Raw genomic sequence first — 66,755 nt, 5'->3', positions numbered from 1 at the left:
GAGGCATATGTGGACGACGTGGTCATTAAAACCAAGAACGTCAGTCACCTAGTGGACGACCTCCGCCAAACCTTCGACGGTCTGCGAACTTATGATATACAGCTCAATCCAGACAAATGTGTCTTCAGAGTACCCGTGGGCAAGCTGCTCGGATTTATTTTATCCCATAGAGGAAGAGAGGCTAATCCGGCCAAAATCCGAGCCCTATCCCAACTAGCAGTTCCTACCGAGCTAAAACACGTCCAAATATTAGTCAGATGCGTCGCGGCCTTGAGCCGCTTTATTTCATGACTCGGTGAAAAGGCTTTACCACTCTACAAGCTGCTTAAACGGACGAAAAACTTCGAATCGATTATCGAGGCAATGGAGGAAATTAAAATATTGTTGGCCGGCAATCGCATATTGGCGGCGCCCAGCTTTGACGAGCCAATGTTGTTATACATTTCGGCCACAAACAGGTGGTCAGTGCAGTCCTCGTCGTTGAACAAGAGGCAGAAGGCCACAAGCTCCAGGTGCAAAAGCCTGTCTACTATGTATCCGAGGTGCTCACCCCGTGTAAAACAAGGTATCCGCATTACCAAAAGATCGCCTACGCAGTTTTCATGGCATCCCAAAAACTCCGACACTATTTTCAAGAGTGTTCGGTCATGGTGGCATCCGAAGTACCCCTGAATGATATAATTAAAAACAGGGATGCCATTGGCCGCGTAGCCAAATGGGCCATTGAGCTCCTCCCCTTCGAAATCATATACCGACCGTGCCGAGCTATTAAATCTCGGGTGTTGGCGGATTTTGTGGCTGAATGGATGGAAGCCGATCTCCCTAGAGAGTATAGTACATACTCACATTGGACCATGTACTTCGACAGCTCCAAAATGCTTGTCGGACTGGGAGCTGGAGTGTTTCTCACATCTCCCACCGGCGACAATATCTGGTACGTAATGCAGATTATGTACACCGACTCCAACAATGCAGCCGAATATGGGGCTTTGTTGCATGGACTTCGGATGGCAGTTTCAATGGGTGTACAATGGCTCAAGGAGATTTAGGCTGGATATGAGGGGTGCCGGTCAGCCCAGATGTATTGGGGAGTGTCGGTCAACCCAGACATATTGGGCCTGTTTGAGAAGGCCGACTAGGTCATGTGACTGGTCAGTGAACCTTCACGGTTATCAACGCACACGGCTCTGTTGGTAGTATTGCTTCGTCCTCGTAGTTGGACCCCCCCCCCCCCCTCTCTCGGTTTTTTCGTCCCCTCTCAGTTGCTGATCTCACCATGTTGGTTGATAGCTTCTCTATACGTATCCCAAACATTTATGCCCCCTCCCGCCCGGCAATCACTCCGACAAAATAGTTTTTGCTTCTTAACCTTGCGATCACGATGTTCACTGAATTTGTTTTTTGGTAACTTAATCGATGATGTGCTAGTTGCAAAATCTGGGCTTGTTATAGCAGCCCTTCTAGCCCAAAGGGAGGTTGAATCCTTGATCACCGGAGGGGCAGCGTCCCCTCTCCCCTCTAGAGAATCACTCTGGTACATGAATTTTGCATCACAAATTTAGAGGATAAACACTCTACTTATATATATTCAATCACCTTTGCAACAATTTCAACTTGAGTTTATGTTATGATGCAGAGAATTGTCAAAACAATTATTGGGAAAGCTGTTAGAAGAGAAAAGTACAATTTTGTGAAGAAAATATAATTTCTGAAGGCCGGAAAAAATGTGGCTGATACAAATATGAAAAGAGGCATTGGGCCAAGAGAGGAAACGGGGGTTCCACATGACCTATCCAGCATTTATTTTCTTCTCTGGGGCATCAATTTGCTACATAGATCACTACCGACAACATCATCTGGATCGATGAATTCCCGACCATTGTTAATGCTAGCTCCTGGGTTTCAAGTAGTTTCCTCCGCGGAGATAGAAGCCCAGAGCCATAAACGAGCTTTGCTCCTAATGCACCACTGGTGCATGTGTAGGGGAGAGAACACTTCGGTACCCCCAAGGATTTGCTTGTATTTTCAGTTTCCGCAAGGATGTTGTTGTAAAGGTTTGTGCTACTTAATATATGGTCTTTGGCCTTTCGACAAAAAAGACTGTAAAGGTAGGTGATCCATGTTTTGGATCTTCAATGATAATTAAGTTAAATCATTATGCCAAATTATCTTGTTTTCTATCAAAATGCACTTTATTAGCTGGAAAATACAATTAAATATGTGTTATATTTTTTCTATCTTTGAGACGTAGGAAAGCTATACTAACAGGAGGGCTGCAAGAGGAACCAAGTGTAAGATTTATGGTATATACAAATCCTAGAAACACCCATTAACCTGGAATATTTCATGAATGAAACTTCGATCTTTGGGTTCTCAAAAATCCAGGTTGGTCCAGGTTTTCCATGATACACAAAATTTCAAGGTAACATTGAGACTTTGGGAGCTCATATGAGCTCCCCGCTTCTTTTCTAATTGTAGACTCGACCAGATCTTGAAAGAACTAACCAATGAAGGGATACACAATAGCCGGTGGCCTAGCATTACCATTACCGCTGAGTTACCGATCTTCTTCACGAACCATTGCCCTCATTGTTCTCTGGTTTAAAATGTGTGGGTGGTTGCGGGCCACATAGCGGAAGTGGCAGTAACATATTCTATCATGCAAGATTGGAACTGAGCGCACGGGTGAGCAAAATAATTATATATATTGCACTCTGAGCCGTAAGCGGAAGACTGGAGCCCCCTAGACGGATGCCCTACGGAGTCAGACATGATGAAACCGAAGCCCTCGAGCCGGTCACAGAGAGGCCGGCCTTGTCATGCGGAGCTGGCGTGAGGGCGGCAAGCTGCATGCCTACGGAGCGACGAGGCCAGCTTGGCAAACCAACGATGCCTCTGGTACAAGGTTGACTTATTTGTATACATGAGGTAGTACAAGGAGGCGATGACGGTGCCATACACCGGGGGTGGCTTATCCAAGGAAAACTCAACGAAGCCTAGCCGTGAGCCCCTCAGGCCCACCAAGAAGACAAGGACGGGAGGAGGGCCTAGAGCAACCTATAGGCGGTTATGGGACCTTCGTGGTCGTGGACTCTAACCCAAAAGGGTGGCTGGATAGATCGCACCTCTCTCACTTAAACCCTTGCTCCCACCGTGTATATAAGGGGGAGCTAGAGGCCGTTTAAACGCAACTACTCTCCCATAAAACTGCTCTCGGTAGCAATCTCATCTACACCATTGTAATCCCTCGCACGAGGTATCCCCATCATGCATAGCAACAATGAGCATGACGTATGGTATTACTCTCTCGAGGCCCTCAACCTGAGTAACTTGTGCCTTTGGGCTCCGTCCCAGTACTTCCAACCTCGCCAGGCACCCTACCGAGGGAACTGATGATTTTCCGCTCTATGAGTTGGTGCGCTAGGTACGGGCTGCGGTGGTTGGAGACCTAATCCGGAGCAAAGAACCAAACGAGCCCGACGAGTTCAGGTTGGGCCTGACCATCACCTTTGGCTACTTTGAGCTGGAGGTTGATGGTTGGGGGCGACTCTTCGATGTTATGCCTCCGCCCTGCAGCTATCATATGCGCTTCCAGCGAAGGAAGTTTTTCGACAAGCACAAGGAGACTACGGTGTGCCACGCCAACCCAACCCACATGGCGAGAAAATATGTGCGCACCGCCGCCCACCGTAGAAAAGCTAGATCTTCTTCAACCCACCATCCCTCCCAATCATCCACTATCAACATGATCTAGCCGGTGGTGGAAACATGCCGGAATCAGAAGCTCACACTACGCGCAATCTACGCAACGGAGCCGGCCTCAGGCAAACACCTCACATGTCCGACACTATGGTCACCTTCAACGCCAACGACCACCCAACACATATCCCTCACCCTGGCAAGTACGCCCTGGTGGTGGATCCAATCCCCAGGGGTTGCCGCCTCTTGCGCGTCCTAATAGACGGCGGCAGCGGCCTCAATATCATCTTCCCCGATACCCTGGCAAATTGATCGATGCCATCTTGTAACTGCATTTGGAGTGACACACAGTTGTATCTTGTAAACTTTAGACTGCATTAAGCAGAGCAGCCATTCTTTCTGTATCAATACTAACCCAATTTTTGAGAGGCTACTGCCTTTTCGCAAGATACTGCACCGGTCACTTGTCCAAGCCAATCACCCTGGACTATCCCCAACACTTTGGCGAACTAAAACATGCAAACTAATGCATACGTGAGAGCGTCGAGAGGTAGCCGCACGGTAAAGCCACAATGCAGCACAACATTGACTGAAATGCACTGAAAAAAATAGCACGCTATAGCGTATTGAGAACCTCGCTAAATATATCAGTGTACAATGTCTTGCTAATAGCACGCTATAGCGCGATATAGCACGCTAATAGCATATTTTGAGGTCGCCGCTATTTTGCTGTAGCGCGCTATTTTTTTCATTGCTGAAATGTGATCTTAATGCTAATGCATTTTCTCCTCACTTTTTTCCAAGGTGGAGTACTCGGAATCTCGGATGATCGAGAAGGGAAACAAATGTCTAAGATGGTCTTTCTGGTTGACTGTGCCTGCTACCAAGGCGCTTGCTATTCTTAAAGTGACCCATCCCATCTACAAGTATATATAGTCATCATCCTGCTCTGTTTATCTCTCGACTATACTTTCAGGAGGAATATATATTTGTAATCTCAAGTCAGGGTTACGTGTTCATAATCTCATCTGTTAACTGAGTATATCTGAATCTCAAATCAGTCCTGGCTTTCTAGATGTGTAATCCACACGAGGAGGGGATGGAGAGTCAGATATGATGAGTTGGATGAAATCTATATCTATATCTATACCTACTATTAAAGGGAGTATGTATTTTTGATTTGGTTCCTGATTTTGGTCCGTTTAAATCCGTTATTATGTTGCCTTCGTACGTTGCTGGTTCTTTTTTTTTTATACAATCGTACGTCTCAACTGGGCCGTGTTGGGCTTGGTTTTCACGTCGCGCAACTGGTTTATGCTTTGTATACATAGCCTCCCAATCTGTTCGTCCATGAGTGTCCATGTAGAATCCGACTCCTGCTGAAAAACGGAAGTCGTATACATATTTGAAACCAGTTACTCACTCCGTCCGGAAAAGCTTGTCTCTCAAATTAATGTATCTAGCATCAAGTTCGTGCTAGATACATCCATTTGAGAAATAAGCTTTGGACAAGCTTTTTCGGACGGAGGGAGTACATGAGTACCAGAAGCTATAAATAAAGGAAAATAATCGGCTAATCCCCTCGAGGTCCCATTGATTTCCTGCACGCTCGGTGGTCGTTCCTACGCCCCCGGTCCTAGGCGGCCCTGCAACGATGCATACTGGCTAGAAGACGGGATCACGCTCTCCTCCAGGGCATCCTAGCGGCTGGGTGATGGGAGCTCACTCTCCGCTCATCCCAACAGCGTCTTGGGCGACCCCGACGAGAGGCAAGCTAGAGCCCTACTAGGCTACTCCTGCATGAGTTGGAGACCTCCGCGACTGGTCGGTCAGGAGGTCGGGCCGCACAACAGGCGGAACGGCAGAGGGAGTGGTGCAGGGTGAGGCGGCGGGGTGGCGTGGGCTCGACCTTATCCTGCAAACGACAGCTAGAATCAGCAGCGAGGTCGGTGACTGGCTGGGTGGGCGGGTGCAGCTAGCATGTCCATCGAGCCGTCTTCTAAGCTGTCACCCATGTGCTGCTCCTCTCCATGGCTTCGGCGTCCACCGGCGACGTCAACTACTTAGCGTTGTCTCTCCAAATATAAATTACCTCCGTATATACATGGGGCTGCCTCAACAGCACTCCCCATCCCGTCTAGCTTGCTGCAGAGTCCACACAGTGGTGAGTAACTGACTACTGAATCGGAGTTGCATATGTGATGTGCCTTGTGCGTTACTGGTGTTGGTTTGTGTGAAGCGTGCTGAATTGGAGAAGCAGAGATGCATATGTACTGTATGTGTTTTGCTTGTACGTGCCTGATGTATGTGCTGAATTATGTTTGTCGTTTTTTGCCCAGGTAAGTTGAGGCACACAACAAGGACTAAGGTTGGAAAAAAAACAGTCGTTGTGATGGTAAAGAAAATATTATGTTTTTGTTAATAAATTATTACAAAGTTTAAAAGATTTTTTTGCGAGCAAAAGATTTTTTTTAAGATTTTGATGAGATGCTTGACAAGACAGGAACAATTAATTAGATGTGTATCATTAGTACCACACTAAAAATGTTTTAGTGATGTTTCCATGGATCTTGGTTAAGATCAAAGTTTGCATGAACTGAACGTGTTTTGCTGATACAATCATCACAAAATTGGAATACAGTTCTGTTATTTCTCCCGTCGCAACGCACGGGCATATGTGCTAGTATATAATAAAGAAATAAAATTATTTTGGTACGCACATTGTCACCCAACAACAAACATAACATGATAATGAAATAACATTACAATGTTCTCCACGATATACCACTATAGTCCATACGCCCACCAAGACACATGATTTTGTAGAGATTACGCTGCCACTGAATTTCTACGAGCTAGAAACTGACTAGAACCACAACACCAGATTAACCACCGATAATCGGCAAAATGATCGCGGATGATTGTTATTTGACCATCAATAATTCATAACGAAACTACGGACAGTACCACAGAAATCGACACCAGATGAGAAGCTTGTTGCTTGACAGAACTATAGACCCCACAGAAGCAAACAACTCCAAGCCATATATGCTAACTTGAGCATGTTGTACGACTTGAAACACAATGTGCAATCAGAACATGCAGCTCCTGCTTTATTGCTCTGGTCTACAGTTTAGGACATGCTGCTGCAGCTGTATTTGAAAATAAGGTAACACGTTAGTTTCGTAAACCACAAATGTTACTCAGAAGGAGGACCCAAAGAGTTAAACATAAAATAATTGTAAAGATTATGTCCATCCTCCAGACAAGAAAGCAAAACATGAAGTCCATTAAATATCAATGTTGTGACCTGTGATAAGTTTTGAGGCGACAGGTGACCATTTTGAGGTACATGAGGCAAGATTCAGATGTCATATATACCCAAAACAGCTATCTGTGCACGAAGATTTTCAACTGAGATTTCTGGTAGTCCTAGACACCAAGTAGTACCTCTAGGTACAGACTTGCCACAGAAAAAAAAATGTCCATGCTTGTTTGTTTTCCACAATTAGCACAAGTAATTTAATGTCTGACATGCACACTAGTCGCATTCATTTCATTAACATGTCTTTCATCTGTTGTAATGCAGCACACTAACTGAATCCATAGCCTCATATCTACTGTTTAGTTCTACGTTTTGCATTTTAAGCAAACTTTAGAATATAAAGAAAATTGTTTGGAGATTGCTATTCTATTTTACTATAACACTACTTAGATTTCACTCACAAAAAAACCGCTACTTAGATTTCAAGACGAGATAAAGAAATAAATACCTGAAGCCTATGGTATGAACATGCTGCACAAATCATAGAAATCATTTCTCAAATAATCCAGTGTCTTCAGGCACCTGGCAAGTAAAAAAGTTCAGTAAGTTGCGAAGCTCATTTCGAAATGCTCATGGCCATGTTATTAATTAATAACTACTACAAATGCTAATGGACATGTTATTAATTAATAACTACTACAAATGCTAATGGCCATTACAATTTACATCAATAAGAACAAAACTCTAAGTTATATTCCTAACCCAAGAAACTCAGTGGAGTTAACTTCAAAAAAAAAGAAACTCAGTGGAGTTAGCCAAATATGTCTATCCATGCAATTCCATCGATATATACTCTGATAACACTAATAGTAAGGAAATATGTTCCAGTAGATGACTAGAGCACACTAGGAAATCATATTCAGTACGAAGATTTCAATAAAAAAATGATTGAAAAAACAATAGTGTGTGACATGATGTCACATGTTACTAACCCAACTTTGCTCTTCTCCTGACAACACTCATGGAACTGGATACAAGTGTTCTTCACTCTCTGAGCACCAACACTGCGACATGCAATAGCATACAATGAGGAAAGACCCATAAAATCGCTTTAATGAAAGAAAAATAGCTTGGTAGTGTTTTCCCTTCACTTCCACCTCCTAAGCAAATAGATGTACCACCGAGTTATGAAATCAACTAAATACAACTATGAAAGCCCAGTGTAAGCAAAGTGATACATTGATCTACTAGGAGTTAACATTTTTAGTAATGAAAGTGTTAGTTCGTAATAAATGACATATAAGTTAGAAATGTGACATCTACATAGAGTAGTATTGACTCATTGGTTGCAAACTGTGATTCCAAAAAATTAATACGTATATACCAAAAACATACCTAAACCAAGATTCATTAGGCAAGAGATCTACGTCATGCATAGTTGTGATGCTAAAGGAGAGGGTGATGGTCCTCCCCAAATTAATTGTACGAGCCCCACTTCAGAAAGGAAAATGTGAAGTGCTTCTCTTTGAGCCGTCTAATTTGAAGGGCAAATGTTATTTGTTGGATTTTAATCATTAAGCACTACAACAGATGAATGGATGTCAACCTCCAAAACATCAATTGAAAGAACCACTTAACAAGGTGGATCTGGAGTACTACTCATGGAGCTATATGATTTATGGGAAGTGATTGATATTTGTCGAATCTAATTCATAGAACGGTACAACAGCCAAGGTTTCTTGGATCCAAACCATAAAGTACTACAATGGCCAAATTGTCCGATGTACATCATAGAACAGTACAATGGTCAAACGGTTTGTCAGATCTTAATCATAAAACGGTACTACGCCCGTGCAGTTTGTCAGATGTAAATTATAAAACAGTAAAACAGCCAAAGGGATCTTCGTATAGAAATAATACAACAATATAACAGAAAAATCGATTGTCGGATCTAAATCATAAAATAGTAAAAGGACCAAACGGATGTCAACCACTCCCAAAATTAATTGGAAGATGCCACGTGCTACATTTTGAGCTAGCTGAGATGTACGGAATGGATTAATTTTTTTCGGATCTAGATGATAAATCACTACAAGTTGCCAAACTGATATCAGCCCTCCCCGTATTTATCTCAATCTATCCATACTTGTTGAGCCGCCTGATCAATTCAGGAAATTGACCACGCTTGCCCTAAACACTATAATGATGAAAATGGACGATAATTCTCCCCCAACATGATAGGATGCCTTATGATGTATCTAGCTGGGATCTAAATACCTAGTTTTCATTCCAAGACACAGAAAACAACAATAGTCCTGATACATACTACTGCACAAACACATACGAAGAGGAGGTGAAAGAAGAAGAAAAGAGGCCTCACTATAAACTGCTTCCCCAGAGCTGATCCACAAATGTGTCCACCTTGCCATAGTCCACACATGGTTGGTCCCTACACAGACATGAACCGAATGCCCAGGTAAGAAGTCAAATCAAACCACCCTACACAAATGATCAGATCACCTGACATGGCAACGTACAATTCCTTGGCGAGCTCGCCAATGATACGCTCACCCTCCTCGCAGAATAGCATGACAACATTGGCAACGAAGTCTGGGTTGCCCTCGTCTTGGAGCATCTCAAGCTGCCGGAACTGATCGTCCAGCAAACCCTAACCCACCAAGGAAACACAAAAGGAAAAACATCATTTTTTATTTTTAGAAAAGGAGCCTTACAAAGTAGCACAACAATATGACTGAATCCGCCATCTTGGCAACATCTGCCGCTACTCCAATTCATATGATGAAGGGGTGCAAGCTGGGCCAAATACCCAGACCTCTCACATAAGCCTAACATCTAAAGCCAGAGGCCCCGACCGAGCCACATACCGGGTCCGGGGCACATACCGGGTCCGGGGCACATACCGGGTCCGGGGCACAAACCGGTCCGACGCACTCACATGTGTCGTCACCGCCAACTTCAGAGCAGATTAAGGTGCCAACATTGGCAGGTGCCTCCGCCATTGACGCCACCATGATGCCAAACGACGACCTCCACCTACGCGAGTCCATCTTCAAGCAACGGACGCAGATCCATGCTAGGATGGGGCCGCACCACCGCCGTCGCCCACCACCCACAAGCGTCACCCAGCCCCAAGGTTCCCAAAGCGGCGCCTTCAAGAAGGGAACAGCGTCGTAAGCGCCGTTGCCGCCCAACAAAGTTAGGGCTTTCTCCCGGGAGACCTAGGGGAAGGGTAAGTGAGGGGATCAGTCCATACCAACGCCTCCAAGGAGGGGAACGGCGCCCTCAGGCGTCGCCATCGACGCGGCCGGCCATGGCCGACCAGGGATTTCGCCCGAACTAGATCCCCGCCACCAGCAGAGCCTCCTGTACAGAACCGGCAACCCAAGGAAGCGCGGCCCGACCAGGCTGGCCCGCACGCCGAACAGGGGAGGAGGGGAGGCGCCAGATCGCGCGCACCGGCCACCGCAAAAGCCGCCGCCGGCCGCCAACTACCACCGGATCCCGCCACCCCGCACGCCCGGGATGCCAGATCCACCGCGCGCACGGCTGCTAGCCGGCCGTGCCTTGCCAATGGAGCCGTCGCTCCAGATCTGGGGTTCCCCACGTAGAGGCAGGGCAACCGAGGCCCCGCCGCCACCATCCTTGGCGCCCCAGGCTTGCCCGGCGGCTGCCTCAGGCGGCGGCGAGGAAGGGAAGAGGGGGAGGGGTCAGGAGGTGGTGTGGGGCGGCTAGGTTTGGGAGGGAGGAGGGAGGAGGAGGAGCAAAGGAAAAACAAATGGCATCAGAATTGTAAATAGCTCACCGCAGCGAACATGTTGGACACAAGGGTGCTGAGTTGGTTCGACTTCGCCGCCGCCATGGCTACCCACGGCAAGGAGTTAAGCTAGCAGCTGGGAGGAGAAAAGCTAAGTGAGGAGAGGGAAAATGAGGGTGGTGTGGTAATGGATGGAGATTGGGGTTGAGTTGGTGCGGTATATATAAGAGATTTGATTACCAAGTCATTGGCCGTAGCTAGAAACGGAGGGCTGCCATTCATATTTTTATCGCCCTCATTTATTTCGTCTTTTGCCCTTTCATCAGCTGTAGCTGGAAATGGACGACTACCCTTCCTTCTCTTTATTACTCTCATGTATTTCCTTTTTTACCTTCACCTTTTGATTATTTTTAGTTAATATTTTATATCAGTTAAATGCCTTACTTGATTTTACTGGTTAGATCCGAGAATTGTTTCATTGGATACCTTTCATTTGCCTCTCACTTTCCAGGATGTTTAATATTAAATTGTTTCAATTATTGTGAGATCGTTAAGTTTTACGTAATATTATTGATGGGATGTAGGAATAGTTTCTTTCGATACCTTTTATTTCCTTGTCTCATTTGGAGTAAGTCATTAATTTGACTAGCTGGATCCATTGCTATTTTCGCTGGATACCATTTACGTTCCAGCTTTTACTTAACTGTTTACAACTCATCCTCATTAACATAATCATATAATTATATATAGTAGTTAATGTGGATTACGATGATATAGGGATAATGGTGGGCAACGCTATGAATTAAATAATTGTGGGTTGTGTACTCCCTTGTAGCTCCCTTAAGAAATCAAAGTTTGTGTAGATGACAAGCGTAGATAATATTTAAGTCGAAGCGACAACAACATCTATCTAAACTAGTTATGTATCTCCTAATGTTTTCTGAACTGTTGTAACTAGCCATCTATGGCATAACATGGGAGGGACGACCAATGTTCGGTTACAAAGGTAGCTAGATCACGACAACTTGATGATATCGGTTTACTATATCAAGACGACAATAGACGTAAAATGTAAGTGGTAAGTTGAAGCGACCATACAATATCTACCATATCCGAGAGAACTTTTCTTTATTCATACCGTTTAAATTAAATTCAAAAATATAACATGTGCCATTATGAATCACTACGCATCAAAAGTTATCTTCATGATGAAAGTACCATGGTGACCAAACAAGAGTTTATCTTGATGCACGCAACACATTGCAAGCTGTCTATGTGTAATTATATATTAATTACATTACTAGCTAGAAACCAAAAATGACAGCAGTACTTGACAGAGCTCAGCTTGGCAAACGCAGGCAGATAGCTAATATGTACGAAACTTTTGTTATTATACATTTAATATTTTTCTAATACTCACGAAACATATTTAAAAGAACAAACCAACCTATACGCACAAACAATTTTATCAAATTCTCGGACTTATTCCAAAATTTGCGTCTTCTGAAATTGCAAACAATTTTTGAATTCACAAATATTTTTCAAATGTAAACACTTTTTAAAATCCAAAAACAGTGTTATGAAATTCTTTTTAATTTTATTAAATTTAAAGTGAAAGCACTGGAAATAAAAAACAAAGTGAAAAAGTCGAAAGAAGAAAAAAGTAACAAACTTAGCGTGCGCTCGCACATGCGTGCTGTTACACGTTGGGCGAGGTCCTATTTCTTGCCTAGATCGGAGAATAGCCTAGTAATGTGTACCACCCGTCGCAGCATGCTGGTTAAATTTAGCCGGCCAATTCCTGCTTTTTCCACCGCACAGGTCGATTCTCTTGTTTTTCTTCTGGTTTTCTTTATTTTTTTATTTTCCGTTTTTCCCTTTTCATCTTTTTCTTTTTCTATGTGTTTTTTTCCTTTCTATAAATATACAATTTTCGTTTCCTTTTTTATTTTATCTAAAAATGAAGAATAATTTTTGAAACTTGCAAGTATTTTCTGAGTGCGGGACAATTTAAAAGTCATGAATACTTTTTTAATTCGTTCGTCTTTTTTGATAGAATTGTTTTTAAGTTAGTGAACTTTTTCAAAATTTGTGATTTTTTCAAAAATTTCAGAACTTTTCTCGAATCAACAAAAAAAATTGAAATTTGGGAACAAATTTGAAATTAGCCGATATTTTTTAATTCATGGATATCATTTGAATTGGCAAACAACTTTAAATTAATGAATAGTTTTTCAAATTTGGTAACTTCATTCGAAATTCACAAAAAATTTGAAAAACAATACAATTTTTAAAATTCAACATACCAACTTAGAATTTTTTAATTCAAATGTTTTTTTATAAATTCTTGAACTTTTTTGTATTAATAAGCAATTTATTAATCCCAAATATTTTTAAAATTCATGAACATTTTTAAAAATTTGGGATTTTTTGTATTCATAAGTAATTTATTTATCCACAATATTTTAAAAATTCATGAACATTTTTTAAAATTGTGGATAATGTTTCAAATTCATGAATGTTTTTTTAATAAAGAATTTTTTAGAAAAATCTTAAAACTTTTTTAATTGTGATTTGTGAACAGTTTTTGAAGTAAACAAAGCAAGAAGAAACAAATAAGAAAAACGAAATAAAAAACAGGAGCACCTTGCCCGCAAACAAATTGTCCACAGCCCACTAGAGTTCAAATCCTGGTGCTCGCATTTATTCCTGGATTTATTTCAGGATTTTCGGCGATGCGCATTTAGTGGGAGGAGACGTTCCCGTCGATGACGAGGTGGCTACGGTGACTTCGTAAATTTCAAGATGATATGCCGGCTCAGTCATTCGGAGGTGCTCATAGGGGTAGGGTGTGCGTGTGTGCGTTCATAAGGATGAGTGTATGCGCATGTATATGAGCGCTTGCGACTGTACTGTGTTAAAAAAAGTGTCTGAGCTCACTTTGTAGCGCGTGTGTCATGAAATAGAAGGACTCACGAGGCCATAACCCACTAAGGAAGCTGGCCCTCAAATATGTCCTATCACTAAGAAGGATGGCGCTCAAGTGCAAGCTAGATAAGATAGGCCATAACCCACGAGGCCACATGACCTTTAATTTTTTTTACCGCAGACCATTCTTAATTCACCTTCGGCTTTGACCGTTGACCTTTGAATATTGACAGTTGGAAAAGTTCTTCAATTTGAAAAAGTTAGCGAAAGTCTAAAAAGTTCACTAATATAAAAAAGTCCATAAATTTTTGAATTTTTCCTGATTTCAAAATAGTACAAAAATTTGAGAAAGTTTTCTAAATTTGATAGAAGTTCATGAATTTGAAAAAAATTCAGCAATTTGAGAAAAAATTAACCAATTTAAAAATAATATAAATTTTGAAAAGTTAACGAATTTGAGAAAAATTCACGCAGTCGAAAAAAAGGGTAAAAGAAAAGTAAAAATAAAGGAGAAAGAAAAAGGAAAACAAAAATACTGAGCTAACCTAAATAAATCACATAAAACCACCCCAGAAAAAACCAGAGGAATCGGTGCAGAAGAAAAAACAATATTGCTCGGCCCACTACGGAAGGGGTCATAGAAGCTCTCTACAGGCGTTTGGTATTATTTGTGCCTTAACAGGTGCTAGAGGCTCCGAACAGGATTCAGGCAAGGAAATAGCGTGGCCTAAATGTGTGTTTGGTGGGAGGTAATTAGAGCTAGGGAATTGGAATTGAAACAGTACGAGGTTTCAAAGCTATTCTTTGGTCACGGGGATTGGGAATTCATGAGGAAATATGTATGGAACTTAAGACTCTAACTTCCATAGATTTTTAACAGGGGAGGGGGTGAGAGTTGGAAGGAAATTTTTTTAGTAAGTCAATTTTAAATCCTCATCATAACTTACGTTAACTTCTCTTTTCTAGTCTCTCAACAATTCCCATAAACTAACAAGATAATACAGCTTCTTTTCAAATTCTTACACAAAATTCCAATCATGCGCCATATAGAGAATTGTGAACAAAATGACTCATCTCATGTCTAATCTTAATACAACACTACTAGGAAAAAGGCTATAGGTAGATGCTTAGCAGTAGCGTGGACTAAGTGGCCCACGCTGCTGATACTTTGCAGTGGCGCGTTGCGGGAAGCCGTGCTACAGGTAAACCATAGTAGCAGCGCCCCCGAGGCTAGCAATAGTAGTAGCATGTGATGTTGGGCACGCGCTACTACTAACGTGGTATCAGCAGCGCGAGTGCGTGGCCCGCGCTGCTACTATGGCTAGCCCCAGGGGCTCCTGGGCACCGTGGGCCTAACTTAGTAGTAGCGCCTGGTGCCTTGCCCGTGCTACATCTAACGAGCTTAGGAGTAGCGTCTCCCCTGGCTCCTCGCTACTTCTAGCCAGCCTTATCCTCCCGCGGATCGTCCACCTCACTCTCCCTATGCTCACTCCCTCTCGTCCTCATTCTTCCTCCCGTTGTTGCCGTCCCCAGCCTTAGTAAGGCGTACTCCTCCTCCCCCATCCCTCCTCCTCCTCCTCCTCCTCCGTCCTCCTCCTCCCTCTTCCGTCCTCCTCCTCCCTCCTAGTCCATCCTCCTCCCTCCTCCAGTCGCCGGCCCTCCTCCCTACTCCCTCATTTAACTAAATTAGTTTATAGTTTTGTAGTTTACTGAACTAGTTAATTTTTTGTGACAACGTACATTGGTGTTGTGTCAATGCACTAATTTTCTTCTGGATTTTTTCGAACATTTTCAAATGTGCAGCAGCCGACCGGTGCACCGGTAGCACAAATTGCCCCGGTGCACCAGATACATCCCCGCTGCACATGAGCTCTGGCAGAGAGCTGTAGCGTGCTCCATTGCAATACCAGCGGTGCTCCGATGGTCTAGTGATGCTGCATTGTAGCTAGGGCCTAATTGCAGCACCAACTACGCTTCCGGCGTTTCCGGTGATGCTCCATTGCAGCACCGCTTGCGTTGCATGGAAGCAACCCGCCGCCGCCGAGATTCTGGTCGCAGCAGCAAGCCCGCTGCATTGAAGCTCTGTCAGCCACAAGATCCGCAGGTTGTAGCGTCGCGCATGTTGCATGGACGCAACCCGCCCCCGGCAAGATCCACGCTTGAAAGCGGTTGGCACCTGTTGGATGCTGCGTTGGTGGTGTTCTTGCATCTAGAGAGGAGAGAAGCAGGGTGGAAGAGAGACAAAGGTGCTTGCAGTGTCAGGCGGAGGGAGCGGCTTACAGTGCGGAAAGATCAACCGCTTAATTTAAGTGTTTTCCTTTTTCTAATCTAACTTTTAAACCATTATTAGTATGGGGATATATTCGTTTTGAAAGAAAGGAAAGATGTTCTATTCCTGCAGAATGGACTAATCGCTGCCGTCCATACGCACACGAACGGCCGTCGATTGATTCTGTTAACCTCTCATGATCCGGACCACGCACGCACACGCCACCTACCTCTGAAGAGACCCATCCCCTCTCCCGTCTCCCCTCTCGGCTCCCTCGGCTCCGGCGACCGCGACCTCGACCGGCGACCGGCGGCGGGCGTCTCTCCCAGGTGATAGATGAGATCCATCTCCCTCCCGCCTGCTGCGTTTAGATCTGTTCGCGTCCTCGGGTTGGTAGCTGGTAGGTTGGTAGCCGGATCGAGATTGATTCCACGCCGCCCGCGATTCTCGCTAGCGACGCTCCTTCATCCCGGAGCCCAGCGAAAGTAGGAGCAGCCCTCGCTAGCGCTGTTCACGTTGTTCGGATCCATGGATTCCTCGCCGGCCCGCGCGCTCGCGACGCTCCTTCCTCCCCGAGCCCAGCAAAACCAGGGCTCGTGTCCCTGTTGGTTTGGAGCAGGAGCAGAGCAGCAACTGTTTGGGCCGGCCAAGTTTGTTTTACAGTGTAGTACTATGGCTAAAACCAGGTTAACTCTTCAGAGATTCATGTACTTGATGTGTCCAGTAACAGGTGCTCTGTAAATGAATTTCTGATATCTTTCTTATGCTGGACTTGACTTACAGGCGTGCTTTCCTGTTTTCTGCTTGTAGGTGTACAGGACAGAGTAAATAGGCAGGGTCGTGCAAAAGGAGAGGAAAGTGCGCGTCCATTTGATTGAATGGCTTCAAAGATTCAAGCCTTCTTGAACCATCCTGCTGGCCCCAAAACCAGTTAGTCACAGTCCTACCCGTATACATATTCTGATTATATTTATTATTGTGCAAGCTAGCAACACTGACTAGGAGAAAAGTATAAAACAGTTAGCCCACGAGCAAGTGTCTTTTAGACTTTTACCAGTTTTAGGTTCTCAAGTGGTTGCTGTAAGAAGGTCAACTTTGGCTTTGTTTCCCCTGTTGGTGGATTACACGTGTTCTCTTTGTGTGTCTGTTTAGCTCAGACTGTGTTGTTGTGTTAGGATTGCCAGGTCGTTGGCATGTTTTAAATGTGAAAATGCTGTGTGCTTACTCTGTTTTTTTGGTTTCAGTATATGAGACCAGGTGCCCATTGTTTGTGAAAAAAATAATGACACGGAGAGAACATTACCGCCATGGAGAATCAAAATAGCAGTAGTCAAATTAAAGTTATCGTAAAATAGAACCTGAAACCAACAGAACCTAGAGCCAATAACTTTGCAGTGTGTTAGTTGGGTCAGCCAAGAACATTTTCTAATATGTTCCTTATTATCCACAGTGGCCAGCAGACAACCTGCTGGCCAGGTATCTTTAGCAAGTTTATAGTTGGGTTTACAAAATCCCTTGTATTTGCTCCTCCACAAAGTGCATTAGTGAGAGGGAACTTCCTGCTGTTCCAGGGAATCTCTCATATAGGTCCAAACAAACCTAGTTACAGGGGACTGAACAGTATGTAAATCAGCAGTCTCTACTCCACCATTGAGCTGAAATGTTTATCCCCTTTGCAACTCATAACTGAAACTTTTCCTGGTAAACTTGGCATATAAAAAACATATTGACTTTCTCATGGAACAGATTATTGCATTTTGCATATTACATTCTATAATAAAGTGATCTAGTGGATAGTGGTAAATGCTGCAATTTTCTCAAGCTCCAAAGAGATTACATCTTCTCCCTTTTAAGTTGTCTTGTGATCCATTTGATTGTGATAGTTGCAGGTTTCACTTTCTCCCCCCATTCAAGAAGTAGCCACCTTTGCACTGCTGTGACACTAACACTTTACAATGTGTTAGTCGGGTCAACCAATAACATTTTTCATTATGTTCCTGATTATCTACAGTGGCCTGGACACAACCTGCTGGCCACACATCTTTAGCAAGTTTGACATTTGGCCTTACAAAATCCTTTACCCTTTGTTCGGTTGAGGTGGATTTGAAGGGGATTGGGAGAAATTGAGGGGGATTAAATCCCCTACAAGACAAAATCCACTCCTATCAATAGTGAGGAAATCTCTTACAGGGCACCAAAGAGTAGCAGTCTTTAGTTCACCATAGAGCTGTAATGTTAATTCCCCTTTGCCACCCATGTTTGCATTTTTCCCTGGTAAGCTTGGCAAAGGAAAATATTGACTTAAGCAAGGTTAGAGTCCTTAAGACATGACATTTTTTAATGAAGTGATTTACTGGTAAATGCTGCAATTTTCCAAAGACCCAAAGAAACTACGTCTTTCTCCCTCGAAAAGTTGCACATCTTCAGCCTTCGCCAACTCTGCACTTATTCTTGACGTTCCAGAGCTGCATTTTTGGCTATAACCATCACTTGAAAATGAGGCTGAGACAATAATCTGACCTTCCGTGCAGTTCACCATAAATTCTAATGGCCTATCATGACAGTTTTTTGCACTAAATTGTGATGCATATCTATTAGACAAATTGTACAGTGTATATCACTTCAGAGGCTGAGACGATAATCTGACTTTGGTTGCAGTTCATTTTTGGGCTCCAACATTTAAATGGGGGATCAGCATTGCGAACATTGCCGACTTTGCTAAGCCTCCAGAAAAGATATCCTATCCTCAGCAAATCGGTATGTTCAACGAGTATTTCACGGCAGCATGCCAATTGTTTACCCTTTTTCTTATTCTTTTGTCCTGCTTACATGCTTATATTCTCTAATATGGGGTGCAGCGGTTGCCTGCACTGGAGTTGTCTGGTCACGCTACAGCATGGTTATCACACCGGTAAGCCATCGATACTATGCTATCATTTTTCATTATTATGTGCACTGAATCTTGTGAGGTGGCGTCAAATTTGGCTGACGTGGATTATCTATATATCTTAACTGAAGTATAAATTTTAAGCATTGTCATCTCTTGCTGCTATGATATCGTTTTGCATCGATCGTCTCATATTGTACTGTTTTAACGGCTCCCTGGACTGGGCTGTTGATGTTCAGTTGTTTGTTGAATGTTTGATTCATGTTCCCAAGCCATCTCGTTCCACCTGCTGCCATGTGTTGTTTCCAGTTTTAACTGTTGCTCGTCTCATTGCTTTGTGACGCTATGACCTTTTTTTTCAGAAAAACTGGAACCTTTTCAGCGTTAACGTTGCGATGGCCGGCACAGGCCTGTACCAGCTTTCCCGTAAAATAAGGTCCGTTCCGAAGCTGCTAATCTGCCGTGTGATCACATTTCTTGTTGCTCGATGATGTCTCGGAAGCGTAACAGGATGACATGGTTTGCGTTGGCTGATCGACCACTAAACTTTTGTTTGCATCGCAGGCAAGACTACTTCTCTGATGATGGAAAGGAGGTGGCTGCTGCATCACTGGAAGGGTAGCGAGGACCGACTGGATTAATAATCGACTGCACAGCCTGCCTGCTGCCCTGGAACTCTGGGCCGTGGGCCGGCGCGATTTCCATGCCGTCCATTCTTTCCCATGTCGAAACTTCTTTGTCAATCACGCCCTTGAACAAAGCGGAGCAGTATGAAAATTCCGCGCAGATTAATAATCTTTGTGCATTTTGTGCAAAAAGGTGTACAGATTGAATGCATACACGTCCTTTTTGAGATAATTGGCCTACGTGCTCCGCGTTCTTGGTTGATACGTACTCCCTCCGTTCCAAATTACTTGACCCATATTTATCTAAACAGAGATGTATCTAGACACTAAACAAGTATAGATACATCCGTATTTAGATAAATTCAAGTCAACTAATTTGGAAAGGAGGGAATACATATCTTGCTGTTGCATGTTTGAGCAGGTTGGAGTTGGTTGCTGGCTTGTGGTAGGTCTGCCACTGCTGCGGTACTTATGTCCATCATTCGTTCGTCCATTCATATGATGGCACAGCTTTCCATATGATCGGAGTGGAGTTCGCTCCCCTTCGGCGCATGGAAAGACTTGTGCGACCCCTTCCTCTCTCAGACCGTCTCTATCCGTCCGTCCCATATTAATTGTCACTCGTAGTGTTAGATACATCTGTTTGGGCGACCCCATATTAATTATCATTCATAGTGTGGGAGAACCTCACGATGAAGCATAAGAATGAACTGGCCGCCCTTTGCGGCGAACTGGCTAGGCCGCCGTGCGAGGCGCATACAGGCCGACCTTCTGGCTAGCTCCCAAGAGGTCTCCGACGACAACCGAATGATGGAGGGGGCCTTCGACGACGAGTCCGGAGTCATGCCCGCCTCATTCCATGCCAGCTTGGCCATGGAGCAGGCACATGCGTATTTCAACACGACCATGGTGGAGGAGGAGCCGCCACCGCAATCGATGTCGGCGTTCCGATGCGTAGGAGTAGTAGCGGTATATCCTCTCCCTCCTCAAGCAGCGTCAGCTGGCGGAGGGCCAAATCTACAGTAAGGGAGGAGGCTGTGGCAGCCATGACCGCGGAGAACACAACTTCGCCGCTGAGCAGCGGGCGTTGTACTAGGTTGCGCGCACTCGCGCTGCCTGCAACAGCGCAGCCTGGCGCGGAGGTGGCATAGGCGCTAACGGACGAGAAAGCTGGCAACTTTGCATCATTCGCGCCGCTAACGGCGTTTCGTTGGCGTTCGGTGGCAGGACGAGCGTGCTGCCCCGCCCATGTTTATCATCGGCCTTACGTCCACTGACTACGGACAGGTTGCAGACTCCGACAAGGAGGAGTAATGCATGGGAGGTGGTGGGGTCTCGAGTTCCAAGTGGGACGGCTCGTCTTCCATGCCCTACTCTTTCTTGCCGGCGACTGCAACTTCACTTCATGGGTCTCATCTCCGCCGAACATGGACACGGCCAATGCGGAAAGGGAATAAAAAGACTTGGTGGACGAGCGTCACCGTAGATACTAGGTCTAGGTCCGGTCGTCTTTGTTAATGAAATATGTTTTTAACACAGTACAGACGCAAGCGCTCATACATACACGCATACAGTCACCCCTATGAACGCACACGCGCACATCCTAGCTCTATGAGCATTTTCGAGAGACTGAGCCGGCATATCATCTAGATGTATGAAGTCACCATAGGCGCCAACTTGAATCATGGTGGGCTGGGGATACCACTGTCCCTCTAATCATTCAACCACAGGTTGGTCCACTGTTAATGAAATATGTTGAAATTGTAAAGAATGTGCTCTGGTTTAAATAAAAATGATCCGATTTACATGTATTCGTTCGGTTTGAGATGCGTGTGTGATACGTCTGAATGGCCGGCTTCAACATCACTGTCCGCGGACTGGTCTAAACCAGTCTGCAGACAAATGCGATGTCTAATTTGGACTTCAGCGTTGGAGATGTTGTTAGTTCTGCAGTTGGAGATGCTTCAGTGGCGTACATCATATATGATTATATGCTGTACACACGCACGTGTTTATATACAGAAGTGCACCCGACAGTTTGTGATGATGATGTGTGCCATCCATCATGCATGCATGCATGATTGTCCCCGTCGGCATGACTCGACAAATGAAAGCAAGGATGTGGGTCTGGCACTGTTGCATTTGAAGGACTTGGCATCCTATGCAGCCAGGGTGTGATCCTAAACAAGGAGGATGTTTATTTTTCCTTCAATATAGTAAAAAACATCTTAATATTACAAAAATTACATCAAGGTGATCTCGCAAAAAAAAAAAAGAAATTACATCAAGGTCTCTGAACCAACGAAGGACCATTTCCATCGTCAAAACAAGCTAGATGACAACACATTTATTAAAGATGCATGAAAAGCAACAAACATTCTCATTTCGGCCACTGCGAATGCTGCCTCTCTTCTCCCATGCAAGCTGGAGCATCAGCTCTTCAGTTTGCAACAGAAGTTCAAAGCAAAGAAAATCACAACTTTTGCCGACAACCCCATGCATGCTTGCCTAATCAGCAACTTCCAAGAATCCAATCATTGGTCCTAGTAGCAATTTTTTTTTGAAACTTTCGATCTATTCATCTTCAATCATGGTGGTACATCAAATACTAGAAATAATAAAAATTACATCCAGATTCGCAGACCACCTAGCGACGGCTACCAGCACAGAAGCGAGTCGAAGGCGCGCTGCCGTCATCACCCCTCCCTCGCTGGAGTAGGACACAACTTGTTGTAGTAGACAGTTAGGAAGTCGTCGTGTTAAGGCCCCATAGGACCAATGCACCAGAACAACAATCGCCGCCGATGAAATGAAGCTTAGATCGAAAGGATCCAATCTGAAGACACATGAACACAGACGAACAACAACAGAATCTGAGCAGATCCACCAAACGCAACCACAACCGAATCTCGCGAGATCCGCCAAAGACACACCTCCATACGCCCTCCGACGATGCTAGACACACCACCGGGACAATGGATAGGTAGGGAGAACCTTATTCCATCTTCAGGGTGCCACCGCCGTCTCGTCGTCCTAAGCAGGACATAATCCCTAACAAAACTTGAAGAAACATCTAAAATTGGAGCCCTCCCGCCGATAAGGGCCGGGATCCACCGCACACCCATCACCATTAGGTCACAAGAGATGTGGCAGATCGACGACACCGTCGATGGGAGGCAGAAACCATAGCCACCTTTCCTTAGAACCACTAGGAGTCATTCACCCCGCGTCCCCCGCGTCGCCCCTCGCCTGGGCGACTCAGGCGGATCGGCAATCCTAGCCGCCGGGCTGCCGCAGATCCCGTGCCTCCCTCTGTCGCCACTCGAAGAAGCCATCGGGCAAAGCCTGGTGGCGACGGCGGTGGCGGAGGCTCCCTCCCCTCCCACACAGGTTTGGGTGATGAGGGGCATCCATGGGCGTGGGGGGCACCTGCCCAGATCTGGATCGCTGGCGGTGCGACGTCTCTCCGGCGGCGGCGCGTGGCGGCGGCATGGTGTTGGGCAGTGGCGGGCTGGCGCAGTGCTGCAGGGTCGACGGGGAGGACTGGTGGTGCGGCTGTTGGCGGCGATGTGCGGGTTGGCTGATCCAGCCCGTACATGTGGCCGGCCGGCGGCTGCGTGGAAGGGCCAGCGAGGGGCGCCGGAGGCCTCTGCTGGCGATCCGGCGGAGCTTCTGGATCGGATCCGGTTGTCACGTCCGATCCGTCCGGCCGTTTGGGATACTACGGGTGCCTGGCGGTCTGCTGCCGGATCTTCGCCGGAGTACCGACGACGACGTACGTCTTCGTGGCGAGGTTCCGCTCGGTTCCAGCCAGCCGCGAGATCGGGACGACGTGGCTTCCTGTGAAAATTGCGCCTGACTGTGGTCTTGGCGGACGATGGCGGCGTCTCGGACGTCGTTCCCTTCTCGAGGCATCGTTGTTGCAGGTCACGTCAACCTGATCGGGAAGTTCCGGGGGAAACCCTAGATCTGGGTCTACCGGATCGGACGATGACGGTGCCTTCAGTGTCATTCTTCCTCCCAGGGGCATCATTTTGGAGCAAGTGCTGGCTGAAGGGGACAAGAGGAGGAGCGGTGTTTCATCTTGCCCATTGATGACGGCGGGTCTCGGCGGCGTGGCGCAGTGGAGACTCGGCGCCCGATGCGCGAAGATGGACTCGCGCAGAAGGTTGACGCTGTCTGACGTCGTGGTGGCGTCGGCGGCAGCTAGACCGGGCAAGGTACATGCAGCAGTACAACTCTGAAGATGGATTGATGGCAGGTGGATGCGGCTGCCTCATACCCGACAGGCGTCCTGGTTGAGGAGCACGCCGGACTGGTGGGTGCCCATACCCGGCAGGCGTCCTGGTTGGGACCTCAGGTCTTAGATGTTAGATTTGGCCGCGATGTCTGTTTGGTATTAGGCCCAGACTATCAGCGCCCCTTCATCAACTGGATAGGAGTTGCAATAGATGTTGCGTAGACGGTGGCTTTAGTCTTACTGTTGTATGACTTTGTAAGGTTTTGTGTCAATAATTAATAAAATGACTGTATGCATCATTCAGATGCAGAGGCCGGGGGTCTTCCTCCTTAAAAAAAACCTTTCCTTAGAAGGAGAGACGTAGGGAGGCGAGACGCACGGGTGTCAGCTTTGTTCTTTTTGTCCCCCCCCCCCCCCCCCAAGGTTCAACCCACTTGCTTCTATTTCATTTTGTTTTGGTGGGTTTGTGTGTGCCCACATATTCTCCATTGTTGGCTTGGCTAGTAGCATTTTACTTATGTGGAAAATGAATATGGTATAATCCACAAACCACATGAACAGTGAAAACGGCTCTAAGGAAACTTGTACTTACAATGACGATAATTTACATGGATTTTTGTTTTCCTGCCACTGTATAGGTAGGTATAGTGGAACTTTAACATAATTTTTTGGATTTATATAGAACCAAACATACAATGTTTAGTTTTTTTTTGAGAATCATATACAATGTTTAGGCTGTGTTTGGTTGAGCTGCAGATTCTGTAAAAGCTGCTGTGAGCTGTGAGCTGTGAAAAAGCTGCTGTGAACTTTCTGCTGTGGAAAAGCTGGAAGCCGTTTGGTTGAAACAACTGTGAAACTGTAGATTTGACTGTGAATGTTCTATGATGCCCCTTAGGCCATAGTGAAATATGTTAATTTCCTAGTTGACCGTAGAGCAGTGATACATATATGGTAGGCAATTGAACGTCCATTTTGCAAAGGAAAATTATGACAATTAAGATGACTCATAGGTAACACATATGCAATTTAACGATTATGGTTTGATGTTTCATATATCCAAACAGATAGATACACCATAATATTATTATGGAAGACGTGGAGCATAGAGAAAACACATATGGTTCACATGATGATGACCTTCATCGACATAACTAACTTATCTTGCCATGGCAAGACAAGCATCAGCTATCCTACTACGAATATTGTTCATGCTATCTTCGTTCTCCTCTTCTTCAACGGGATCCGCTTGTGTTGGTGCCACCTCCTTTCGTAGCACTGGAGGTACATACTCATCATCGGCATCACATTTATCAAAAACTTTGTCACTCAACTTGCTATCACGAATGAAATTATGCAATGCCATGCAAGCAATGATGATATGCTTCTGTGTACGAGGTGAGAAACTTGGGACCCCTTTCAAGATGCGCCATTTCTGCTTGAGTACCCCGAAAGCACGCTCAACAACATTTCGAAGGGATGAATGTGAAAAGTTAAACAACTCGTACTTCCCTTCAGGTGGACGATGACGGCGAAGACGAAATTCCGGCAGATGGTATGTACTCCCCTTAAAAGGAGCAAGGTATCCCGTTCGGTTTGGATACCCAGAGTCGACAAGATAGTATTTCCCTGAAAAAGAACACAAAGTTAGCGTCACACATAAGAATATAATTAATGATGACATCAGTTACTACATTATACCTTTGGGTGGTATAGGAAATGAAGGGAAGTGTGCTAATGCATGATTCAAGACCCTTGTATCATGTGCACAGCCCGGCCAACCCGCAACCACAAACGTAAACCTCATGTCAAAGTCACATACTGCAAGCACATTCTGAGATGTGAAACCATGTCGACATCTATGGTTAACCGCATCATCTGCAGGCACTGAAACTGGCACATGTGATCCATCTATGGCACCAATAGCGCCTTTGAAATGAGGCCAGAAACGCTCTTCCTTAATCTTTTCATGCTCATGCCTAAAAGTAGGATCTCTAGGTTTGATGTTATCTTTCGCTAACTTGCGCAAACATAACAAAACTTCCTTAAACTTTGTATGAACTGTCCAAAGTGATCGTACAAAACGGTTCTCAGCTTGAGCAAATGATTGAGGGCCTCCAACAATCCATAAGAACATGGCCAGTGACTCAATTGATGAAACATTAGTGGTTGACGTCAAACCATATGCAGAGACAAGCAAATCATGAAGTGCCATGAAAACATCATTGCCCATTCGAAACATTTTATAAAAGTATCTAGGTCGACCGTAACACTCCATGACCCATTGAAGTCCTGTTTGCCGAGGCACTCTGTATGTTTTGTTCAAGTATCGCTCAACATAGAGGTTACCTAGGTTTCCCATGATAGCAGCCTGATTCGCAAGTTCAGCTAGAAGTTTCATTCCCTCTTGTCCCTTTATGGCCACTTCTTCCATTCTTGCATCCATCTACATAACAATATAAAAATGTTAAAATATTCTGCATCACATAAATATGACCAGACTACACGAGCAATTATTTCTCGCAACATAAATATTGTAAAACAACACAAGCAAATATTTCTCACAACATAAATATAGTAAACAACACGAGCACATATTTCTCACAACATAAATAAGGTAAAACAACACGAGCACATATTTCTCACAACATAAATATGGTAAAACAACATGAGCACATATTTCTCACAACATAAATATGGTAAACAACAGGAGTAAATATTTCTCACAACATAAATATGGTAAAACAACATGAGCACATATTTCTCACAACATAAATATGGTAAACAACAGGAGTAAATATTTCTCACAACATAAATATGGTAAACCAACATAAGCAAATATGGTCCACGACAAAAGCAATTACATCCACAACGAAAGCAAATATGGTCCACAAATAACCAAATTTGGTCCACAATGAAAGCAAATATAGGTCTATAACATAAACAAATATGATTCACTACACGTGCTTCAACATCTCCTTCTCATGCTCCCTCTCCAAAAAATCAAACCTCCCTTCTTTTGTTTCAAGAACATTGAAGATTTCCCTAAACTCGGGCTTCACTATAAGAGTGAGGGTTGTGTGCATGAGAGCAGTTTTTTCCTTCACACCACATTCTTTGACCATCTTCATTACTTCTGAAATGGTGGGAACATGGTTTGTGAGAGGAGCGGATGATGCTTCAACACTTGAAGTTATCTTCTCCACTCCACTTTCTATTTTCTCGCATGTCTGCTTGTACAATCGTAAGAATGGACTCTTCTCTTCCTTCTCCTCATTTGCGTTAGAAGGTTGCTTGCGCTTCTTGCTTGGTTTTGGTTTCTTCGAAGATGCCAACTTCATTTCAGCACGACCATCGGGCTTCTCGAAAGGAACCGCATTATCATCACTTGATTCATCAGAAGATATATCTCCAGCACAAGAAGCACTAGCCCCAGTAACATGTACTTTGTCAAATATGATGTGCAAATCTTCAAGGTGCTTTGGTCCCTGTTTTTTGAACTTCATATGATTGCATTTCTTTCCTGTACTCTCTTGGCATCTCTGAAATGGATTTTAATGTATAAGTGAGATAATGCAACCATATAGAACCATGCCAAATGAAAAACAAAATGGCTAGTCCTACCTTGATATGTTCATCCCACCATTCTTTAGAGCAATCAACGGTTCTCTTCGCATCATCCCATCCAAGCCCAGTTGCTTCATTTTTCAACTCCATGAACCAAGTGTACTCATTTTTTATGGCATCCCACTTGTTTTTGAATTTATCCTTGGGATACTTCTTTCCCGTTCTAGCTTCCCATTTCTCCAAAACGTTTTCCCAACCCCTCTTGTTTAAATAACCTAATGGCCTATTCCCCTTTTCAACCTCTTCTCTCAATATTTCAATGAGTTTCTTGAGATGGGCATCATCCCACACCGCCTTCTCAGTCATACTTCAATAAAGCAATATGAGAAAAGCACGTATCAATAATAATGCATTACATAATAGCAGCAAGTACTCAAATAGTATGTACAAGTAGCAAACATAATATCTATGTACAAGAAATTTTTGTGAATGTTGTTTGCTGTCTTTTTAGATGGCATGTCATGCAAGCTTATACATCACACAAAAAATAGGTATATCATGTTCAGCTTCTGTACATATCATGTATACAAGCAATTAAACATTACATAAATAAAATTGTGCAAAAAATTCAAAGGAAACCTAAACAGGGAGGGTGAGGAGGAAGGAGAGGGGGAGGGAGCAGGGAATTGCTGTAGATTTGACTGTGAATTGTCTGGAATGATCCTATTTACATCCAATATAGATCATCAATAGACAACAATATGACAAAGCAAAATAAATCCATCCTATTTCTACTTGTACAGGAGGTGGGAGGGGGGATAGGGGAGTGGGAGGAAGGGGAGCAGCTACCTTTCAGAGTGGAGGTAGGAGCTCGCGTCGGGGCTGCGGGAGGCATCGCCGGCGGCAGGGCGCGCGGAGGTGGAGGACGGCGCCCCTTGCTGGTCCGGTGGTCCTCGCGGGCTCTTGAGGCGGAGAGGTCCGGCGAGCAGTAGAGGAGGGAGGAGGTCGCGACGGGGAGGCGGCGCCAGCGGCTGGGCAGGCGGCGGTGGAGGGCCGGCGGCGGCGGCTAGGAACCCTAGCTGCCGCTCGGGTCGATGGGGATTGGGGTTCCGATGTGTTTTTTTACGAGGGGTGGCCTTCTGTGGTGCCGGATGACTCGCTCGGGAGGAATAGGCCCAATCGTTTTCCACTTACGAATGGCAAAGGTGGGTAAATACATTGAAACTCTCAGGGGACAGCTAAAAGTGCATTGCTGAAGTTGGGGGTTCACCTGCTTCGAAAAATACACTGCGGGGAAGCCGTAACTTTTACAGATTCTGCTTCTCTGTTTTCCCCTTTGGTTAGTTTATAGCTTCCAAAAGCCAGAAGTTGGTTGTAGAAGTCCAACCAAACACAGCCTTAGTATGAGCAATGGATAGCAATAAGAAAGGATTTTAAGCCCAGCCCAGACGCGCAATGAATGCGACAGCACCGTTGCACTAGTGCGTTTGACGGAAGCTACTAATAAATAATCTAGCAAGCTAATTTGACGGAAGCTACTACCTTTGGCGGAAGGTAGCGACAACATTAAGTGGAAGGTAGCAATTTTGATTGCATGATAGCGGAAGCTAGGTAAGCTAGTGTTTAGAAGTACTATTACCATGTCCTACTTAGCCTTATATGTGTTTGCATTTGGCGGAAGGTTGTAGCGTTTGACAAAAAGCAATTATTTTAAAACTATTAGAGGCGGGCATTTGAGATTTGCGGAAATGTATGCGGGCACCGTTGGATGGTAGGCTCCCGCATCGTGTCTGCGGACTAGTTCTTCTATCTGCGAACTAATGCTGGAGCAAATTTATGAATCAGCGTTGGAGATACCCTTACTTGTCTGACAAAAAAAAACTCAATTGCCATTTTTTTATGCAATTGCATGCAAAATATAAAAACTTGATATAATTAAACTGGCAAGCAAAAAAAAATCATTTTTGGCAATTACATGTAATTTTTTTGAAAACACATCATATTTAAAACTAGCAATCAGAGCAAATCGTTATTGGCATTCACGTGTAAGTATGACAAAAATGGCATAGATATAACTAGCAAAGCACAATAAATCATTATTGGCAAACACGTGTAAAAAAATGACAAATCAACATAATTAAACCGGCAAGCACAACCTATGCCATTGTTTTGAAAAAGCTACCTTTGATATGCATACAGATTGAGAGGTGATAGTACAAATCACAACCGCCGGCCGCCAGGCGCGCGCCACGGCCCGTCCCGCTAGCCCCCCCCCCCTCTCTTTCCCGCTTTCTCCCTCCCTTCCCCGTACCCTCCGCGTCGCCTCCCCGAGCGAGGCGACCAGGGGGCTCCCCCTCCCGCCTCCTCCCAGCGCCCCCTCCTAATCCCTTCCCGCCGCCGCCGGCGTAGGCCATCGGGCCTTGCTCGCGTGGTGCCGATGACGGGGGGCCCATTTTTCCCCCCGCACGGCGCCGCGGCTCGGGTGGTGGCGGCTGGCGGCGGTGCACCCAGGCCGGCGGCGCGGCTTCGCGAGCGGCGCAACTCCGGGTTGCGTGGTGGCATTGGGGCAACTGCTTAGCTGCGGGGCGGCGCGAAGGCTGGTGGCGGCGCCCTTCCGGCCCAGATCTAGGCCCTTTTGGGCCCCATCTCGGTCTGGCCGGGCCTGGCGCGGGCTGTCCGGCGTCGTCTCCGGCGGACGGAGATGTGGCTCGGGCTGGTGGTGGCGGAGACGGCGGCGCGTGTACTGCAGCACGGCGACGGGAGCTTCACGAGCCCGTTTCCGGCTCGGCCGGGCGGGAGTGCCTGGTTTGCTCCTGAGCTGCGTCCGGTCGGTTACGTTGAGGGTGGTGGAGGCTGTCCCCTCATGCGTGGCTGCTGACCCTGCCGCTACCCATTCCCGACTGCTTCCTCTTGATCCCGCCGGTCTCGCTTCGCTTGCCATGGTGAGACGGCGTTGGTGACTGCAAGACCGTGGTGGCGCATATTGATGGACGACAAGTATGGTGGAGCGCGATGGTTTGTTTGGGGCCGTGGTTGGTTGGCGGTTGGGAGAAATCCTTATCGGCGTGCCCGGCACCGACGCGGTGACGCACGTGGGTGCCACTGTGCCTTCTTGAAGGGCGCCCTTTATCGGATATACCCCTTCCCCATGTCCCTTGGCGTACCGGGGGAAACCCCAGGACATGTCCAGGTAGCAGCGTCGTTGTCGCCGCGTTCCTTCTTAAAGGTGTTGCTTGGTATCGGCGTTCCGGAGTGCTAGTAGCGTGGTGGAATTCTCCGGCGGGCGCAGCGGTTTCGAGTCATCTTCGTTTGTTGATCCGTCGTTGTCGGCATTTTTTTCCTTTTCTATTTTTTCTTTCATTTCTTTTGGGCGTGCTTGTGCTGCTTCCGCCTCAGCATCTATCATCGGTTGTATCGGTGTTTTGCTTTGGAATACGAAGCGGGGGAAATCCTTTTTGTTAGAGATGATAGTACAATGTGCAACCAAGGCAGCAAGTGAAAAAAGAGAAATTAAACATGGTGACCGTTTAAAAATGCAGCTAGTTTAGCTCCTCGCTTAGCAAATACGAGTAGCAAAGGTAATGGAACGCAGTGTAGTTGAGCACTGTAGCCGACAGCGACACATGCAGAAGTATAGCACGCCCGGGGCCACCACATGCAAATGTTGGCATTAACCAGTCATGGTCCTATTTTAATTTGATCACCTCCTGTTAAGAAGTAACTATGTGCTAATTTGGATCTTGTGAGATGAGCTGCACTTTTTAAACAAGACTAGGCCCCCTATAAAAAGACCAGGTCAGATCACCTCCGTCGTAAAATATTATGAGTGTAAAGTTCATTAACCTAATATTATATTTTAATTACTCGTACGTGAGACAAACAACCAATGGTCCTGATCATTGGATACGTCCGGTCTCAATCTACTGTACTTCCCTTTTTCTGTTAAACAATACCAGCCTTTGCATCAACTGATGCACACAACCATAATTTATTGTAAAGCATTCGAACGTACATAAGACATAAAGAAAGATCCACTTGCCAAAAGCATCCGAATAGAGATTATAAGATGCACGTATGCATCAGAAATGCTATTACTACGCTGCCTCTCAAATCGGCTGAACAAAGCCCACACGACCATCTCAATTTGGTGCACCCAAAGTTCAAAGTAACCCGCGCCTCCACAGGCCGAAGTAACGACTCCCAACAGATCTAATGCATAGTCTAGTGCATAACCTGCAAGATATTAGAAACTCTTCCATTATCAAAAAATATCACCACGACAAGTCCAAATAGAGCATACTTGTCTACCAATGCCACTTTCCAACCATATTTGAAATACTAGTCAGAGGGAAAGTTGAAAGCCATGAACCCCACTCGCTAAACCAGGGGAGCAAATAAAGGAACAAATGGTGATAGTTTCTTCACCATCACATAAGCAACATTTTTTTAAAATTCCATTCAAGCATTTTTTGACCATTTTGCATGGTTTAGCAGCATGGCTTGGCCCGAGGCTTGGCCCAATATTTTAGGGTGATAAAGCTACTCCTCTCGATCCATATTAATTGTCACTGATTTAGTACAAACTCATAATTCTAAATCAGCGACAATAAATATGATCAGAGGGAGTAGTATATTTGAGGCCTTATGCTATATATGCCTTTAGACAGGTGAGTCTGACAAATAGTCCGTCGTGATCATGTTGTTCATGCCAGCTCTATTTTTGTTTTGAAGGTGCATGTGAGTGGGTGGATCAACTCGTTCAAGTGTACATTATGACGAGATCAACAATAGCTAAGAAGAGATCAACAATAGCAGCCTGCAGAAAAAAAGCAATAGTAGTCTATGTTATTTAACTTTAGTTAATTAGCCCCGTCCAACACAACTGTCAGCCATTGTTATTTCCTCGTTCAAGTGTACATTATGACGGGATGCAAGTTTTTTTTCATAGTAATACAAAGCTTATTCATATTATAAAGATCATAGTACAAACCACGTAAAGACCGACATGACGAAACTAAAACAAAATATCATGCTAGCCTTTGCACAAAGGACTACCAACTAACAAGTAAAAATACAATCAAGACTGAAGAATCCTCCGAGCTCGACACCAACGCCCATCATCTGCCTCCGGCTCCATATCTCTCTGCATTTGTGCACGGATATGAGGAGGTTGAGCAAACTTCATGTGTGATTTGTTGGGTAACGCAGTAATTTCAAAAAAATTCCTACGATCACGCAAGATCTATCCAGGAGAAGCATAGCAACGAGCGGGGAGAGTGTGTCCACTTACCCTTGTAGACCAAAAGCGGAAACGATTTATCAACGCGGTTGATGTAGTCGTACGTCTTCACGATCCGACCGATCCTAGCACCGAATGTACGGCACCTCCGTGTTCAGCACACGTTCAGCTCGATGACGTCCCTCGTACTCTTGATCCAGTTGAGGCCGAGGGAGAGTTTCGTCAGCACGATGATGTGGCGATGGTGATGATGAAGTTACCGGCGCAGGGCTTCGCTTAAGCACTACGACGATATGACCGAGGTGTGTAACTGTGGAGGGGGGCACCGCACACGGCTAAAAGATCAACTTGTGTGTTCTAGGGTGCCCCCTCCCCACGTATATAAAGGAGGGAGGGAGGAGGAGGCCGGCCAAGGGTGGCGCGCCCAAGGAGGGGGGGGGGGGAGTCCTACTCCAAGTAGGATTCGCCCCCCACCCTTTGCTATTCCCACAAGGAGAAGGGGGGAAGGAGGAGGAGGAGAGAAGGAAAGGGGGGGGGGCCGGCCCCCAACCCTAGTCCAATTCGGTTTGGGCTAGGGGGGGCGCGCGCCACTCCTTGGCCTGCCTCCTCTCTTCCACCACTAGGCCCATGAGGCCCAATAACTTCCCGGGGGGGGGGGGGGGGGGTGGAGGGGGTCCGGTAACCCCCGGTACTCTGAAACTTATCCGAAACGACAAGAACCATTCTGGTGTCCGAATGTAGCCTTCCAATATATGAATCTTTATGTCTCGACCATTTCGAGACTCCTCGTCATGTCCGTGATATCATCCGGGACTCCGAACAAACTTCGGTACATCAAATCACATAACTCACAATACAAATCATCATCGAACGTTAAGCGTGCGGACCCTACGGGTTCGAGAACTATGTAGACATGATCGAGACACATCTCCGGTTAACAACCAATAGCGGAACCTGGATGCTCATATTGGCTCCTACATATTCTACGAAGATCTTTATCGGTCAAACCGCATAACAACATATGCTATTCCCTTTGTCATCGGTATGTTACTTGCCCGAGATTCGATCGTAGGTATCATCATACCTAGTTCAGTCTCGTTACCGGCAAGTCTCTTTACTCGTTCCGTAATGCATCATCCCGCAACTAACTCATTAGTCACATTGCTTGCAAGGCTTATAGTGATGTGCATTACCGAGAGGGCCCATAGACACCTCTCCGAAACACGCAGTGAAAAATCCTAATCTCGATCTATGCCAACTCAACAAACACCATCGGAGACACCTGTAGAGCATCTTTATAATCACCCAGTTACGTTGTGACTTTTGATAGCACACTAAGTGTTCCTCCCGTATTCGGGAGTTGCATAATCTCATAGTCATAGAAACATGTATAAGTCATGAAGAAAGTAATAGCAATAAACTAAACGATCATAGTGCTAAGCTAACGGATGGGTCTTGTCCATCACATCATTCTCTAATGATGTGATCCCGTTCATCAAATGACAACACATGTCTATGGCTAAGAAACTTAACCATCTTTGATTAACGAGCTAGTCAAGTAGAGGCATACTAGGGACACTCTGTTTGTCTATGTATTCACACATGTACTAAGTTTCCGGTTAATACAATTCTAGCATGAACAATAAATATTTATCATGATATAAGGAAATATAAATAACAACTTTATTATTGCCTCTAGGGTATATTTCCTTCAGTCTCCCACTTGCACTAGAGTCAATAATCTAGATTACATAGTAATGATTCTAACACCCATGGAGTCTTGGTGCTAATCATGTTTTGCTCGTGAAAGAGGCTTAGTCAACGGGTCTGCAATATTCAGATCCGTATGTATCTTGCAAATCTCTATGTCTCCCTCCTTGACTTGATCGCGGATGGAATTGAAGTGTCTCTTGATGTGTTTAGTTCTCTTGTGAAATCTGGATTCCTTCGCCAAGGCTATTGCTCCAATATTGTCACAAAAGATTTTCATTGGACCCGATGCACTAGTTATGACACCTAGATCGGATATGAATTCCTTCATCCAGACTCCTTCATTCGCTGCTTCCGAAGCAGCTATGTACTCCGCTTCACACGTAGATCCCGCCACGACACTTTGCTTAGAACTGCATCAACTGACAGCTCCACCATTCAATATAAACACGTATCCGGTTTGTGACTTAGAGTCATCCGGATCAGTGTCAAAGCTTGCATCGACGTAACCATTTACGACGAGCTCTTTGTCACCTCCATAAACGAGAAACATATCCTTAGTCCTCTTCAGGTATTTCAGGATGTTCTTGACCGCTGTCCAGTGATCCACTCCTGGATTACTTTGATACCTCCCTGCTAAACTAATAGCAAGGCACACATCAGGTCTAGTACACAACATTGCATACATGATAGAACCTATGGCTGAAGCATAGGGAATGACTTTCATTTTCTCTCTATCTTCTAAAGTGGTCGGGCATTGAGTCTGACTCAACTTCACACCTTGTAACATAGGCAAGAACCCTTTCTTTACTTGATCCATTTTGAAATTTTTCAAAACTTTATCGAGGTATGTGCTTTGTGAAAGTCCAATTAAGCGTCTTGATCTATCTCTATAGATCTTCATGCCCAATATGTAAGCAGCTTCACCGAGGTCTTTCATAGAAAAACTTTTATTCAAGTATCCCTTTATGCTATCCATAAATTCTATATCATTTCCAATCAACAATATGTCATCCACATATAATATTAGAAATGCTACAGAGCTCCCACTCACTTTCTTGTAAATACAGGCTTCTTCAAAAGTCTGTATAAAACCATATGCTTTGATCACACTATCAAAATGTTTATTCCAACTCCGAGAGGCTTGCACCAGTCCATAAATGGATCGCTGGAGCTTGTACACTTTGTTAGCATCCTTTGGATCGATAAAACCTTCTGGTTGCATCATATATAACTCTTCTTCCAGAAATCCATTCAGGAATGCAGTTTTGACATCCACTTGCCAAATTTCATAATCAGAAAATGCGGCAATTGCTAACATGATTCAGACAGACTTAAGCATTGCTACGGGTGAGAAAGTCTCATCGTAGTCAACTCCTTCAACTTGTCGAAAACCTTTCGCAACAAGACGAGCTTTGTAGACAGTAACATTATCGTCAGCGTCAGTCTTCTTCTTGAAGATCCATTTATTCTCTATGGCTTGCCGATCATCGGGCAAGTCAACCAAATTCCATACTTTGTTCTCATACATGGATCCCATCTCAGATTTCATGGCTTCAAGCCATTTCGCGGAATCTGGGCTCATCATCGCTTCCTCATAGTTCTTAGGTTCGTCATGGTCAAGTAACATGACCTCCAGAACAGGATTACCGTACCACTCTGGTGCGGGTCTTACTCTGGTTGACCTACGAGGTTCGGTAGTAACTTGATCTGAAGTTTCATGATCACTATCATTAGCTTCCTCACTAATTGGTGTAGGAATCACTGAAACTTATTTCTGTGATGAACTACTTTCTAATTCGGGAGCAGGTACAATTACCTCATCAAGTTCTACTTTCCTCCCACTCACTTCTTTCGAGAGAAACTCCTTCTCTAGAAAGGATCCATTCTTAGCAACGAATATCTTGCCTTTGGATCTGTGATAGAAGGTGTACCCAATAGTCTCCTTTGGGTATCCTATGAAGACACATTTCTCCGATTTGGGTTCGAGCTTATCAGGTTGAACCTTTTTCACATAAGCATCGCAACCCCAACTTTAAAAACGACAACTTGGGTTTCTTGCCAAACCACATTTCATAAGGTGTCGTCTCAACGGATTTAGATGGTGCCCTATTTAACATGAATGCAGCCGTCTCTAAAGCATAACCCCAAAACGATAGCAGTAAATCAGTAAGAGACATCTTAGATCGCACCGTATCTAATAAAGTGCGGTTACGACGTTCGGACACACCATTACGTTGTGGTGTTCCAGGTGGCGTGAGTTGCGAAACTATTCCACATTGTTTCAAATGAAGACCAAACTCGTAACTCAAATATTCACCTCCACGATCAGTTCGTAGAAACTTTATTTTCTTGTTACGATAATTTTCCACTTCACTCTAAAATTCTTTGAACTTCTCAAATATTTCAGACTTATGTTTCATCAAGTAGATATACCCATATCTGTTCAAATCATCTGTGAAGTTCAGACAATAACGATACCCGCCTCGAGCCTCAACACTCATCGGACCGCATACATCAGTATGTATTATTTCCAACAAGTCTGTTGCTCACTCCATAGTTCCGGAGAACGGAGTCTTAGTCATCTTGCCTATGAGGCATGGTTCGCAAGCATCAAGTGATTCATAATCAAGTGATTCCAAAAGTCTATGAGTCATCTTGCCTAGTATGGAGTTTCTTCATGCGCTTTATACCAATATGACCTAAACGGCAGTGCCACAAATAAGTTGCACTATCATTATTAACCTATATCTTTTGGCTGCAATACTGTGAATATGTGTATCACTACTATCGAGATTCAACAAAAATAGACCACTCATCAAGGGTGCATGACCATAAAAGATATTACTCATATAAATAGAACAACCATTATTCTCGGATTTAAATGAATAACCGTCTCGCATCAAACAAGATCCAGATATAATGTTCATGCTTAACGCTGGCACCAAATAACAATCATTCAGGTCTAAAACTAATCCCGATGGTAGATGTAGAGGTAGCGTGCCGACGGCGATCACATCGACTTTGGAACCATTTCCCACGCGCATCGTCACCTCGTCCTTAGCCAATCTTCGTTTAATCTGTAGCCCCTGTTTCGAGTTGCAAATGTGAGCAACAGAACCAGTATCAAATACCCAGGCGCTACTACAAGCATTAGTAAGGTACACATCAATAACATGTATATAAAATATACCTTTCACTTTGCCATCCTTCTTCCGCCAAATACTTAGGGCAGTTCCGCTTTCAGTGACCAGTCCCTTTGCAGTAGAAGCACTCAGTCTTAGGCTTAGGTCCAGACTTGTGCTTCTTCACTTGAGCAGCAACTTGCTTGCCGTTCTTCTTGAAGTTCCCCTTCTTCCCTTTACCCTTTTTCTTAAAACTAGTGGTCTTGTTAACCATCAACACTTGATGCTCCTTCTTGATTTCTACCTCCGCAACTTTTAGCATCGCGAAGAGCTCGGGAATTGTCTTATTCATCCCTTGCATATTATAGTTCATCACGAAGCTTTTGTAGCTTGGTGGCAATGATTGAAGAACTCTGTCAATGACACTATCATCAGGAAGATTAACTCCCAGTTGAGTCAAGGTGGTTGTGGTACCCAGACATTCTGAGTATATGTTCACTGACAGAACTATTCTCCTCCATCTTGCAGCTATAGAACTTATTGGAGACTTCATATCTCTCAATCCGGGCATTTGCTTGAAATATTAACTTCAACTCCTGGAACATCTCATATGCTCCATGACGTTCAAAACGTCGTTGAAGTCCCGGTTCTAAGCCGTAAAGCATGGCACACTGAACTATCGAGTAGTCATCAGCTTTGCTTTGCCAGACGTTCATAACGTCCAGAGTTGCTCCTGCAGTGGGTCTTGCACCTAGCGGTGCTTCCAGGACGCAATTCTTCTGTGCAGCAATGAGGATAATCCTCAAGTTACGGACCCAGTCCATGTAGTTGCTACCATCATCTTTCAACTTAGCTTTCTCTAGGAATGCATTAAAATTCAAAGGAACAGTAGCACGGGCCATTGATCTACAACAACATAGACATGCAAAATACTATCAGGTACTAAGTTCATGATAAATTAAAGTTCAATTAATCATATTACTTAAGAACTCCCACTTAGATAGACATCTCTCTAGTCATCTAAATGATCACGTGATCCATATCAACTAAACCATGTACGATCATCACGCGAGATGGAGTAGCTTTCAATGGTGAACATCACTATGTTGATCATATCTACTATATGATTCACGCCCGACCTTTAGGTCTCAGTGTTCCGAGGCCATATCTGCATATGCTAGGCTCGTCAAGTTTAACCCGAGTATTCTACGTGTGCAAAACTGGATTGCACCCATTGTATGTGAACGTAGAGCTTATCACACCCAATCATCACGTGGTGTCTCGACACGACGAACTGTAGCAACGGTGCATACTCAAGGAGAACACTTATACCTTGAAATTTAGTGAGAGATCATCTTATAATGCTACCGCCGTACTAAGCAAAATAAGATGCATAAAGAATAAACATCACATGCAATCAATATAAGTGATATGATATGGCCATCATCATCTTGTGCCTTTGATCTCCATCTCCAAAGCACCGTCATGATCACCATCATCACCGGCTTGACACCTTGATCTCCATCGTAGCACCGTTATCGTCTCGCCAACTATTGCTTCTACGACTATCGCTACCGCTTAGTGATAAAGTAAAGCAATTACATGGCGATTGCATTTCATACAATAAAGCGACAACCATAAGGCTCCTGCCAGTTGCCGATAACTTTTACAAAACATGATCATCTCATACAATAATTTATATATCATCACGTCTTGACCATATCACATCACAGCAAGCCCTGCAAAAACAAGTTAGACGTCCTCTACTTTGTTGTTGCAATTTTTACGTGGCTGCTACGAGCTTCTAGCAAGAACCGTTCTTACCTACACATCAAAACCACAACGATTTTTCATCAAATGTGCTGTTTTAACCTTCAACAAGGACCTGGCGTAGTCAAACTCGATTCAACTAAAGCTGGAGAAACAAACACCCGCTAGCCACCTGTGTGCGAAGCACGTTGGTAGAACCAGTCTCATGAACGTGGTCATGTAATGTTGGTCCGGGCTGCTTCATCCAACAATACCGCTGAATCAAAGTAAGACGTTGCTGGTAAGCAGTATGACTATTATTGCCCACAACTCTTTGTGTTCTACTCGTGCATATAACATCTACGCATAGATCTGACTCTGATACCACTGTTGGGTAACGCAGTAATTTCAAAAAAAAATCCTACGATCACGCAAGATCTATCTAGGAGAAGCATAGCAACGAGCGGGAGAGTGTGTCCACGTACCCTCGTAGACCAAAAGCGGAAGCGTTTTATCAACGCGGTTGATGTAGTCGTACGTTTTCACGATCCAACCGATCCTAGCACTGAACGTACGGCACCTTCGTGTTCAGCACACGTTCAGCTCGATGACGTCCCTCGTACTCTTGATCCAGTTGAGGCCGAGGGAGAGTTTCCTCAGTACGACGGCGTGGCGACGGTGATGATGAAGTTACCGGCGCAGGGCTTCGCCTAAGCACTACGACGATATGATCGAGGTGTGTAACTGTGGAGGGGGGCATCGCACACGGCTAAAAGATCAACTTGTGTGTTTTAGGGTGCCCCCTCCCCACGTATATAAAGGAGGGAGGGAGGAGGAGGCCGGCCAAGGGTGGCGCGCCCAAGGGGGGAGTCCTACTCCAAGTAGGATTCGCCCCCCCTTTCCTATTCCCACAAGGCTAAGGGGGAAGGAGGAGGAGGAGAGAAGGAAAGGGGGGGGGGCGCCCCCCAACCCTAGTCCAATTCGGTTTGGGCTAGGGGGGACGTGCGCCACTCCTTGGCCTGCCTCCTCTCTTCCACCACTAGGCCCATGAGGCCCAATAACTTCCCGGGAGGGTTCCGGTAACCCCCGGTACTCCGAAAAGACCCGAACCATTCCGGTGTCCAAATGTAGCCTTTCAATATATGAATCTTTATGTCTCGGCCATTTCGAGACTCCTCGTCATGTCCTTCATCTCATCCGAGACTCCGAACAAACTTTGGTACATCAAATCACATAACTCATAATACAAATCGTCATCGAGCGTTAAGCGTGCGGACCCTACGGGTTCGAGAACTATGTAGACAAGACCATGACACATCTCCGGTCAATAACCAATAGCGGAACCTGAATGCTCATATTGGCTCCTATATATTCTACGAAGATCTTTATCGGTCAAACCGCATAACAACATATGTTGTTCCCTTTGTCTCGGTATGTTATTTGCTTGAGATTCGATCGTTGGTATCATCATACCTAGTTCAATCTCGTTACCGGCAAGTCTTTTTACTCGTTCCGTAATGCATCATCCCGCAACTAACTCATTACTCACATTGCTTGCGAGGCTTATAGTGATGTGCATTACCGAGAGGGCCCAAAGATACCTCTCTGAAACACGGAGTAACAAATCCTAATCTCGATTATGCCAACTCAACAAACACCATCGAAGACACCTGTAGAGCATCTTTATAATCACCCAGTTACATTGTGACGTTTGATAGCACACTAAGTGTTCCTCCGGTATTCGGGAGGTGCATAATCTCATAGTCATAGGAACATGTATAAGTCATGAAGAAAGCAATATTAATACACTAGACGATCATAGTGCTAAGCTAACGGATGGGCCTTGTCCATCACATCATTCTCTAATGATGTGATCCCGTTCATCAAATGACAACACATGTCTATGGCTAGGAAACTTAACCATCTTTGATTAACGAGCTAGTCAAGTAGAGGCATATTAGAGACACTCTGCTTGTCTATGTATTCACACATGTACTAAGTTTTCGGTTAATACAATTCTAGCATGAAAATAAACATTTATCATGATATAAGAAAATATAAATAACAATTTTATTATTGCCTCTAGGGCATATTTCCTTCATGATTAATTGGAAATTGACCCGATTAAGCGGGGCACAATTGAAAAGCAAGGAGAAAAACAGAAATGCAGAGAGGATAAAAAAGAAGAACGAAAAAGTTATGGCACAGTAGATTAAAATAGAGGAGTATTTTTTTTTGAACACAATGCAATCGCAGATGCTCACATACATGCACATACATTCATCAATATGAGCGCACACACACATAACCTACCCCTATGAGCACCTCTGAGATACTGAGCCGGCAACATATTGAGATTTTGAAAGTTACCACAGGCGTCCTCGTAGTCGACGGGAAAATCTCCTTCCATTGAACGAACAATGCTGGATAACCTGAAATAAATCCAAAAAATACAATCACTAGTGCCAAATATAGGACTTGAAACTAGTGGGTTGGTTCCACCATAAGGAACCTAACCATCTATAAAAATAGAGTATTGAACTAATGATAGCATGTGTATATATATAGAACCCAAAAGGTTACTCCTTGGTATCCTTCTCGGTCTCTATACAAGAAATTATAATATTTATTGTGGAACCACCACAACTATAGTTAAAAATCATGGATAATCACCGTTTTTTAACCTATTGAGAAAAAAACTCTAACCCTCAAGTGACCGTCGAGAAATGGCACTAAACATGCGTTGCATCCCCCTTTGATTGTAGATTTGACACTGGGTCCACTCATCAGGACCCGATTTAGAAGCAAAAAATGGGCGTGTGCGCATTGAATAGTCTTGTCTTCTTCTCCCAAACTTTTTCCACTCTCTAGAAAAATGCTAGCTAGTGTAGGAGCTGCAATGCGCCTCAAACTTTCAAATATGATTCTTGTGGTTTTCTCTCAAAAGAAACTATGAAAAATGATAGAGGTTTTAGAAAATTAAACTTTAGGAAATTTGAACTTTCATAAATTTATACTTCCACAATGTTGGACCTTTAAAATTTAAATGAGTGCAACATATGATGACCATTATGTTTTTTCAGGATATTACCAAACGTGTCCTCCTCTCTTACATACGTGCATTATTCTCACCTCTCTCACTAGATATATGCATGCATGCAAAACAAGACAAAACTATTGATGTCAGCCTAGATTCCATCCCATATTTAAAAAAATTAAATGTTGTGTAGCTCAAACCGTTGGTCCGGTTCAAAATCCATTTACACCATTAAATCTGTCGCTAAGAGATCTTGAAAACTAGATCCCGTGTTGATCTGTTGCATCAACTTTTTTCGGTCAGAATATCATGACTGGGCTAGGTAACTTACCATGCATGTAGTATGTAAGTTACCATGGTGTTTACACTGAAGTTACGAGGAGCATAGAAAAGGTTGCATCACCCTTCTCCCCATATGCACTAGAGGAAAAAAAATCTGATGGCATCCTAGATTATCCCCATTTCAAATATTTAAAATATTTTATAGCTTAAACCAACCGGCATGATTGAAAAATCCCTTTTCACCATCAAATGCACCATGACGAGATGTTCGAAACTAGATCCCATGTTGATATATTTTAATAATTTTTTTGTCAAAAGTTACCAGGCCCTATGGTATGTAAGTTACCATGATTTTTACACATAAGTTATCGGGGTATGTTTCAACAAATTTTTTCCCAAGTCAAAGTTACATGGTGTTGTACGTAGTTTATCATGTCTGCAGTGAGTAAATTACCAAATTATTTACACATAAGCTAGGTATGTTTCAACCCCCCCCCCCCCCGTTCGAACTTAATGTGGTGTTTGTACGTAATTTATCAGGTTTGTAGTGTGTAAATTGCCATATTATTTACACAGAAGTTACCGAGGGTATGTTTCAACAAAAAAGTTCCCCAGGTCAAGCTTATCACGGTGTTTGTATGTTAGTTATCATGTCTGTGATGTGTAAAGTACCATATTATTTACACAGAAGTTATCTAGTTATGTTTCAATCAAAAAATTCCCCGAGTCAAAAGTTACCACGGTGTTAGTAAAGAAGCTGTCAGATCTACGTGCGTGAAATTACCATGCTATTTACGGGTCGAAAGCATGGTTTTGGTAATGCATGTGCATGCTTTTCATGGCTCATGCACACAACTAGCACATTTCCTTCATGGATGTGCAAAGAACTTGAACCGCCTCCAGGCTGTAATTTGTACTGATGCACTAATAAGAAGAGACAAAAGGATCAAAAACTGCTACTTTCTTTGAACTTGACAAGAACAAAGTAGGGAGTAGTTGGTAAATTGATGAAGGTCTTAAGGTTGTAGTCTTTAGTTCAACTTCTGGCTTTGACATGAGTTTTTGGTCTACAAAACTAAATGCGTACTTTGGACCCGCCATCGCGTATGGAAATTACTCTGTGAGGGAAAAATTGGGTCAATGTCCACTTGCCCATGTTTGCCACGCAAGTCGCGATCGACTAGGTCTTGCCACACGTTAGTAATGCAAAATCTGCTGAAATGAGTGTAATCCGGAACGGTCTCTGTTCTTGGTAGGAAACAATGGATGCAATAAGGTGATCATTGAATATGATATTATGCTGGAGGTGGAAGCAATTACGCATTCAAATAACTATTTGTGGCTGAATGTGGCGGTACTAGCAGAATGTATCGTCCTTGCTACAGATTTTGCAAATGTAAGCTATTGTTATTGTTGCAGAGAAGCCAATCAGGTTGCCGACTTTTTAGATAAACATTCTTTTAGGTCTAGCTTATCTGATTTTGGGATTCTGCTATCCTAGAGTTTATCCTCCCCCAAATTGTAAACGATATGTCTATCATACAAGAAATAAAGTAGTTTTATGTTCAAAAAAATATTGCGACCGACTAGGCCCACATTGCATATGAAACCTTTTCCGTGCGATGGAAATAAATCACACCTTGATCGCCATTAAAAGCGCTAATCCCACAAAAATATCGATACAATTAAAAGCGCCAATCCCAGGAAAATCACAATCCAGTTAAAGCGCCAATTGTCCATGCGATTACTCCTACATATCGTAGTTGGGCGATCGTGATCGAATGGCTCCCAGATCGCTCAGGTCTGTAACCAAAAATCCGTAATTTGGCAATTAACTTTCCCAAAATTTGAAACACGTCTGAACAACTAGTCTTGTCTTCTTCTCCGATTATCTTTCGGCTCTGTCTAAAACAATGCAGCACACCTCAACTCCGTAAAATGCCATAGATTATGAAAATGGAACTTTCAAAAAACAGCTTTAGGGAAAATTTGAAATTTCATAAATTTAGGCTTCAACACTGTTGAACCTCCAAAATTGAAAACTTTTGATGAACTTGAATGAGATTGAGGGGCTAGAGCAGATCTTGTTTCATGGGATAAGGCCAACAAAGTGGTCACATGTCACATGGTGTGTGAGCCCGCCCAGCATTTTGTCTCATCACTTGCTGTCGGAGCGCGGCCATGGAGACGAGACGAGACGAGCGTCTCTTGTCTGTATATTTACGTGCCGCCATCGTCCTCTCCTCCCTACCTACCGCCCATCACGCGCACCACGAGTCCAAAATCTGGACGCACGCATGGGGCACGAGATGGTGGCATCCAACGGCACCGGCAACGGCGGCGGCCGGAGGACGGCGAAGCCGCACGCCGTGGTGATCGCGTACCCGTACCAGGGCCACGTCATCCCGGCGGCGCACCTCGCGCTGCGCCTCGCCGCGCGCGGCTTCGCCGTCACCTTCGTCAACACCGAGTCCGTGCACGAGCAGACCGCGCGAGCCCTCGGCGTCGACCGCCACCGCTACGACATCTTCGCCGGCGCGCGCGCCTCGTCGGACCACAAGGAGCCGCTCGACGTGCGGTACGAGCTGGTCAGCGACGGCTTCCCGCTCGGCTTCGACCGCTCGCTCAACCACGACCAGTTCAAGGAGGGCGAGCTGCACGTGCTCGCCGCGCACGTCGAGGACTTGCTCCGCCGCCTCGTCGTCGACCCGGCCTCCACCTGCCTCGTCGCCGACACCTTCTTCGTCTGGCCGGCGACTCTGGCCAAGAAGTTCGGCGTGCCCTACGTGTCCTTCTGGACCGAGCCGGCCCTCATCTTCAACCTCTACTACCACATGGACCTGCTCGCCGAGCACGGCCACTTCAACTCCTCCAAGGGCCCGCCGCGGAAGGACACCATCACGTACGTCCCCGGCGTGCCGGCGATCGAGCCGCACGAGCTCATGTCCTACCTGCAGGACACGGACGCCACCACCGTCGTGCACCGCATCATCTTCAAGGCCTTCGACGAGGCCCGGCGCGCCGACTACGTGCTCTGCAACACCGTCGAGGAGCTGGAGCCGTCCACCGTCGCCGCGCTGCGCGCCGAGAAGCCCTTCTACGCCGTCGGCCCCATCGGCTTCCCCCGCGGCGGCGCCGGCGGCGGCGGCGTCGCCACCTCCATGTGGGCCGAGTCCGACTGCTCCCAGTGGCTGGACGCGCAGCCGCCGGGCTCCGTGCTCTACATCTCCTTCGGCAGCTACGCGCACGTCACCCGGCAGGAGCTGCACGACACCGCGGCCGGGGTCCTCGCCAGCGGCGCCAGGTTCCTCTGGGCGATGCGGCCGGACATCGTCAGCTCCGACGACCCGAACCCGCTGCCCGAGGGCTTCGCGGCCGCCTCCGCAGGCCGTGGCCTCGTCGTGCCCTGGTGCTGCCAGGTGGAGGTGCTCGCCCACGCCGCGCTGGCCGGCTTCCTCACGCACTGCGGCTGGAATTCCGTCCTCGAGAGCGTGTGGGCCGGCGTGCCCATGCTCTGCTTCCCGCTGCTCACCGACCAGTTCACCAACCGCCGGCTCGTCGTGCGCGAGTGGCGCGTCGGCGTGCCCATCGGGGACCGCGGCAAGGTGTTCCCCGACGAGGTGAGCGCCAGGATCCAGGGCGTCATATCCGGCCAAGAGGGCAAAGAACTCCGCCAGGCGCTCAGGAAGGTGACGGCCAAGCTCAAGGCCGCCGCGGCGCCCGGCGGGTCGTCGCAGAGGAGCTTCGACGACTTCGTCGACGAGCTCACCCACCGTTGCGGCGGCGGCGGTGGACGTACATTGATGACCTAGACCGATCCGATCCCATCCGCGGCCAGCATCTCAACCATTCAATGCATTGTATCCTATCCTAGCCTCCTATGGAGTAAAAGTAGTAATGATCTTGCATGCTCCGGATGTTGGTCTTTTCTTCCATAGGTTTCCACTATATACCTACTACCATAAACGACATTCCAAGTAAATTGTCATCGTCGTTGTCGCTGCAAGTAAACGTTTCTAGAGCCGTGTTTCAATGTTCATGGTTGGTGGAGTGTACCATATGCATTTTCCATGAAAGTTCTAATAATGGCACTAGCGACTTAACGAGCAAATGAAAACAAAAGGGAAAAGATGTGGGCACAATCACACCAAAACAAATGAGCAATGCTATTGTACATACTCGTTTTACAAAAAACTTTACGCTCCGGTTCAATTTTGATGATGGTAGGCTAAAAGAAGAGGAGCTTCGACGAATTTGTCGATGAGCAGACCTGCCGTTGCAGCGGACCTAAGTTGAGCTGAGCATGCATTTCAATCATTGTATCCTAGGGAGTTAGTAATGCATGTTCTAGATATTGGTGTAAATTTCTTCCTTGTTGCTATCCATTGCTCATACTAAGCATTGTATGTTTAGTTGTACATCCAGAATTTTGAACTAAAGTTCCACCATACCGACCTATATGGTGGCAGAAAAAAAAAACCAAGTATATTATCGTCGTCATTGCAACTACAAGTTTATAGAGCCTTGTTTCATTGTTCATGTGGTTTGTGGATTGTACCATATGCATTTTCCAGGAAAGTTTTAATAATGGTACTGGCGAGCAAATGAAAATATGTGGGCACGCACAACCAGACCAAAACAAAATGAGATAAAAGCAAGTGGGGTGAACCTTGCTATGGGCGAAGAACAAAAAGAAGTCGACAAAACCCCACCATCAAATGGAAAACAAAAATGCTAGCATTACTAGGACCAATGATGGGATTCTTAGGGGCAAGCATGCATGAGGTTGTCTGCGAAAATTGCGGTTTCCTTTGCATTGAACCCCTGTTGCAAACTCAAGAGCTAATGCTCCAGCTTGCAAGGGAGAAGAGAGGTAGCATTAGGAGTGGCTAAAACGAGAATGTTTTGTTGCCTTTTTGGCGTCTTTAAACTGAATGTGTTGTCACCTGGCTCGTCCTGGCGGTGACAGTGGTTGTTCGGTGGTTCACAGATCTATACATAAATTTTATTATATTTAGAATGCTTTGTATTTCCGGTGAATCTTTATAATAGATAGACCCGAATATTTTTCGAAGAAAAAAATCATATGTGAACACTTTGCATCCAGAGTGGAGGGTTTATCTTCACTCTAGTTCCTTGTTTAGGAGCACACTCTGGTTGCATAGGATGCCAAGTCCTGACTTTGTATTATTATTACTATTATTGCTTTTAGGGTATTTATTATTATTGTTATAATTGCTTGTGGGGTGCTCATGCATGTGCACGATTGGTGTCCAGACCAAGTCCTTGCATTGCATAAGTGGCAGCAACAGTGCCGGCCCCACATCCTTGATTTCATTTGTCGAGTCATGCCGACAAGGACAATCACACATGCATGCATGCATCGATGGAAGGCACACGTCATCTTCGCAAACTGTCGGGTGCACTTCTGTATATGAATGAGCACGCAACACACGTGTGTATGCAACATCTATCTTCTTTGGTGGTATCTGAGGCATAGCACGCTACTTTTTTTTTTTGAAAAAGTGGGTATTTATTTCTCAGAAATAGTGTTACAGTCAGCTAATACAAGCTCTAAGACACACTCTGAACACGATGCAACCAAGAAGCGATGCTATCTCCAGTTCTTCCTACAACAGCTAGACTATGAGCAACACTATTTTGATGATGATGATCTATTTTCAGCGGAACAAACCCACGAAGTTGCAGAAGCTTCTTGATTTCTGTCATCAAATGACCGTAGGCAGATCTATCAAGGGAATCATCTGTTAATGCAGCTAGGACCACCGAGTTATCAGACTGGATTACTATTGGTAGATCAGTTCGTTGCGAACTCAGAGATAACCCTTCAAGTATGGCACTAACCTCCGCTTCCAAAGCATCTTTACAGTGAAACAAATGCCGATAAGCTGAGAAGATAACTGAGCCATCAGAGTTACGGAGGGCCATACCAGTACCTGCCTCGCCAGTATCATGCACGTATGATCCGTCCACCGACAACGCCGGCCGTCCATCCAGCGGGCGGCTTGGGCCACGACTTCTTGGTCGCCCGCGCCGGAGACTGCCTGATAGGTAACTCCGCAACTGGACTGTATGTTTTTGTGCCTGATCATATGATGACAAATAACTACATAGATACGAACGAGATATGCTCGGTGGTGGGATCTCTTTTCCATGGACCATATCATTGCGTAGGCTTCAGATTCTCCACAGTAGCATAATTACCATCGCCCTCGTCGTGGCCGGCTGCTCAGCTAAGATGCCGAACAACTACTCTGAACCAGTATGATTCAACTTGTCCTTCTCTGGCAGCTGCCATTCTTTCTTCATCTCTTCCCACAAACTCCTTGCGTGCGGACATATGATTAGGGTACGAAATGAATCCTCTTCTTCTGCACCACACAATGGGCACTGGATCGGCACATTTATATGCCGCCTTGCTTTGCAACTATTCGTTGGAAGGGCGTCCACCGCGACCCTCCATGCAAATGAACGCATTTTAGGCGGGACAGATGCCTGCCAAATCAGGTTCCAGCACGGCCGCTCCCCGTCCGGTCATGTCGAAGCACGCTACTGGAGCATCTTCAAACAAAGGCAGAAACGCATCTCTCCTTAAAATCACGACCCGTATAAGTGTTTTACGGGCTGACAAAAACGCATTATAAGGGTCGATTTTAGCTACGGCCGAACAGAACCCGTATAATCAACCCGTAAAAAGGAATATTCTCTAAATATACCATCTTCTTCCTCACGTCCTTCCCATCTTGACCTCCGTCCCCTCGGCGTGTGCGCGTTCTGCCTCCGCGACCTTCTCCTCGTGCTCGCCACCGAGCACGACCGGGCCGGGGCCAGCAGCAGACGGCCGCGGCGCGCGGGCGGCGGCCGAACTCCTCCGTTCGCTAGCGAGCTAGCTAGACGCACATCGATTGAGCTGCTAGCTAGCTAGCTGATCCGTTCGAATCGATTCAGCTAGCTAGCTAGCTAGCTCGTCTGCCGAGAGAGCTGCAGGCCATCGCGGCGGACGGCCGGCGGGCTCGGCGGACGACCGGCAGGCGTGGCAGACGGGGCGGACGACTGGCGGGCGCAGCAGTCGGGGCCGCGCGCGGCGGCCGGGGCAGGCGCCGGCGATCGGGGACGGCCGGACGGGAGCAAGCCATGAAATTTTCAATGGCAGTTGGATTCCCGCTAACGGGCTTTCGCGTATACAAGGCCCCTTCGGGTCGCCTCCAAAATCCTTATTTTTACGGGTTTGACGGGGATACTTTCCGCGCCCCTTAAAAAAATTTACGGGTCTGACGTGTTTGCGGGGTCTGGTCGGGCAACATTTTTCACACGGACCCGTATTTTGGTTGTTATTTTGCGGGACGGGGCATTATACGGGGTCTGCTAGAGATGCTCTCGGAATTTTTTTTAAACACAATACATTCATCCGGACCATTACAAGCATATACATACATTCATTCCTATAAACATAATTATGCTCTATCCCTATAAACACGTCCGAGAGAATGAACTGACATGTCTTAAAATTGATGAAGTTATCGTAGACTCCTTGTTGTCGACAAAAACGTGATGGAAAGAAACCAAAGTGGATCCATTGTGGGCTGGGTACCACTGCCCTTCTAAATGGCTCCAACAACAAATATATCGTATGACCAATAATTTTCACAAATTTAAATATCTAACGTCAGAATTTTAGCGCTAGAAAATATGACGATCAGATTTGCCATGCGTAAATAGATAAAATTGCCATGCTTTGTGTTATAGGATTTGCCATGTTTCTGCACTGAAAATTGTCATGTGTAGCGTAAAAAGTCAACAAAAAAATTGCCATGATGCATCGATTAATTGAATAGGTTCAATCAAAATACGACGTATTTGAGGGCGTCAAATTTCTAGCCCAAAAGATCTGACGCCAGATTTATATTGAAGTTCACAATATTTTGGTCATCACAAAAGATTGCCATATGCCTATGCAGCGAAGCCTATTGCCGCCCACCCTACCTCCACACTGGCCGATTCGGCAGCCACCGCCACTTCGCCAGCACCTCGATCCCTGCCGCCCCATCCACCCCCTCAGTGTCGTGCGCCACGGCCGCCCCGACAATCGCTGAGCTTGCCACGCCGATGCGCCATCCCGTCGCCACTCCGTCGAACACCCTGAATCCTGCCGCTTCATCCCACCACTCAGCTCAGTCCACTGCGTCCGCCCCGACGCTCGTTGAGATCACCACACGATACGCCATGCTACCGCCACTCCGTCGGACACCCTGAACACCGTCGCCTCATTACACCCCTCGGCGTGTTCAGCTGGATGTTGGTCTTTTTTTTTCATAGACGTCCTCCACTATACCTAGTACTATAAACGACATTCCAAGTAAATTGTCATCGTTGTTGTTGGGTACAAGTTTCATTGTTCATGGTTGTTGGAGTGTACCATATGCATTTTCCATGAAAGTTTTGATAATGGCACTAGCCACTTAACAAGCAAATCAGAACAAAAGGGAAAAGATGTGGCACAGTCACACCAAAACAAGTGAGCAATGCTATTGTATGTACTCGTTTTGGAAAAACTTTACGCACCGGTTCCATTTTGATGAAGGCTGGCTAAAAGAAGAGGAGCTTCGACGAATTTGTCGACGAGCAGATCTGTCGTTGCGACGGACATAAGTTGAGCTGAGCTTGTATTTCAATCATACTCTAGTTACGGGTTGTACATCCAAATTTTTGAGCTGAAGTTCCACTATACCAGAAAAACAAAAAATCCAAGTAAATTATCATCGTCATTGCAAGTACAAATTCATAGAGCCTTGTTTCATTGTTCATGTGGCTGTTTGATTGTACCATATGCATTTTCCAGGAAAGTTTCAACAGTGGTAGTGGCGAGCAACTGAAAATATGTGGGCACGCACAACCAGACCAAAACAAAATGAAATAAAAGCAAGTGGGGTGAACCTTGCCCATGCTATGGGTGAAGAACAAAAAGAAGTGGACAACCCCCACCGTCAATTGGAAAACAAAAATGCTAGCATTACTAGGACCGATCATTGGATTCTTCGAAGTTGTTGATTGGGCTCAACGCTCGTTGATCTCACCACGCCGACACGCCATCCGGCCGCCACTTCGTCGTACACCCCGAACACATGGTACATCCTCACGCACTGCGGCTGGAACTCCGTCCTCGAGAGCGTGTGGGCCGGCGTGCCCATGCTCTGCTTCCCGCTGCTCACCGACCAGTTCACCAACCGCCGGCTCGTCGTGCGCGAGTGGCGCGTCGGCGTGCCAATCGGGGACCGCGGCAAGGTGTTCCCCGACGAGGTGAGCGCCAGGATCCAGGGCGTCATATCCGGCGAGGAGGGCCAGCAGCTCCGCCAGGCGCTCAAGAAGGTGACGGCCAAGCTCAAGGCCGCCGCGGCGCCCGGCGGATCGTCGCAGAGGAGTTTCGACGACTTCGTCGACGAGCTCACCCACCGTTGCGGCGGCGGCGGACGTACATTGATGAGCTAAACCGATCCGATCCGTGGCCTGCATCTCAACCATTCAATGCATTGTATCCTATCCTAGGGAGTAAGTAGTAATGATCTTGCATGTTCCGGATGCTGGTCTTTTTCTCCACCATACCTACTACAAGTCTACAAACGACATTTCAAGTAAATTGTCACCGTCGTTGTTGAGTACAAGTTCCATTGTTCATGGTTGTTGGAGTGTACCATATGCATTTTCCGTGAAAGTTTTAATAATGGCACAAGCGACTTAACGAGCAAATGAAAACAAAAGGGAAAGGATGTGGGCACAACAACACCAAAACAAGTGAGCAACGGTATTGTACGTACTGTTTTACAAAAACTTTACGCACCGGTTCCATTTTGATGACGGTTGGCTAGAAGCGTAGGAGCTTCGACAAGTTTGCCGACGAGCTGACCCGCCATTGCGGCAGACGTAAGTTGAGCTAATATGTGGCCCAAGCTCCGTCACTGATCCTAGCTAGGGAGTTAGTAATGCATGTTCTAGATGGTGGACTTAAATTCTTCCTTATTGCTATCCATTGCACATGCTAAGCATTGTATGTTTAGTTGTACATCCAAATTTTCAGCTAAAGTTTCACTATACGTACCTATATGGTGGCAGGAAAATAAGATTCCAAGTAAATTATCGCTGTCATTGCAAGTACAAGTTTTTAGAGCCATGTACTTCATTGTTCAAGTGGTTGGTGGAATTCTACCATATGCATTTTTCACGGAAGGTTTAAAGACAGCACGGGAGAATATGTGGGCACACACAAGACACAACCCGACCAAAACCAAATGAAATAAAAGCAAGTGGGGTAAACCTTGCTATGGGGGAAGAACAAAAAGACGTGGACAAAATCCCACCATCAAATGGAAAAACAAAATGCTAGCATTACTAGGACCCATGATTGGATTCTTGGAAGCTGCTGCATGGGCAAGCATGCATGAGATTGTTGGTGAATTTTTTGATTTCCTTTGCTATGAGCCTCTGTTGCAAACTGAAGAGCTAATGCAAGAGAGGAGAGAGGCGGCATTAGCAGTGGCGAAAATGAGAATGTTTTGTTGCTTTTCCGGCGTCTTTAATTGAATGTGTTGTCACCTGGCGCGTTCTGGCAACGCTATTGATCGTTCATTGGTTCAGAGACCGTGATGTAATTTTTACTATGTTTCGGATACTTTTTACTTCGGATGAATATTTATAATAGATCCGAGTGTTTCTCAAAGAAAAAAAAGCACCTGTTGAACACTTAGCATCGGAAGTAGAGGGTTCATGGTCACTGTAGTTCCTAGTTTTGGAATTAGGAGCACACCCATAGGATGCCAAGTCCTCGCTTTGTATTATTATTGTTATTATTATTACTCCCTTCGTTTCTAAATATAAATCTTTCTAGAGATTTCTATACCGTATAGAAATCTTTAAAATGACCTATATTTAGAAACAAAGGGAGTATTATATATTTTGCTTGTGGGGTGCTCATGCATGTGCATGATCGGTGACCAGCCACCAAGTCCTTGCATTGCATAGATGGCAGCAACAGTGCCGGCCCACATCCTCGATTTCATTTGTCGAGTCATGCCGACAGGGACAATCATGCATGCATGCATCGATGGATAGCACACATCATCGTCACAAACTGTCGGGTGCACACGTGTATACAGTGAACATGAACCCTCTACTCAGGAAGCACGCCACTGAAGCATCTTCAACAGCGGAACTAAGCAAAATCCGGTCAATACAAAAGGGTTTTTATAGTTCAGTATTGAAGTTAGAAAATATATTTTGAATTATATTGGTCATAATTAAAGTCAGAAAATATTTAGTTTGGAAAATCCGTACTTCAAAAATGTATTTGACCTTATTTTGCAACGCTTTTCTTGAATTGTGTTCTGCCTTAAATCATGAATCTTATAGTTGGTACCTCATAAAGTGGGGAAAAATACCGTGAAGATTTTTTGTGGGATAAATTGTGAAGCTAATACCCATAGAAATAGAAGCATTGAAGTAGGTGAAAGAAATATACATAACTTCAATGTTTATACTTTTTCCTTTTTGGCTACATTCACAAACATTGAAGGAACCTCACCACATCAAAGCGAGAACAAGTTGGCTATCGAGGGAGACAACAGGAAATAATTGTCAACACCATGCACTGTATTATATCCTAAAGAGAGTTAGAATTAACTCTTTTCTTGATGGTGTATCCCAAAACTCTTGGCTTCTTTATTGTTCATATTAAATCTTTTTTTGCGGGGCAGTCCAAATCAACTCTATTTTTTGTGCATGTATCACTTGTGCGCATGCATCCTGTACTATGACCGAATCCTATACACATATGCATGCATATTCCCTATGGATCGCTAGTAATCTCCTTGTTAAGTATACATCAGGCCAATCTGATCCATACATGGAAACGTGTTGGGTATGGGTTCCTTTCTTATTCTTTGGTTGCAAGCAGTAATGTCTCTGTTTTGGAAACTACATGGACAAGAAATCCAATTTGGCTTCCGGGAGCATGTGCTCTTGCGCGCGAAAAATGATTTTTGAAATTTTAAAAAAATTCCAAGATTATTTTATGTATTCATAGTCACATCGAAATTCCAACATTTTGGCCTGTAAAAAAATAAAAAAAATTGGACACCAAATGTTACCCCAAAATATCCCCCAAATTTGTTTTCTTCACCGACGAAACACTAGTGCTCCATGTCACATGATTTTTTTTAAACGTTCTATCACTTTTTAGCGGTACTGTTCATTCGGGAGCAAATGCTCCTGGGAACGAAAACGACCCCCCCCCCCCTACCACATGGACATGCTTTTGTACCGTATCCTCATAGGACTGCTATGTGAAACATCTAGATTTCTTTTAAATCCTACTCCCTCCGTTCCCAAATATAAGCATTTTCAGAGATTCAACTACAAATTACATACGGATGTATATAAACATATTTTAGAGTGTAGATTCACTCATTTACTCCGTATGTATTCCATAGTGGTATCTTTAAAAAGACTTGTATTTAGGAACGGAGGGAGTAGATGTATATTAAACAATCCTATGGTTATTAATATTGTTTCTCTAGGATTAATGTGGAGCCTCGTCTGGTGCTTCCAATTAGCAAATACTTGTTGCAACCCATGCATTCGCACCGGCATATACTAGTGGAGCCTCGTTTGGCAAGCTAGTCTTTCAACTTGACCTATACTACAAAATATGTGATTCATTGTTTGAGATTATATTTCATTTGCTGGGTCTAAGCAAATCACGAACACTAAAAATGATGGCAGATTTTTTCCCATCTTGTCTAATGACCACATAGGTTTAATATTCAGATCTTAACATAATTAAATTATCTAAATCAGATAAAATAATATTAAATGAAATGTATACACATATTTTCTCTCTGGATTAGAAACAAAATTATTTCATCGCTTCTCATCATGGTATACAATCACTTTACAACGCTGAAAATGTTTTTTTCTTATTGTTTGTTCACCTGATACCTATTCCGACCTATCTCTAGAGTGGTTTAGCAATTTACTTTAGAAATATATGATAAGAGAGCCTCATAGAATCAAGAACCAATTTTTTTTTGGTTTTCTGTATTTATTAAAAAAAAGGTATCCATACACACATAAGTTACGATTTTCTTATTAGCTTCTTTTCTTATTCCTTCATTTCCGTAATAAAAAAATCCTTGCCTCCAACCGAATATAGTACAAACTCTAAAACAAAATTCATGCTTCAAGGGAAAATCATGTGGATGAGATTCTATGCCTTAGTGGCCCCACCCGCATATTTGTGCATCTCCTTTGGTTTCAGCATATCATATTATATAGCTCCAAACATGTCGTCTTTGGCTATATTTGTTATTTACTAAATCTGAAATGTAAATTGTATTTCAAACATTCATGTCAACATGGAAAGTCTATTGCAAAAACATGAGTTGTTGTAGAAAATAACTGGTATCCAACAATGATGACACTCTGGGTAAATAATTTCTGATACCAGGACTCCTGGTGACAATGATAAAGGGATAAAATTGAAATCAATAAATGTTTTTATAAAAATATATTGAATAATATTTGAAAGAAAAAATAATTTTAAATTATCATTTAAAACAGTTACTTAGAACTATTATTTTGGTATTCCATACAATATTTCATATTTCTGAACAGGTTTCAAAAAGAATAAGAAAGTTCATAAAGGAGAAAAATGAATTAACAAAAAAAGAGAAGAAAAATGAAAAAATAGAAAAGATAAAAAATGCTTAGGCCTCGGCCTCACTAGGCGACAATGTGGCTCCCATCGGGCACAACTGGGCCGGCCCAAGTTCTCGCTGATTTGAGAAAAGTTGATCATTTTAAAAAAATGTTCACGGATTTCTATTTTTCATAGATTAAAAAATTAATTCATTAAAAATGGTATGGAAAAATAGCATTCTACATTTGGGAACCTCAACTTTGCAGCCGATATTTTTGGTTTTTGAACCTTCTAGGATATTGTTGAGCCGCATTTTTATTTTCCTTTTCTTTTGTCTTCGTTGACTATTTCCTTCTTTGTTCTGTTTATTGTTTCTATTTTTCATAAGTTTATAATTTCAATATTTACAGATTTTATAAATAATATTTTAATATTTCATTTAAAAATATGTTCAGAATCTCAAAAAATGTATTTATTAATCAATGTTCTTAAAATTCAAAAAAAATTCAGAATTTCCAAATTTGGTTCACATATCAAGTTTTGTTCATATTTATTATTAGATGTTAAAAATTCATTGAAAATGTTCATAAATTCATAAAAATGGTCATGTTGTCAAATTTTGTTCAGAGTTCCAAAAAGTGTTCCCGCTTTCAAAAATTGTTCAGAGATCCAAAAAATGCTCACATTTTGATCAAATTTTAAAGACAAAAACATTTATTTGAAATTTTTGTATAAATTTTATTTATTTCTTGCAAATTTAAGAAAGTAGAAAACATAAAGTTCACGAATTGGGCCATTTCAAGTTTGTTGATTTGACAAAAGGTTAACGATATTGGAAATTTTCACCGATATGAAAAAGTTCTGGAATTTGTAAAATTTTGCCAAAGTTAATAAAGGTCATCGATTTGAACAAAATTCCAGGAATTTGAAAAAATCATGAATTTTTTGAAAGTTCACAAATTAAAGAAAATGTTCATAAATTTGAAAAATGTTCACATATTTAGAAAAAAAAAATATTGTAATTTGTGTTCGCGGATTCAGGCAAATGGAAAGGAAAAGTCAAAATGAAAAAAAAAATATAAAGCAGAAGAAAACCAAACAGATAAGATGCACAATAAGAAGAAAATAGAAATTAAGTAGGCACAACAAAGTTGCTTTCCTAGTTGGTTAGATGGTGTGGAAGTACACCAGGAGGTCAGGAGTTTGAACACCTTGCTTTCCCAGTTGGTTTGATGATATGGAAGTACACCAGGGGGCCGGGAGTTCGAACCCCACTTTGACGCACTTAATTTTTTTGAAGGTTTACAAAAATAGCTAATCGGCACATACGGCATATATGATCCTGGGGGCGACCCGCTATACATTTGAAAGTGGGCATGATTTGCCAAAGATCGATATTACCTTTTATACGTTTAGTGAGGGCGGTTGCACCGAAGTGGGTAAGAAATAACACGCAAACCACAATGAGGTCATTGTCGTCAAGCAAGACCTTAACCACTTCTACAATACCACAATAAGGTCGTTGTCGTCAAACGCGCATTCATGGAACGTCGTGACATGCAGCAACATTGGGGCTCTGAATCTAAGAAATAACACACAAACGAAAAAATGTGGTCCATCAAGAATTTGGAGACAGTGATGAGTGCGGCGAACAACATGTAGATGAACACGCGCATGCACCACTGGGCAGGCTCCGGCGCCACCACCATGTTATGATCCTCGACGACGTCGGCCATGGATGCGTGCAGTGGCGATTCTATGTGTTGGCTGTGGGTCAGCTGACTTCACAACTTTAAAGAAAACGAACTACAACACGGTACATTGTGAAAAAAATTAAAACATTAGCAATTACCCCACACTGTAGATTCTTGGGGCAATGGTGTAAAAAGTATGATCGAGTATGTACTTTCGTGGGATCTACAGCTGTGGAGATAAATTTACGCGAAAAGTCATTCATTCCTTCAACTCGTGGTACGGTACCAAGCCAAATACTTCTTGTCGGGGATGGCTACGAAACCAACACGGACACAGGCACGTACGCCATGTTTGATTCCAACACCGACGAAATTGACTTAGGTATTGCCTTATTGGCTTAAATTGATCAGCCATCACAAGAGTCCCTAAGAATAAGCCACGCAGCCGTCGTCCAACTGTCAGATCCTAAAGGCTAGGACAAGGAGTAACGTGTACAAACAGTCAACATATACCACATGCGTTAGCACCGACAGTCGAAATCACACGGGCCGGTCGGACAGAGACCGGGACATGGCCGACGTTCAGCTGAATCTAGACGGCGGCGCAACGGCGGTGGAGGCGGAGCCCGTCGAGTGCAGTAGGCGTGCGTTCATATGCTTGGTGGGTTGCCTCACCGTCGGGCTCGGCGTCATCCTGGCATGGATGTTCGTGTACGAGAAATCCCTTCGGCCATTGTCGACCGCGGCCAAGCTCTTGGTCGTGCTTCTGACCGGCGCCGTCTCCTTCTGCTTTGCCCGCTCTTTCGGCAAGTTTGCTCTTCTCCTCATCCACTGGTACCGCGGCAATCCCGAGGGAGAGAGGCTTGTGGATAGCTTGATCCAATCCGATCGGCCCTTGATCCACATGTTGTAGATGCATAGTTTGATCATCTTTTCATCATTAGTTTTCAAACGCTGTGTTAATTAGCGTCTAGAATATATGCCGTTATTAAAGTGTAATGATTTTTCTTTAATTCTTTGTACGGAAGTACTGTGCAGACGATACTTGGCGCACGAAAGTCAGTACAAAGTTGAGTCATCTATTTTGGAACGGAGGGAGTATGTGCAATGAGGCTCTTCCACATGTTGCACAAACATATTTTTCGATGAACACCACAAACATTGGCCCTGCTCTATAAAATCAGATCAGCAGCCCATTACAGAAGATAAGCATTACAGGAAAGAAATAAGCAGACAGCGGGAATCATTCCTCCATCACAAAAAATCCCCAAAGTGTGCCAAATTCCCATGAATCTCTTCCCCTAATCCACAGGGCTTAACAGTTAACAATGTTCCCCAAAGAACAACAATGTTCCCCTGTAATAGATTGCTAGCTTAGGATTTTATTTTTCTTTGTCGGTCATTTAAGCCTTGGTTTGACGGTCCTTCCTGCAACTGCAATAGTCAATCCACATTTTTTGCACAGTTGGTACTTTGTTTTCTCCTATAACTTTGCAGAAAAATACTTCTCTACACTCAAAGTTAATGCCAACCAGCATACTATGTATGGCACATGAGCTTCTGAAAACATATGGATTGCCCTAGCCCTCTACCGGTTCTGAAGTTGGCCATGTCCTTGCTTTGACCGCTCAAACTAACATGAGAATCACCAACACCGCTTGTGCAGAAAAATATTATCTCTGCTGTCCCCTTTTGGGGGTGCCTAGATGAAGGCATTGAGTATGTACTTCAAGCGCTGATGTGCATGCATGTTCTCCTTGTAATACATTAATTAATGAGAGCCAACGGATTCTGTGTGTTAATGCAAGCAATCCTTTTCGGCTACGATGCGCCGACACCTGGGCAATATTGAGGCCGTGCGAAAAATATGGCGATCACCGCAACTAAGAGGAACAACCAGTGTTTGGAGTGTGTGTACAATGACAATGTCCTCAAACCAGTCTGTTACTATCCTACAAGCCTGATGAGACGAACACCACAAATACTCAGCACTACTAGCTTTCGATTCAAATGATCCACTCGGATGCCTCTCTATAGAAGAGGGAAACGAAACGATATATAGTTTACATACCAAATATGCCTACACTTACACAGTTGTGGGCCACTGTCTAATACCGGACCCAGTCATTGCCAGCATATCGCTTAGAGGGGGCATGAAGTCTGGCTGACTCGCGGGACCCGCCCTCTTGTTCTCCTGCTTCCGGCGGTGTCACCACTTCTGAACTTGTGTTGCAGGGTTCAGCTTCAATTTCGGCAGCGCCCTTCATCTTCAGTTCACGTTCCTCTTCAGCTTCAGTTTTATGTTCTTCTTCAGCTTCAGTTTTCCGTTCCACTTCCGCACGTTCAGCTTCTGCACGCTTGGCGACGGCATGATATCCGCTTCCACTCAGCTTGTTTGCCCGCTGCATCCAGAATGGAACTGTTAAATCAGGTAGGGATGCACACACACACACACACACACACACACACACACACACACCCCTTATGTTTCTTAGGTATGTGATTACTAAATGAGGCAGTCCACGAGTTCCATTCTAAAAAATTTGAACGGTGTTATTTCTAAAACAGACACTCAAAAGTTTATGACAAGGTGAATTGGTCTTGGTCGAAAAAAAAGTCTATGACAAGGTGAATTGGTCTTTTCTCCATCGGTCCCTCAGAATGAAGGTTCAATTCCTAGTGTTTGTTATTTAGTATGTGAAAAATAATCGGTGTGCATTTAGCCGGTCCCTACTAGCATTGATGATATGATCTGCAGCTGGCTTTTATGGTAGGAAAGCAACCGCGGGATAAATTCTTAGTGGGTGCAACTCCCATATGCGGTCTCTATTATCATTCAGAAATTACGCTATATTAGCAAAAGGGCCTGTGCGTTGCAACGGGAGTAAAAACAAGTCATAATCTTCAATAACTATGACAACATTTTGTTCACATCTCATCGCATGATTTTGAAATTTATTCACAAATGCAAGAAAATGTACCATTTTTAAAATTTATTTACAGATTGAAGCAATGTTCACATTTTTTGAGAAAAATTTATTATGGTTGTCAAAAAACTTGGTAATTCAAAGAATTATTCTAAATTTGAAGAATTGTTTTGTTAAAAAATCATACTATAATATTCCAATCTATCCCGGCAGTTAATTCTTGAAAATTCACGCGGGTATATAGTCACAAAGACTCAGAAACATTCCTGTTTAAATACGTACCTTCGATCATTGGTGAACATTTTTACAAATTTGGGAACATTTCCTTTTGAATCGGCGAACAATTTTAGAATAGACGAACTTTCTTTTCTAAATTGGTGGATTTTTTTAAGATTCACCAACTTTTTATGAAATGCATGAACATTTTTTGAATCAGCAAACATTTTATGAAATCAAGAAACTCTTTTGTAATTCATGAACTGTTTATAATTCTTTAGGACATTTTTGAAAATTCATGCAAATTTTTGAATCAGCAAACATTTTGTTCAATTTTATTAGAAAAACTTTAACACACAGAATTTTTCAAAATCTTAGATTTATTTTGATTTTGTATTTTGTTTTTCAAAATTGCGGTTTTTTAAATATGCTAACATTTTTAAAAAATTCCGAGCATTTTTTGAATTCACTAATATTTGATGTTTTTTTGAACATTTTATTTCAAAGTTCTCAGTTTTTTAAAATTTCAGAAATGTTTTGAAGTCCCAAATTATTTAAAGTAGAAAAAAATGGAAAAGGAAAATAAAATTAAAAAACAGGCCGCCTGCACATGGGTCGGCCCAAACAGGCGGTCCATCTGGTAAAGGACCATTGGGCGAGGCAGCACTATCTTACGCCAGCTGGAATTCAGAGAGTAGAAGATGGAAAATGTGGGAGTAGAGGGAGTCGAACTTTGGCCAGTCGGACTAATGTACACTTGTGATGTGGGAGGTCTTTGCCTTACATGAACTAGAAGCGACGGGCAATGAATTAAAGAAAAAACGAATCGTTTTTGCAACTTACGGGTGGCATTGGTGGGTAATTCTTATCAACTTCGAGGGTAATTTGATGACGGATGACAAAAAGCAATGCATGCTTTATTATTAGGTAGAGATAGAGATTTGCCAATAAAAATGTTTCTAATTCAGTGCAAGTAATTTACATGGCTTCCTCCTTGTTCCGGTTGTGGCATCTGTTGCGGGCCGGAAAAAGTAGCTTGGGAAATCTGGGAGAGAACGTGTTTAGAATTTCAGGTTAGGGCAGGGAACATATGAATTAAAGTAGGACGACGAAAGACATTAGGCCAGTCATGGCAAAAAAGAGCTGATCCGCGGGAGCAGAGAATATGTACCTGGCTGATGGGTGAACCTTTAGCAATACCAATCTTACTTAGTTCATTAATAATCTGGGCTATTGTAGGCCTTCGCGTGCTGTCATCCTCCACACATTTTAACACTATTTCGATGCATGTCCTCACTTCTTCGGATACATGGGGCGATATTGTTGCCTGCACCTTCATTCATCAGTTTTCACATACCTGGTTAATTGAAGCATAATGCCAAAAAAGGCTAGTTATGGTGAAAAACAGATTGATCCATAGGAGAAAAGGATATATACCTGACCTACTGGTGAACTCTTAGCAATACCAATGTTACTTAATTCATTAACAATCTGGGCTATCTTAGGCCTTTGATTTCGGTCATACTCCACACATTTTAATGCTATTTCGATGCATGTCCTCACTTCTTCAGATACATGGGACGACATTGTTGCCTGCAGCCTCACTCGCCACTTTTCATGCACCTACATAATTGAAACATAATGCCAAAAAAGCATGCAGGAACAACCCGGGGGATGGGGTTAAGGCACAATAAAATACGTGTGAAAAATGTTTTCTGTAATACTGGATCCTTGTCCTTACATGCTCAATAAAATCTTTCGGATGGGTGTCTTGACAATTGAAGTAGCCCTCCTTTCCTGCCATTATTTGTATGATTATGACCCCGAGACTAAATACATCAAACTTCGGACTGATTATTTGTCCGTTGATGTATTCTGGCGGCATGTATCCACTGCATTTCATCAAATACAATTATTTTTCTGAAAGTTTGAGAAAAGATGTCAATTAATTATTCTGGGTTATTAACTTACAATGTTCCTTTAAGATCTCGGGATGCTGTGATATAGGTTTGCGCTGAATCAAAGAGTCTTGACAAGCCAAAATCACAAATTTTTGCCACTATATCCTTATCCAACAAAATATTTGCTGGTTTTAAGTCCAGATGGTAAATGGGATTAACAGAATTATGAAGGTAATGTAAACCCTCACATATTCCTTTTATTATTCTGTAACATTTGTCCCAATCAAGTTTGCAGGATTCAGCTGTATAAGTAAATAAAAAGTATGTTAGTATTTATAAAGTATATTTTCTCTACACCATAGTCCACCGTACCGCCCGATATCCCTCCTAGATGCTGCAAAAAGAAAAGTTCCATTATCTCCCCCAACCCTAACATCTATCTCCTTTCTTGTTTTTTTTTGCGGGAACTGTCTCCTTTCTTGTTGGTTGCTACTCAACACCTAGCCGAAGCATGAATCATGTGTACGGATCCAAGGGTGAGTAAATAGACCATGTTTCCCCCCTTATGTAGTTGATTATGTTGTAGGAAATTCAAATATTCCCTCTGTTTAGTGACCTAAAACGTCTTACATTTGTTTACGGAGGGAGTATAATTTAGTGCAAGTAGAGCAGAATCATACCTGAAAGTTGATCGTCAAGGCTTCCACCTTGCATGTATTCGAAACAAATTGCTCTTTCTACCACACTAGCAGATACATGTTTTCCTTCGTACTCAACAAATATTTGTGATGTATGATGGCAGTAGCCAACTAATCGTACGATATTTTCGTGTTGGGCCCTCATTAGATTAATAACCTCATTCTTAAATTGCTTGTCAGTAATGTACAACATTTGATGATGATGAAGTTTCTTAACAGCAATCTCTTCTCCATTGTCTAGCACCCCCTGTTGAAATTTTCTGTATTTATGGCACATCATTCTTGTAGTTAACAGTAGTTTCATATGAAATTCAGAAGATGAAGTAATACCATACCTTATAAATATCTCCATATCCACCACTGCCAACTTTGTTCTGGTCAGAAAAGTCATTTGTAATATGTTCTAAGAACTCAAATGCAAACTCCCTTGTCCTATATAGTTCACCTATAGATGAGCACTCAACAATATCAATCTTGTTCAGTCTTTGTATGATCTGATTTATAGTAGGCCTCTTCACTTGACTGGACTCCACGCATTTTAGAGCTATTTCGATGCATGTTCTAACTTCACATGAAGTATGCTTCGGTATTGTGCCCTGCATCCTATTTACCCATAATCCATATACCTGCAGAATTGAAACAATTCCTTAGCATGCATGCCTAGATGTAATGCACAACCTAATATTTGTAAAAAATGTTACATTTCATAAAATAGAGTATTTTCATACATGTTCAATAAATTCTTTGGGTGGAATGTCTGCATATTTGGTGTAGCTCTCCTTTCCTGCCATTATTTGCAAGATTATAATGCCCAGACTGAATACATCAAATTTTGGTGTGATTTGCCGTTTGCTGATGTATTCTGGTGGCATGTATACACTGAATAGTACAAAAAGATTTTATTTTAGCTTCATACAAGAATCCGATTACTTGTCATGTTTATTAACGTACCTTGTTTGCGCAACTTCTGATGTATTGAAGGTTTCCGTTGTATCAAAGAGTCTAGAGAAGCCAAAACCTCCAATTTTGGGCATCATGTAGTTATCCAGCAAAATCTTTGTAGGTTTTAATTCCAGATGGTAAATAGGATACTCAACTCCTTTGTGAAGGTAATGTAAACCCTCACATACCCCTCTAATTATTTTGTAACATGTGTGCCAAGCAAGTGCACATGGTTCATCTATAGAAGTAAAAAAAACATTTATTACCAAAAAGTAAAGTTTAGGGATCATTGTTCTTCCATGCAAAAATAATAGTGTAAGTAAGTAGAGCATAATCATACTAGAAAGATGCTTGTCAAGGTTTCCTCCCTCCATGTATTCGGAGCAAAAATATCTTTCTTCTACTCGAGCAGAAACATGCTTTCCATTGTGCTCAACAAGCACCTGTGTTGTATGATGACAGTAACCAACCAACGGTATGGTATTTTGATGTCGGACCCTCATAAGATTATTAAACTCGTTTTTGAATTCCTCGTCGTCAAGCCCCGACATGAGGTGAAGCTTCTTCACGGCAATGCATACCCCATTGTCCTGCACTCCCTGTTAAAACATACTATGTATTAAGTCACCATTGCTAACTGTTCCGGAGCTGTTGCGGCCTTTATAAGCTTTTCTATGTGTGGGACAGAGCATATGGGTGGCTCTGCTGAGAACTTTAATCACAAAGATGGTATTGCAGAAATTGGATCTTGTGTTATCAGCTCCATACTAATGAAATTTGGAGCGATTATGCACTCCCGGAATAAATCATACTTAGTACCTTGTAGACTAGTCCATGCCAACCGCGGCCAATGATGCGCTCCTCGGAGAAATTGTCTGTGATGCTGTTCAAGAACCCGACTGTAAACTCGTACCGAGGAGGAGGAGGAGGAGGAGGAGGAGGAGGAGGAGGAGGAGGATAGGGGCAGGGGAAGGGGTAGGGGTAGGTATAGGGATAGGGACATTCCACTATTTTGGGAGGAGGACGAGGAGGAGGAGGAGGAGGACGAGGAGGCTCCTTCTTGTCGCCGTCCTTCTTGGCCTCGAAGGCGGGCCCGACGGAGACGATCTCGGCGTTCCCAAACAACCTTCGCAGCTTGCCCACAACATCGACGGGGTCGACGACACCGGTGACCGTGATCCTCCCGTCCAGCAAGTCCGCAGCAATCGCGTCGATACCTTCACGTCAAACGAATTCAGGAACAAGACTGGAGAGGAGAGAAAACCTAGATCAGGGAAGTAGTAGCGGTAGTACCATGGAGACTGGAGACTGCTTTGAGCGCCTTCCGCTGCTGGCTGCTGTCCTTCAGCGCCACCCTCATCACCATCTTCCGCTGCAATCCCCATAGAAAGAACAAACGAGATGAGCAACAGATTAACCCATGGAGCAACCAGCAACAGCTGCGGATCAGCAAGATTTCGCAGCTAAACTCACCTTCATCATGGCGGCCAGCAATCAAGCTAAGCCCACGGGGCAAAGAGAGGGGAAGGTGGAAGGGAAAATAGAATTCGGCCAAAGATCCAAATGGTGCTCGATCAAGTGGACAGAGTACCACAAGTAGTCAATTATTGGAGACGCAAATATCTTGCCATCCGCAGCATGGAGGACCACCTACAGCACTCCCACCAACCGCGCGACCACCAACGTGATTAGCTCTTATTAACGGACTTAGAGCATCTACAACAAGGAATTGGCAAATCATGTCCCCCAAACGCCCGCGGCGCATCCGCCAGCACTTACCGGGCACCCTTCAAATAATGCAATCTATATCCGGATACCTCAAATTAGAAATCTCAAATCCATATTATTACATGCAACGTGAAACCTAATTTAAGAGGAGCTCGTCCGTCCCCGCCGTGCCCATGTCCGACGGCCGGCTGCGCTCCCCAAAGTGTTGGCCTGGTCGCCGGCAAGGTAGAGTAGAGCATGGGACACGGGCCGGCTCACAGGACTCAATGCGCCGCCATCTCCCATGCCCCACTCTTCCTCGTCGGCGCCCGGAAGCCTGGCGGTGCCGGTGGATGTGAGATCGATGATGGATCCGTCCAGGTATGAGCCGACATCCACCACGACGCGGTTGCGGCGCCCGGACTGCTGCGCCATCCGAGGTGACAGAGATTGCGACTCCGCCTCACCAGCGTCCAATGCCGCCTCTCGCGCCCGCTGCCTCGTACGCGGGGCACACCGCGCCATGTTCTCGTCAGACGAGCCCCATGGTGCGTGGTTTTCTTTCCT

The 66,755-nt window shown here is 44.3% G+C and overlaps 5 protein-coding genes across 15 annotated transcripts; 2 read left to right on the top strand and 3 right to left on the bottom strand.

Moving 5' to 3' along the window:
• Positions 1 to 6,387: 6,387 nt before the first annotated feature.
• Positions 6,388 to 10,921, bottom strand: LOC123165931 (histidine-containing phosphotransfer protein 1-like). 3 transcript variants are annotated; one of them, XM_044583687.1, is made up of 7 exons: positions 10,239 to 10,718; positions 9,886 to 10,134; positions 9,502 to 9,632; positions 9,345 to 9,413; positions 7,957 to 8,028; positions 7,473 to 7,546; positions 6,388 to 6,851 (listed from the first exon to the last, which is right to left on the bottom strand). In XM_044583687.1, exons 1-6 carry the CDS (start codon positions 10,623 to 10,625, stop codon positions 7,480 to 7,482), a joined length of 975 nt encoding a protein of 324 aa, XP_044439622.1. In that variant the 5' UTR covers positions 10,626 to 10,718; the 3' UTR covers positions 6,388 to 6,851; positions 7,473 to 7,479. The 3 variants fall into 3 exon arrangements, with proteins under 3 accessions (XP_044439622.1, XP_044439625.1, XP_044439624.1); XM_044583690.1 differs by lacking the exons at positions 9,886 to 10,134; positions 10,239 to 10,718 and adding an exon at positions 10,788 to 10,921; XM_044583689.1 differs by lacking the exon at positions 9,886 to 10,134.
• Positions 10,922 to 16,067: 5,146 nt separating this feature from the next.
• On the top strand, positions 16,068 to 19,689 carry LOC123165930 (mitochondrial pyruvate carrier 4). 2 transcript variants are annotated; one of them, XM_044583685.1, is made up of 6 exons: positions 16,068 to 16,265; positions 16,747 to 16,866; positions 18,595 to 18,693; positions 18,795 to 18,847; positions 19,186 to 19,259; positions 19,388 to 19,689. In XM_044583685.1, exons 2-6 carry the CDS (start codon positions 16,815 to 16,817, stop codon positions 19,443 to 19,445), a joined length of 336 nt encoding a protein of 111 aa, XP_044439620.1. In that variant the 5' UTR covers positions 16,068 to 16,265; positions 16,747 to 16,814; the 3' UTR covers positions 19,446 to 19,689. The 2 variants fall into 2 exon arrangements, with proteins under 2 accessions (XP_044439620.1, XP_044439621.1); XM_044583686.1 differs by having other exon boundaries at positions 16,137 to 16,265; positions 16,755 to 16,866.
• A 6,813-nt stretch (positions 19,690 to 26,502) lies between these two features.
• Positions 26,503 to 28,382, bottom strand: LOC123168697 (L10-interacting MYB domain-containing protein-like). Its single transcript, XM_044586564.1, has 3 exons — positions 28,103 to 28,382; positions 27,311 to 27,620; positions 26,503 to 27,228 (listed from the first exon to the last, which is right to left on the bottom strand). The coding sequence occupies exons 2-3, from the start codon at positions 27,617 to 27,619 to the stop codon at positions 26,644 to 26,646; spliced, it is 894 nt and encodes a 297-aa protein (XP_044442499.1). The 5' UTR covers position 27,620; positions 28,103 to 28,382; the 3' UTR covers positions 26,503 to 26,643.
• A 16,197-nt stretch (positions 28,383 to 44,579) lies between these two features.
• Positions 44,580 to 51,902, top strand: LOC123167288 (UDP-glycosyltransferase 86A1). Of its 2 annotated transcripts, XM_044585124.1 has the most exons (2): positions 44,580 to 46,000; positions 51,699 to 51,902. In XM_044585124.1, the coding sequence occupies exons 1-2, from the start codon at positions 44,693 to 44,695 to the stop codon at positions 51,900 to 51,902; spliced, it is 1,512 nt and encodes a 503-aa protein (XP_044441059.1). In that variant the 5' UTR covers positions 44,580 to 44,692. The 2 variants fall into 2 exon arrangements, with proteins under 2 accessions (XP_044441059.1, XP_044441058.1); XM_044585123.1 differs by lacking the exon at positions 51,699 to 51,902 and having other exon boundaries at positions 44,589 to 46,434.
• A 7,046-nt stretch (positions 51,903 to 58,948) lies between these two features.
• LOC123165902 (uncharacterized) lies at positions 58,949 to 66,175 on the bottom strand. Of its 7 annotated transcripts, XM_044583645.1 has the most exons (15): positions 65,955 to 66,175; positions 65,775 to 65,853; positions 65,301 to 65,698; positions 64,822 to 65,080; positions 64,491 to 64,719; positions 64,268 to 64,418; positions 63,875 to 64,165; positions 63,522 to 63,786; positions 62,912 to 63,143; positions 62,682 to 62,832; positions 62,378 to 62,563; positions 62,112 to 62,273; positions 61,923 to 61,985; positions 59,884 to 60,199; positions 58,949 to 59,112 (listed from the first exon to the last, which is right to left on the bottom strand). In XM_044583645.1, the coding sequence occupies exons 1-14, from the start codon at positions 65,961 to 65,963 to the stop codon at positions 59,906 to 59,908; spliced, it is 2,769 nt and encodes a 922-aa protein (XP_044439580.1). In that variant the 5' UTR covers positions 65,964 to 66,175; the 3' UTR covers positions 58,949 to 59,112; positions 59,884 to 59,905. The 7 variants fall into 7 exon arrangements, with proteins under 7 accessions (XP_044439580.1, XP_044439579.1, XP_044439581.1 ...); XM_044583644.1 differs by lacking the exon at positions 58,949 to 59,112 and having other exon boundaries at positions 59,646 to 60,199; XM_044583646.1 differs by lacking the exon at positions 58,949 to 59,112 and having other exon boundaries at positions 59,646 to 60,199; positions 62,112 to 62,267.
• Between the last annotated feature and the right edge of the window lie 580 nt (positions 66,176 to 66,755).

The sequence above is a fragment of the Triticum aestivum genome, chromosome 7D, assembly GCF_018294505.1.
Source record: "Triticum aestivum cultivar Chinese Spring chromosome 7D, IWGSC CS RefSeq v2.1, whole genome shotgun sequence".
NCBI classification, from domain to species: Eukaryota; Viridiplantae; Streptophyta; class Magnoliopsida; order Poales; family Poaceae; genus Triticum; species Triticum aestivum.
The sequence above is the reverse complement of the archived record's forward strand: the minus strand, read 5'-3'. Positions and strand labels throughout refer to the sequence as shown.

Excerpts from the sequence above, each read along its gene's own strand:
- LOC123167288 (XM_044585123.1), top strand. The coding sequence starts at position 44,693 with ATGGGGCACGAGATGGTGGCATCCAACGGCACCGGCAACGGCGGCGGC.
- LOC123165902 (XM_044583645.1), bottom strand. Across the intron at positions 64,720-64,821 it reads CCTTGACAAGCATCTTTCTA|ATGAACCATGTGCACTTGCT; the intron begins GTATGATTATGC and ends TTACTTCTATAG. Across the intron at positions 62,564-62,681 it reads CGAAAGATTTTATTGAGCAT|GTGCATGAAAAGTGGCGAGT; the intron begins GTAAGGACAAGG and ends TCAATTATGTAG.
- LOC123165931 (XM_044583687.1), bottom strand. The coding sequence starts at position 10,625 with ATGGTGGCGGCGGGGCCTCGGTTGCCCTGCCTCTACGTGGGGAACCCC. Across the intron at positions 10,135-10,238 it reads TCCCCTCCTTGGAGGCGTTG|GCGCCGCTTTGGGAACCTTG; the intron begins GTATGGACTGAT and ends CCCTTCTTGAAG. Across the intron at positions 7,547-7,956 it reads CAGGAGAAGAGCAAAGTTGG|GTGCCTGAAGACACTGGATT; the intron begins GTTAGTAACATG and ends TTTACTTGCCAG.
- LOC123165930 (XM_044583685.1), top strand. The coding sequence starts at position 16,815 with ATGGCTTCAAAGATTCAAGCCTTCTTGAACCATCCTGCTGGCCCCAAA. Across the intron at positions 18,694-18,794 it reads ATCCTATCCTCAGCAAATCG|CGGTTGCCTGCACTGGAGTT; the intron begins GTATGTTCAACG and ends TATGGGGTGCAG. Across the intron at positions 18,848-19,185 it reads ACAGCATGGTTATCACACCG|AAAAACTGGAACCTTTTCAG; the intron begins GTAAGCCATCGA and ends CTTTTTTTTCAG.
- LOC123168697 (XM_044586564.1), bottom strand. The coding sequence starts at position 27,619 with ATGACTGAGAAGGCGGTGTGGGATGATGCCCATCTCAAGAAACTCATT. Across the intron at positions 27,229-27,310 it reads GGTGGGATGAACATATCAAG|AGATGCCAAGAGAGTACAGG; the intron begins GTAGGACTAGCC and ends AATCCATTTCAG.